Genomic DNA, 54,837 nt, shown 5'->3' on the forward strand with positions numbered 1-54,837 from the left:
TTCATGCTCAGGAATAGATAAACTAATAAAGAAGAGAGAGTTCCAGTTTCTGGACTTGGTGTTTGATGTCCTTGTTCCAGAGGTACAACGCAGTCTTCAGCAGTGATTGGTATAAAAGTTACTTTTCGAAAACATTTGACAGTGTATGAAGTAATCCTTAACAGAGTTTGGTGGCAGGAGAATCTCGTCTCTGCTTTTTGCGGATGATGTGGTCCTCCTAGCTTCACCCAGCTCTGACCTTCAGCTCTTGCTGGGTAGGTTCGCGGCCGAGTGTGAAGCAGCTGGGATGAGGATCAGCACCTCCAAATCCATGGTTCTCGACCGGAAAAGGGTGGCTTGCCAACTCCGGGTTGGGGGAGAGGTCCTACCTCAAGTGGAGGAGTTTAAGTATCTCGGGGTCTTGTTCACGAGTGAGGGGAGGAGGGATCGGGAGATCGACAGGCGGATTGGTTCAGCGTCTGCAGAGATGCTGACGCTGAGCCGATCTGTCGTGGTGAAGAGGGAGCTGAGCCAGAAAGCCAGGCTCTCGATTTACCGGTCGATCTACGTCCCAATCCTCACCTATGGTCATGAGCTTTGGGTAAAGACTGAAAGAACGAGATCGCGGATACAAGCGGCTAAAATGAGTTTCCTCCGTAGGGTGGCCGGGCTCAGCCTTAGAGATAGGGTGAGGAGCTCGGACATCCGGGAGGGATTCGGAGTAGAACCGCTGCTCCTCTGGATTGAAAGGAGCTAGTTGAGGTGGTTTGGGCATCTGGTCAGGATGCCTCCTGGACGCCTCCCTGGGGAGATGTTTTGGGCAGGAGGCCCCCGGGTCGACCCAGGACACGTTGGAGAGGTTACATCTCCAATCTGGTCCGGGAACGCCTTGGGGTCCTGCCGGAGGAGCTGGTGGAGGTGGCCGGGGAGAGGACGGTCTGGAGCTCCCTAGTTGGGATGCTGCCCCCGCGACCCGGACCCGGATAAGCAGAGGAAGATGACAACGACGACGATGAAGTAATCCTGCATGTTTTTCAGGTAACAATAAAAGTGTTGGAAAAATGGGAGGGGATGAATCGATATGCAGCTGAGAAAGCCATGCTTCAGAAAATTCATTTGTACCCAAAATAAAATGGTTGTGAAATTAAGTGTTTCTTTGGTTTTATTGTCTTTCACTCAAAATAAATACCAACTAGCTAAATAGTTATCAGCTGTAGTAGTTAAATTCTGTTGCAATGAGCTGCTGTGATACACAATAGGACAGTGTTATGGATATTTAATAACTAATTTTTGTTGCTGTTGAGAGAGGAGTGTTGCTGAAATGTTTTTCACTGCTTCTGGGAGTCCTGTACTTTAGCAATTGGTGTAGGTCAAAAGTTCATCTTGGGCTTAACAATAAAACCGAATATTTAGCAAGTACTACTTTGTTTGCACATTTTGAAAAGTCTTAATTTAATGTGTTCTCATTTTTTCCATATGTTTTTTAATTCACTTTACAGCCTTTTATTGTGTGTGTGTGTGTGTGTGTGTATATACATATATGTGTGTGTGTGTGTGTGTGTATATATATATATATATATATATATTTATATACGTGTGTATGTATGTGCTACTGTCATAAAAATTCCCTGTCTGAAGGACAAAGGGATTTAATATTCAATTTTCATGCAACGCAGGTAACAACGTTACTTAAGTTTGCCAGTCCAGATGTGAAGAGAAAAAAAAAATCCGAAACAAAAAGCTTTTTCCGGTAAGTTTTGTTTTTTAAAAAACTACTTCCAGTGAAAGTAATGACTTCTGGTTAAGGTAATGACCCACCGTGTAATTTTTCTCTTAAATATGTACAAATCGAAGAGAAAAACGACACGGTATGGTTTTGACAAATTCAAGCTACTTTTGTGCTTTGTCAATAAAGCGTATTCAAGAAAAAAAAAACTACTTCCGGCAAAGGTAATAACCCGAAAAAAAACTACTTCCGGCAAAGGTAATGACTTCCGGCGAAGGTAATGACACTTGATTTCCGGATACGTCATTTCCTGTCACGGCAAAGACGCCAGCTGATGTCTGCAGCCAGATGCTCTTGCGAAAAGTCGTGGTAGGGGGCGTGGCTAGTGCCACTAAAAGTCGGAAGTGTAATGGCAGCAGAGGTAGGGGGCGTGGCTAGTGCCACTAAAAACCGCGGGTGCCACTAAAAGCCGTGGCACCACCCGGAAGTATCAGAGCTGCCACTGCAAGTGCCACAAGCACTGCCGCAGCCACAAATTGCGCTCGGTCCTGTTGCAGCTTTGCTGCCTGGATATCGATGTCCTCCACTCCAGCAATCCTGCGGCTCAGGATGGACCCCATCTTTTTCTGTTGGATCGCTGGTGTTCGCTACAGTTAGCTGGCGGCTAACAGCGCGTCAGCACATCAAATTAGCCCCGACGTGAGACTAGAAAGAAATCCAAATAGATACAGCACCCACCAGAAATAAAAGCTGTGGTTAGTTCCACATTTCCCGAGCTCCGTTTAACCGATAGTCGTTTAACGAAACTGGACACAAATAGAAGCTCGAGTCGAGCTGTTGTTTTTGCCAGAGACGTGCTAACGTAGCAAGAAGGCGAGCTGATTGGCTGTTTCTGGGCTTGTCCAGGAAATGAGTGTGCTTGCTTTATGTAAAGGCATCTGCCGGAGAATGTGCGGAGCTAATTAAACCCGGCCGCGCTAGGGGCGCGCATACCTACAATAAAAGAGGCCAGCGCAAATTAATTGATTATATAAAATCAACACACCTTTAAAAGTATAAAGTTCACTTCTCGTTTCAAACAAAAGAAGAAATGCTAAAATTGTACATTTTAGCTACATCGAGCATAACGAGAGAAGCGACAAAAAATGAATCAAGTAGGGCTCCTGCAGAGCCGGATTAAATAAATGGACTACACTAGGCAGGCTGCATTTTTTGGGCCCCCCTCCATCGATGTTATTTAATGAATTGAAATCTGAAACTCACCAAAGTTACTAATAAAAGTTCATTCACATTTTACATAGCCTAGTCTTTGGTTACAAATTGGTTGTTGGTATGCCAAAATAAGTCATGTGTTGTATGTTAAACATTCTATCAGACCTTTTTTTTTTTTTTGATATTTTATCCATTGGGAGAGTCATTGTTAAGGCAGTAGTACCAGCAAATAACCACTAGATGTCGTTAAACTATGTAAACAGAGCAAATGTTTCTCTTATTTGCTCTGTTTACATTTAATCACTACATTTAATTAAAAAGATTTTCTGCTAAATACAATAGCTTACAACATTTATAAATGTTGACAAATTAATCACATGATAGTGGAAAGGCATTCAAGAATAAATAGATTAATTTGAATGTACTGAAGCATGTTTAAAGGCACAAAAACAAGCTATAAACACGCAGCCTAAATGATTACAGTATATTTTATAAATTATAAATTTTATACAATCCATAATCTTAAAAGAAAGTATTTTAATAAAATGAAAACGTTATCTTAAGTTTTGATCTTGCTTTATGCTCATTCAGGCTGTTATTGCCTCTGCTGAATCAGAAATTTGGTGTGAATTTTCTGAGTGTGAAATTATTGTTTGCTATGCTATTTGAACATTAATAAAATTATTAGAAAAATAATTAATAAAACCAGCAACACTTACCAAGAAAACCATTTTGCATTCTCCACTCCGGGATAATCTTCAGCCTTCCAGCATCACAGGCCTAAATCACAGCAGAAACACGTCTTAAGAAATGTTCCTTGTGTGGCAAGGTGGAGAAACGAGCGCCCGGGCAGGATTCGATCCCCAGACTGCCAGGTGAGAGTCACGCACGCTAACCAGTCAGCCAAAGGGACATCCTCCTGTTGGCCTGATGGTAACAGATGGTTACTGGGGTGAAAATAGATGATGATATTGCCTGCTCTACTGAGGTAACGAGAGTTGGCAATGCCATCCAGGCTTGGCACAGAGCAACCAGTGATCTTCTGGGCTGTGCTGATGACTCTACAGTACTTTCCTGTCTGCAGATGAGCACCCTGCCTACCATGTTGTGATGCCGTACACTAGGATGCTCCCTATGATGGCTCTGTAGAATGTGACCAGCAGCGTCTAGGTCGTTCCTCCAGAGCACTCTCAGGAAGTGGAGACGCTGCCGGGCCATTTTTTTTTAGCACCGCTGTGGTATTTGCAGTCCAGGAGAGATCATCAGAGATCTGCACGCCCAGAAACCTCATGGAGTGTACCCTCTCCACACAGTCCCTGTGAATGTAAAGTGGGGCTGGGTTAGCTCTGTCCTTTCTGAAATCCATGATAATTTCTTTGATTTTTGTGGTGTTCAGTTGGAGGTTGTTTACTGAACACCACACAGTCAGTCTGCTGACCTCATCTCTGTCCTCCTTTAAATGAGTCCAACCATGATGGTGTCATCCACACACTTTATGATGGTGTTTGAGAGATGGGTCGGGCAGCAGTCGGATGTGTAGAGTGTAAAGAGGAAGGGATTCAGAACACATCCTTGAGGAGAGCCGGTGCTGAGTGTGATGGTGATGGACAGGTATGGGCCGAGTCTGACAGACTGTGGCCTATTTGTCAGGAAGTCCTTAATTCAGAGGCAGATGAGGGTGGATAGTCCCAGGATCTCCAGAATGATGTAGTTGAATGCTGAACTGAAGTCCAGGAAGAGCATTCTCACATAGTTTTCTTGGTGCTCCAGATGGCTCAGCGCAGTATGGAGTGCTATGGAGATTGCGTCCTCGGTTGATCAGTTTGCCCTGCAGGCAAATTGGTGGGGGGTCCAGAGTGGGAGGCAGACAGGCCCTGATGTGCTGACAGACCAGTTTCTCAAAGCACTTTATCACTACAGGCATAAGTGCAACAGGCCTGTAGTCGTTCGCTTAGGCTGTCCACAACAGTTTTCCTAGCGATGGGGATGATGGTGGAGGTTTTGAGGCAGGGAGGTACAGTGTTGAGTGACAAGGACAGGTTGAAGATTTTAGTGAAGACCCCAGACAGTTGGTCAGCACATGCTCTGAGAACATTCCCATGTATTCCGTCAGGGCCTGCTGCCTTCCTGAGCTTCACTGACCTCAGAGCACATCTCACTTGATGCTCCTGAAGTGTCAGTGTGCCAGTACTGGGCACAGGTAGGAAGGGGTGTGACAGCTGACGGCCTGTTTCTCCCTCTGGAGCTGGGCCTGGAGCTGGGGCACATTGGCGAGCACCTGGTAGCCCGGCCGGGCACAGCCCAAAGAGGAGATGTGGGTACCCCTTTCCATGAGCTCACCACTCGTGGGAGGAGCCAAAAGAGTGGGTGCATTGTGTGGCTGTGTCGGGTGGTAGCCAGTTGTGGGGGGACGGGCCCTGACTGTGGTTTGTGCTCATGCACCAAACTGCAGCTCAGACTACTCACCATTCTTGGAGTGTACATTTTGAAGATGAAAGGCTACTTTTACTCTGCTATATTTGGCAACATTTAATTTGTTACTTAAAAAAATTATTTCACACAATAAATAACATCAGATCACTCTACAAGTGGATCTATCAGTTGCTCTTTCACTAATCAGATGTTGCCAAGCAGTCACATGACCACCAGATCCATTGCTGTGGGAGGGTGCGTATTACGGCTATTTAAAACAGGCATGGATATAGAAGAAATGCATGAAAATGGCACAAGCCACCGTCCTCGTTTCTAAAACTGGCGAGCATCCCTGGCTGCATATTCAAAGTATATTTCACTTAAAAACACTCTGCTTTAAGGGGTTGGATTGGGAGGTTAACCACCAAATAGTTCCCATGCACAGCTACAACTCATCGTCCCCCCCCCATGGAGATGGGTCAAAAACTGAGATGTAATTTCACCAGTGTGTGATGATGACTTTAACTTTGATGACTCTGAAGTAATTACTGGGCCTTCAAACGATTTAAAACGAGCTTAAATTTACAGGGGATAAAGTCCAAGATTTCATTAGGCACAAATATGCAAGTTTTGTTCATCTATCTATAAACGTACATACACTTGTGTGATCCAATAGGGACAGAGTAAATAAAATGACAACATTAGTTTCTTATTTAAAAGTTTAATAAGAACACACACCCAACATTACATTTCTGTGTTGAGGCACAAACACACATTTAAAAGTTTAATAAGAACACACACCCAACATTACATTTCTGTGCTGAGGCACAAACACACATTTAAAAGTTTAACAAGAACACACACCCAACATTACATTTCTGTGCTGAGGCACAAACACACATTTAAAAGTTTAATAGGAACACACACAAGATTACATGTCTGTGTTGAGGCACAAACACACTCCCTGAAGGACCCAGTCTGAGATGTCCATGTTGGTACACAGATCAGCCTCAAACACCAGCCCCACACCCATTTCATTCCTGCGGGTTGATGTGGTGTAAACTGGTGTCCTCAATGTATCCTGGTAGGAATGAAGACAGTCACAGAGGAATATCCCAAATAAAATAAATGTGTAGAGCAGTGTGGGTGTCCATACCTCCAGTCCAAGACAGTGTGTCTTTATGGGGATGATTTTGAGAATGGGAAGTTCAACAACCTGAACTTTTGTTTTACTTGTCATCAAGCAGCCCTTCTCCATGTCCCAGTCTGCTCCCTCCAGATACAGGCCAGATGCGAAGCAGCCTAAGGCCAATACCACTGTTAGTTCTACAACTACCTACTAACCATGCGGGAAAGGATAAATGTCTTTTGTTACCTTCTTTTGGTCTGTCAGTGACCTCAACCTCGCTGCGGAAGGGGGTCACTTTTGTGTACAGAGTGGAACGATCCAGAGGCCAGCCATTTTTCCTGCATGCAGCTTGAACCAGAGCAGTCAGGTAGGACTCTGGGACGTGAAGCCCTGCCAGCCATATCACTTTTGGCTCTCCCTTGTCCACCTTGTAGACAAAACATATACACATAATCCTGGCCACGCCTCCAGAGTGCCAAAAGCCCTTACAGCCGAGCGAGCAGGAGTCAGAAACCGAGCGCGCAGAGAGGCTGCCGAGCGCGCACAGAGGCTGCCGCGCGCGCACGTTTTCCTCTGCCGTGTGCTCGTTGACAACGCGCGCACGCAGGTTTGTCACTTGTGCACATCCTTGTGCGCTCACAGACACAGTTTGCTCCCTCTCAGTGCACAAATGACCTCTCGCCATGTATATTTTCGCTCGCGAGTCCCGTTCACACGCGCGCTGTGGACCCAATCCGCGTGCACGGGTTGTGGCACGCTTCAAACGCCATACCTCTCGCCATGTATATTTTCGCTCGCGAGTCCCGTTCACACGCGCGCTGCCATGTATATTTTCGCTCGCGATTCCCGTTCACACGCGCGCTGTGGACCCAATCCGCGTGCACGGGTTGTGGCACGCTTCAAACGCCATAACAAGGTGATGCGCCCCGCTCCGCAGCGAAACACATCAGGTGCAAATAAAAGACAGAAAACATCAAAGGAAATGAACCGACATGAACGATCGCGTGTCAGTACCAACGCTTTGGCACAGCTTGTCTCCGCATGGTTAAAGTTACCCTCGCGGTCTATCACTGTCAAAAGTGAGACAATGACACAACCGCCCCCGTACTTGCTTGTTACCACATTCCACCCGGCCACTATAAGAGACCGGCCATTATTCACCTCCGCTGACTCCGACACCGGCCAAAATTGGAGACCCGGCCTTTAATTGAATACCGGCCTGTATTGGAGGATTTACGGTAGTATATGGTATGTATATATTTACAGTGAGGGTGGAGGGTGTTTGATGTCCCGGGAATTTTGCAAGTTCTACTTAGAAATCAAAGAGGGGTTTTCAGCATACATGCATAAACATTGCATGTATATATATATATATATATATATATATATATATATATATGTGTGTGTGTGTGTGTGTGTGTCTGTCATTTTCACAGGAAAGCAGTATTTTGGCAGACACGCTGGCAGCAGCCGAGTGGGTAAAGGGAACACTGTTCGAGGGAATGGTTAAAGTGAAAATATTCTATTAATTATGGTAAAGAAAGGAGGAAAAACAATAAAGAAACAGAAAGACAATTGTTTAGGGATTTGAATAAACTTTGCGGAGATTGTACACTTTCAGATACGAATAGAGAGAAATATTTAAAACTTCAATCAAAACTGGACGAGCTTTATTTAAATAAGGCTAAAGGAGCTTTCATTCGGTCAAGGGCAAAATGGATAGAAGATGGAGAGAGGAATAGCTCATATTTTAGTAAATTAGAGAAAAATAGACAGACAAAAAATGCGATAAATTCACTAAATATTAATGGTAAGTTAATTAAAGATCAAAGAGAAATTTCAGTCAGTATTTATAATTTTTACCATCAGTTATACTCTTCTCACTTTAAAGAATTGGATTCCGTAAAATTCTTTAATTACATTGAAAGGTTTATCCCTCAAATTAATTTAGAATTTAAAGAAGAATGTGATATGGATTTGAATATTTCTGAACTTGACAAGGTGATTCAACAGGTAGCGCTGGGTAAGTCTCCTGGCCAGGACGGTCTAACCACAAACTTTTATAAATTCTTTTGGAAAGATAATAGAGAGCTACTATTTGAAGTTTTACAAGAATGTATTCGGAATAATTCACTCTTAACTACGATGAAACAAGGAGTAATTATACTGATACCTAAACCCAACAAAGATAAATCTAATATTGATAACTTAAGACCTATTACATTGCTGAATGTGGACTATAAATTATTCACTCATACACTGGCTAACAGATTAAAAAATGGAATAAATGATTTCATTAGTGAAACTCAATCAGGTTTTCTTCCAAATAGACATATTCATGACAACATCCGTCTGATTCTTGATTTATTAGATTATGAAAATTTGGTAGAAGAGGATGGGGCTATACTGTTCTTAGATTTTTATAAAGCTTTTGATAGCCTCGAACATCATTTTATTATAAAGTCACTTCAGCACTTTGGATTTGGTAAAAAATTAATTGATATTATTACATTCCTATACAAAGATATATCGAGTGCAGTTCTTCTTTCTTCGGGTACGACAACCAGATTTCCAGTTAATAGAGGAGTTAGACAAGGAGATCCTATTAGTCCACTTCTTTTTATTATAGCAACAGAAATGCTGACTTTACTAATTCAAAATGACCAATCAATTAAACCGTTAACAGTGGCAGGACACTCGCTTAAAATAATTCAACTAGCAGATGATACTGCATTATTGTTGAATAGTACCAAGGAAATTCCTAATGCCATGAAAACGCTGTCTTTGTTCTCACAAGCCTCAGGTTTAAGGTTGAACGCTAACAAATGTGAAATATTAACAATTCATGATACTGAGGAGTTTCATATTTGCGATATCCCTATTAAGAATGAAATTAAGTATTTGGGTATGAAGATTAATAAAATCTTTAAGGAGAGAGTGGATAACAATATTCAACCGATAATTAATAAAAATCAAAAGATTCTAAATAGTTGGCTCCAAAGAAATATATCAATTTTTGGTAGAATACTTTTAACAAAAATGGAGAGTATATCTAGATTAATCTATCCTGCTTTTTCAGTAGCTATCCCTGACCAATATGTTAAGAGAATAAATAAAACACAATATGATTTTATTTGGAATAATAAACAATATTTGATTAGGAAAAACGATCTAGTAAAACCTATAGAAGAAGGAGGTCTGAAAGTCATTGACTTTGAAGTAATGAATGGAGTTATTAAATTACAATGGCTAAAAAAAATTTTAATTAAGAAAGATTCTATCTGGTTTTGTATTCCTTCATTTCTGTTTGAGAAGATTGGAGGTATAGATTTTCTGTTAAAATGTGATTTTGATCCTCTTAAATTACCCATCAAACTTTCTAACTATATTAAACAAGTGTTGATGTACTGGAAAATGATCTACTCGCACAACTTTAGCCCACATTCCTCCTCTATATGGAATAACAGATTTGTTCTGTATAAACGGAAATCCATGTATTATAAAAGTTGGATGGATAAAGGAGTTTGGGCCATAATGCAGCTGATGGACAGTAAGGGTAAGTTTCTGGAGCATACTGAGTTCAAAATTAAGTATAATATAGACTGTTCTGTAGTGGAATACTCTAGAGTTATAAAGGCTATTTCTCCAGCTGTTGGCCAGATGGTCAGTCAAAGTATTCAACATGGAACAAATACACCTAAGCTTCCCAAATTATCTATAGGTGATGTGAGTTTTACAGACCGTAGATGTAATAACTCTTACCTAAGAGCAGTCTTGTCAAACAAGTTATTCCCTATTCCTGTCAGAAGGAAAGTTCTTTCTCCGATTTTCTCAATTATAGATACTAAAGTCATAAGAACAGAGTTTCTTTCTTACCCTCTTCTCCCCAAAATGAAGGAAGTTCACTTTAAAACGATTAATAATATATATCCATGTAAAGAATTTTTAAATATCAGATTTAATATACAAGATAATTTATGTGTCCTATGTAATAGTGAAATTGAAACTCAGAAACACCTTTTCTATGATTGCAGATCGGTAAATACATTTTGGTTAGATTTATACAATTGGCTTTTATTCAAAAAGAGTTACAATATCCCCTTATTCACATATAATACTATTCAATTTGGGTGTATAGAAAAAAATAATCAGATTCAATTCGTTGTTAACAATTTGATAATTTTTGGGAAATTTTTTATTCACAAATGTCGTTTTATGAAAGTGAAGCCAAACTTTCCTTTTTTCCAAAACGATTTTATGCTATTTTGCAAATCTCTTAAAAAAGTAAAGTCTGTACAGGCTGTTACACTTGTCAGATTTAGTGAAGATCCTGTGAACTAAGGTCCTCTGCCTTTAAATATGTATTTTTATTATTGTGTTATTATTAGTAGTATTAATATTAATATTGTATTTATTTTATTTTTATTTCTTTATCGTGTCTTGTTAATCTTATAACTCCGGTTGTTTCTGCTGATTAGAATATTTCTAATGGTCTAGTTATAAGGTTTTGGGTTATCTACTGAATTGTTCTTTTTGTTTTTGTTGAGTTTTTGGTTGTTGTTACAATGTAATGTGATTGAGTTCAATAAAAAAAAAGAAGAAAAAAAAAGAAAAAAAACTAGAGTACCGTCACGGATTCGTCTGGGGGAGCAATAAAAATGATGGAAAAAATAAATGCATTAACGCTTCTGATTGCGTTACACTGTATATGCATGGAGTGACTGGGAAATGCATTTGTAAACCGCTTGAAATATTTCAAATATTTTCGGTGACAGCCTTGTTTGTTTTGATTTTGTTAATAAAGTAAAAAATAAAAACGGCATGATGAGGCCGATGATGCAATAAGTGCTGCAATTACTCAGGGGCTGTGTCCGAATCCAGGGGTAGGATGCTTGTGAGTACGAGTCCTCGCCGGTCTAGCAAGGCCTGGTCCTTGCAAGACCGCTAAAACCGGAAGTCAGCGGCTCTGAATTCGGACAGTACTAGCCTCGTTTTCATTCCCGCCCCCAGGTCCAGTTGCCTAGCAACCGTGACGGCGACAGGCTAACAAGCTAGTAGCGACGTTGAAAATGGATCCACAGCAATATTTCATTTTATTTGTGGTTTTTGAGGAGCTGTGACGGCTCAATAAACGTCACCGGCCTTTGTATTTAAAGTTTAAAAATCATTTAGTCCTGTTATCTGCTAGAGTTACAAGTATTATACTCATGATCTCCTTTTTTGCATATATCTGAATGTTAGTGATGTGACAACCGTCGATTGAGCCAGCCCAGCAAACCCTTTTGATGGACGATGCAGTGGTCAGTGAGATGAGGCATCCAGAAGCTCCCTCTGCAGACCACTCTGTCTGATGTTCCACTTGCCAACCAGAAACGTTCAGCCACGGATCTCAGTTCCTGCACTCCATCCACCTCGATCCATGTTTAGTAGATTTAGCAACACCACCAAAGACTCCCTGCTTTCCAAGTTTACTGTATATATTTTACTTTTATCTTTACTTTTATTCCTTACAGTGTTCCCTTACAATGTATTTACTATGTTGTTACTTGTTAAAAACTGAATAATAAAACTGTTAATGATCAAAAAGAGTTATCAATTAATAGAAATTTTATTACATTTAAACAAATAACAAAAACATTCAAACACATATAATAAACCTGATCCAGAAGAAACTAAAAGAAAAAAAACCACATTTCTCTGCCATCCTTTCCATCAATGCTAAAAATCTGTCCATCCTTCTTTCTCTCCTCTCCTCCGCTTCCCTCTGTTGTCTCATGTCCTCCCTGATCAGGTCAAGGAGCTGAAAATATATGTAACTCTCATATAAGCTCTTTTATTATTCATTCTTACATGCTACTCTTTTCATTATGGGATCATGTTATAATATAAAGGTCTCTCTGTGTTTCTCTCCTGCACAAGCTCTTAGAACAGCTGCAGGAACTCCAAAAGGGAGATGTTTCTGCTCATCTTCTAATTACAAGTTCTTGTGACATGTTAGATCCTGCCTAACAAGGCAATATATATATATTTACCTTAAAAGCTCATTTTGTTATTCTATGCTATGGAAACTCGCTCAGATACTCAAGGCCTCCACACAAAGATTAATAGCTGTGTATCTTTTCCTGCACCAGAGAAAGGAGTGTGCACATTCCATCTACACTCAGTGCCTCTCCGCACCGTGAATGTATCTTCTCCTGTCATGAATATATCAGGATGTTCCTGGTAATCTCAAGGATGTGTTCTAGTGATGTATTAAACTGTCCGCTAACAAGGCTGTTATTTTCACCTGTCATGATCATTGACGTATGTACATGGCAAACTGCGTATGTAACATTCCTGTAATCTTCAATAAAAATCAGCCGTTTTCAGTAGAACGGCGAGAGTCTGTCCGAAGCATCTGGCAAGAGCAGGTCGCGGGACTTGCTGCAGAGACTCTCCCCCTCATGAGCGGCGAAACAGTGAATGGACTTCTGATCATTTGTCTCCTCGTTCTGTCAACTTAAAAGGTGTTTAACTCCATCTACTCCGTACCCGTGCTTGGTCTAACGGAAGAGAGACCAACAAATTTGGCGTCACGAACAGGATTTTTTCTTTTTGAAGAAAAAGGAGTTTTTGGAGGACAATTTGACCAACCGACCCAGCGAACAGATCTTGGCACAGAACACCGCGGTGGAAAACAAGGTGAGCAGAGCCTATTATCTAAAATCTGCTCATTGGATTTATCCAAAGCCTTTGTGTCCAGAATCATAGTAGCTGAGGTCCTAAAATAATAGTTGGAGAAGAAAGTGGAGACAAGTGCAGGAGAATAAGAGATTTTTTTTGTAATGGTTTAATGGTGAAATGAAATGAGGATTTTTCTAATGGTTTAATGAGTAAATGAGAAAAGGAAATAGTACAGATGAAGGGATGGTGACCCAGGGCTAATAGAGTAGCCCTAAAGTTCCATTTCCAGGTCGTGGCTGACCACACTATTTGCTGACGAGCGGATAGAATATATAACAAGGTTATATAAAGCTTGGCTGGATCCATAGGTGTGGGAACCCTAAAAGTCCACAGGTCAAGGACCTGGTTTTTTGTGTTAAGGGAAGGGGAGGCTGAAAGAGAGCTCCCTGGATTTTTAAGGTCAAGGACCTTTTGCATGAGATGAGAAAAATGTTCTGAGGTAACTGTTTTTGCATAAGATGATAAATGTTTTGACTGCTTCTGTGTGAAGAGAGCAGTGCTTTTGGCTATTTCTGCGTGCTTTTGGCTGTTTTTGCATAAAATGAGCAATGTTTAAATATGACAAGCAGCCCAGTTGAAGCCACGAGAAATAAGGTTTTATTGAGAAAGTCAGCGGAAGAGGCGATGAAGAAAAAAGGGGTAGATGTTAACAGTAGAGGTAACTGGAGAAAGATTTGGGAAGTGAAGGCTGCAGAATCGAGAGAAAAAAGGCACAGCTGTAGACAAGCTTCACTGTGTGTGTAAGCTGAGTTCAGCCTGTGTGTGTGAGGCGCAGCAAGAGGCTGCTTACGGCTCTGGATTGAAAGTGCAGCACTAGGAGAGTGCAGAATGCAGAGCAGAGTTTTGGGAGCTCCGTGTGTGTGTGTGTGTGAAGGCCTGATGCGGTACCAGAAAATAAATAAATAAGATAAATAAGAGCTTTAAAAAGTTGCAACTCGTATATGTAAATTACACTGCAGTGCTAAAATTAATGTTTGGAGCTACGCAAAATTCAAATTCTGCAACCCTGTTCTGATCAGTCTTTGAACAGAACACCATAAGTTAATAAATAAAAGGTTTTTAAAGTAACATATGCATATGTATGTGTGTATGTATGTATATGTGTATACATATATACATATGTAGTGTAGAAGCGTGATAATCATTTGTGTGTGGGGCAGCATGTGAGTGACCCCGATCTGGGGGTTAAGTGACCTGGAGATGAAAAAAGGGAAAAAACCACCAAGAAACGCAAGTAAGGATGTAAATGACAGCTTTATTTTAGAAATATAGTCATATAGCTGCTAAACAGTAAAATCAAAACAGATCTGCAGAAAATAAATATATAAACTATTCCTCAAGAGCGCTCTCAAAGAAATTGCAATTGGATTTGCGCTAATGTTACATAAGGCCTGCTTAAAAGCATAGTAAGCATTAAATTCTGAAAATAACCAGTGCAGTGTTAAAATAAATTCTGTGCTTAAAATATTATATATATATAGAGAGAGAGAGAATAAATAAGTGACGAACTGACTTACTTTAAAAAAAAAAAGACTGTGACAAACAAAGAATGTCGTCTGTGCCATGTGAATGAGTGGATGCGTGTCTTCTTGCATGAGCTGCTTTCGCTGGATCTTCTGAATGACTCAGTTTTTAATAGAGGGAGCAGCTGCTTGAGAAACAGGGTGCGGTCCATGTTTTTACTAGACGGTTATTTAGTTCGAGAGACTGTGGAAACAATAGAAAAAGAATTTATCGTTAACGTGAGGACAAGAAAATCCTTTAAAATACAAAAGTTGTATGGTCGTGGTTATAAAGGAAGTATTTTGTCTGATTATGGGCCGTGGAGTCAGCTGGACTCCCTCGCTCTCACAGTTTTTCTGTGTAACATGCAGTTTTAAGCAATTTGTGACTTTAGAAAGGATATTTTTCGGTGTTTTGGACGTACCTTAGGGCTTCTGGTTGGGGTATTCGGGAGATCCTTCCTCTCGGACAGATTTAGTGAGAATGACTGGAGTTTCAGCCTGGGGACCTGACTCCACCCACTTTTACACACAGGAGTCCCGCAGTCTAAAAATAGCACAGGGTACTGCGAAAAGCAGCTCTGAACCTCTCAGGATCATCTTTATGAAAACCATAAAATTAACAAATAATCAGTCAGGAAATAAAATATTTGTTAAATCTTGCTATAAAACAAAATCCAATAATTGTCTTGCCTCAACTTTAAGAACCATTAACGTTAATGGCTGGATTTTGGGACGCTGAATAATGAAAAAACAGATAAACTAAGTATTATTTCCTGTAACCTGGCTAAAAACTGTACTAGGCTGTTTTGAGTAAAAAACTGGTAGTTATTTTCCCAAAATAAAATAGATAAATAAAAAATGAAAGGAGGGATCTTGCATTTGGGATAGATTGTGCCTAAAGTTTAAAACCTGTGTAGAACTGATTTGACGATTCAGAAAAATTGTGCATAGGAAGTAGTCTAGATTTACCTTTGAGTCAATAAAGTCGACTAAATATTAGAAACCATCGTTGATTTTGATTTGTAAAAGAGAAAGTTCTGTCATTTTAACTCAATCAACATATTTAAGGAAAACGTTTGCTGTGCATTGTGGCAGGCATGAACTTTACTGGGTGGGCCTGTCACAACCAGCTGCAAAGAATGTTTGGCTCTGACTTCTATACAAAGAGAACCTGGAAGCCCTCACCAAAAACTGTGACTCATAACATCAAGACGGGGAGCACTACAAGATGGACAAAGAGGCAGAAACTTATTTGCCCTGCTGCTGATGAAACAAAGTACAAAAGGGGGAGCATGTGTGCTAACATGTGAACTTTAATCAATGACGGTGGTCATCCTGGACTTACAAAGAGAGGCTCAAAAGAGACTGTTTCCTATGGTTACACCCAGTAAAAGAGTGCTTGCTGCAGTCAGGTAATGAACAAGGCTTTTTGGCAACAACCAGTTGAATTGATGAAATGTCAGAACTGTGGAAAATTTACTAAACTACTGTAGAACATAGTTAACTGAGAAAGTTAGCCTAAAAAAGGATAATAATAATATCAATAAATAAATAAATAATAGGATTAGTAACCTGGATTTCAGCCCAACTCATCATTGGACGTCAATATAATCTTTATTGTCTTAGGATTCTCAGCTGCAGCGGACATGCAGTAAAGCCTTATTTTCTTTTCAAAAAGTCATTCATCGGCGTCATCACTTATCTTCATTAGTTAAGGAAACGGTGTCTATTTATAAGTCTAGGAGAACGCTTTAGGCTTCAACAGTTCTCTCCTTCGAGCAAACATGCGCAAATTTCCGGACAGTTTATAGTAACGTTCCATCCCATTCCATTCATTGCATAAAAATAAACATTAAATGAATAATTTGGCATTCAGCTGACTAAATAATTCATGGAACATCTCATCCGAGACAATAGTGAGGTAGAAAATAGTGTTACAAAAATATTGAATAATGGTACCCCTCATTCGATAAAAATTATGTTCACATTTTTATCTTGTGAAATCTTTAACATAATATTTTTAATTGGCCTTTTTGACGACAATTGGCTAAAAAGTCTTTAAGATTATCATCACAGGATGGCATGATAAATAAGTAAATAACATAAATAAATAAATAGACAAAAATAAGAGAGAAAAAGCAAAATTAATTAAATGAAACGTAATAGTGATAAAAAGTTAAATTGATCTAAAATCTGTCATTCAGTGCCACTGGAAAAAGGAAGAGGATAGGGGAGTATTTCTTAGCACAAATCATGTTATTGATTTAGCAATGCAGCTTAATTTCAGATGCTTTAAGGATGATACTAACTTGTGTTATAGATGGAGGAGTAGCACAGAAACACTTCTAGATGAGGAGATAAGGAAAAAAACTGCTGATTACCAATACTATGCACAAACAAACCTGTAACTGCAGTTTCGTTATTTATGAATTAACCTTAAGTAGTGAATTAATTCTTAGGATTTCTTGTGCGAGTAGTGTTCCTAAAAAAGAAAGAAAGAAAGAAGGTAAGAAAGACAGGTAGTTTAGGTAAGGGACAACCTGAAACTTTTTGGTTGAATTGATAGTAAAGTGATTGTCCTAATTTCTAATTGGAGAGATCACACCGCAACATGAGTTTAGAACAGCAGTTATGGGAAGTTTTGTTGGATTAATTTGATTACACGCTTTAGGTCTTATTTTTTTCTTTCCACTGATTTAGCGTTAGGTTAAGTATTTCACACTTTCGCTTCAGTCTGACATTTGCTTGGTGTGTGAGGGCACAGAGACGTGTATGGACCGTGTGTTTGACTGTGTTTGTTTGTTTATTTATCTATATGGGCGTGGCTGAGCCTTGAGAAACATCAACAAAGACATTGGACTATTCTGAGTAAATTAACCAATTCAAATTCAAATTCAGGATCCTGAAACAATTTGGCTATAACCTCTAATTGATGAAGGACATCTTAAGAATTCATTATACAAGGCATCATCTCCAGTGTTGCTGGAACTGTTATAAAACCCATGCATGGTTGTATATTTTAGTTTGATCATTTATACTCATTGAATTATTGTTGTTTGCTTTGTGTTTTAATTTCTTTGTAATTTTTCTCTGTGACACAGGTGGAGATGCTGGTGGCGAAGTGGATCCCACTCATTTCTTTCTCCCACACACATTCTTACTCTCTCCCTCTCTCTCTGTGTATGTGCATGTGTATGTGTTTGTGTGTCTGTGTGTGTCCATGTCGTGATGTCACTATACCTTTAATTGCGCTTGCTGTTTGTAACTGTATGTGTCTGATGTTGAAGGTATCAGAGGCTAGGGTCAGTAAGAGCTAGGACATTTTTGTGCATAACCTCTAATCCCTAGGCGATCGGTCCGCGGAACTTCTGGTCCGGCCGGAGTGTGAATCTTCCTACCAACTATCTGCCGAGATCAAGGACTGCACAAGTCGAGAAAGCCTTCATTGGACCAAAACTACACACACGAAGAGGCTTCGTCTTCGGTGCCAGGCGTCTGGGTCCTGCTAAAAGTCACCAAAAGGAAGTGGATGGAACCAAGGTGGACCGGGCCATACAGGATCACGGAGAGGACGTCACACGCTGTCCGGCTGGACGGGAGGAGCCTAACCTGGAAGAGAAGCAGCTGACTGCAGTAGCATGCCAAGCTGCCACCACATCCTGCAGGACGAGAATCATGACATCATCACCCCCTGCAGCTGCCTGGAGCCAGTGAAGGGTCTTCAACAGGGGGAAGAAGTAACCACCCTATGAACATTCTACAAGGGTTCTATTTAACACCCTCATTTATTTTACAAGGGTTATATTTAACACCCTCCATTTATTTTATCTGGGTTCTATTTCACACCCTCCACCTGCTGACCCAATTATCCAGATGCCCTTGTTACTAGCCAATCCTAAAATCTATTTGGGAGGGGAACCCTCTGATGAAAGTGATGACTCTCATGATGAAGAAGATGTTGTTAGAGTGTGAGAATATTGAGTGATTTCTGTAACAATCCCTTAAACTGTTTATTTCTATGAGTTTTTTGATTGTGTTGTTTTTATTTCTTTTGATCATTGATGTCCTAGGCATGCACACTCTATGCCAACAGGTGTTCGCCCCAAAATTGAGATATGACAAATGGGGGGACATGGGGGAATTTTCCCTATAAACATATGATAATTAGGGTTTTTCACCCTCATATGGAGTTGCATGCGATCCATACATGTTGTAACATGTTCAGTTGAAAGTATGATCATGTTTTTTGTATTAGTTTACTGCTAGAAAGATGAGTAAATGTAATCTGATTGGTTGTTTGTATTGGTATTTTAAAACTTTGCTTATTGGATTCTTTTTGATGGAATTTGGTGTTATTGTTTTGATTTCTTATATCTTTATTGAACTCTTAAAAGAGTTCAAAAGGGGGATTGAAAATATATGTAACTCTCATATAAGCTCTTTTATTATTCATTCTTACATGCTACTCTTTTCATTATGGGATCATGTTATAATATAAAGGTCTCTCTGTGTTTCTCTCCTGCACAAGCTCTTAGAACAGCTGCAGGAACTCCAAAAGGGAGATGTTTCTGCTCATCTTCTAATTACAAGTTCTTGTGACATGTTAGATCCTGCCTAACAAGGCAATATATATATATTTACCTTAAAAGCTCATTTTGTTATTCTATGCTATGGAAACTCGCTCAGATACTCAAGGCCTCCACACAAAGATTAATAGCTGTGTATCTTTTCCTGCACCAGAGAAAGGAGTGTGCACATTCCATCTACACTCAGTGCCTCTCCGCACCGTGAATGTATCTTCTCCTGTCATGAATATATCAGGATGTTCCTGGTAATCTCAAGGATGTGTTCTAGTGATGTATTAAACTGTCCGCTAACAAGGCTGTTATTTTCACCTGTCATGATCATTGACGTATGTACATGGCAAACTGCGTATGTAACATTCCTGTAATCTTCAATAAAAATCAGCCGTTTTCAGTAGAACGGCGAGAGTCTGTCCGAAGCATCTGGCAAGAGCAGGTCGCGGGACTTGCTGCAGAGACTCTCCCCCTCATGAGCGGCGAAACAGTGAATGGACTTCTGATCATTTGTCTCCTCGTTCTGTCAACTTAAAAGGTGTTTAACTCCATCTACTCCGTACCCGTGCTTGGTCTAACGGAAGAGAGACCAACAGAGCTCATCAGCCCTTCTCCTTTTCCTCCCTGATGAGGAGTCCGGCTTCCTTCCACCACTCTCCCTGTCCTCTGTCTCACCCACTGCTGCACTTGGCCCTGGAGTGTCCTCGGGAATGGAAGCAATAAGGACAGGAGGCATAGTGGAAGGCCTCTGTCCCAACACCTCGTCCATGGGGACAAACCAGGGCCAGGTTTCAGCAGTGGGCTTTCCGCTGACTCCCTCTCCTGACCCTGGATACTTGCAGTCCTACAGACAAAGGGAATTAGAATTACAAGGCTTTATTGTCATTTAACAACAGAGAATACTGTGGGCATAATGAAGTTACAGATGCTCCTTAAAGGTACTGGTTCTGGATGAGAATAGAGAGGAATAGAAGAACAAAGTCAGATTATAAATCATAGTTGATAAAACATGCAATAAACAATATTTTAATTTATCAACATGGGAGATGAAAATTGTGTTCTGTGTTTTTTTCCGCCTAAAATGAAATTAAAAACATTAAATCAGTAATGTGGTTTCTTAAAAATTAACTTAAATAAACATTAAACTTAGTTTTCGTTATTTTTGGCGTTCGTTACATGATTACATAAGATGCAAGCTCTTTTACGGTGAGTTATTTCCTATTAGACTTTCAAGCAAGTTTACGGTGGGGTGTTAACCTTAAAACAAATGATGAGAAGCTTTATTCGCTAAATAAACACACACACACACACGGGACATATGACGGGACAACCATACAAGCTCGTTCTCGCTGATTTCTGCTTAAAATGTACTTAAACAAACGAAAAATGTCTATAAACAGAACCGCTTTCAGCTTAGTTTTCTACCGCTATTTTCTTTTAAAAAGCCTGCTGGGATCAAGCTAGTTTACGGTGGGTTTTTCCTATTACACATTCAAGCTGGTTTTCGGTGGGGCATGTTTTAGTCTTAAATTACATGAAAAAAAAAAACAATTTGCGGTATTAGATCGTATATAAAAAACAAACCAAAAGTGCCCAAACACGTATTTTATTTTTTTGACTGCTATTTTTTAAACTAACTTACATTTTAAGCTGTACTGCTGTCCCACTCCGTCCGCCGTTGTTGCGAGTGTCGAGTCCAGCGGCCGGCGCGCAAAGCATGCTGGGATACCCTTGCTCCTGTGAGGATCCATCAGACCCATCCTCGAAATGTGGGTGGAGCGAGGACGCGTTTGAGGACGCGAGAATGAGGATTCTTGGAATTCGGACAGTACTCGTCGCTGGGGGTTGGGTTGCCAAGATGGCGCTCTGAGCAGTCACTTATCGTTGAGCTCTGCGAACCTAGCTTTACTTTAATATATTACACACAGTGAACAAAGACTTTTATTGCGCCTATGCAATAATCATACTTTACTCTGAGTTTAAGTATTTTTTCAACCAAAATGAGTAAACCTGAGAAGAGAAAGACCGAAACTAAAAAGCTGCTAGCTAACAGCAGTTCCGTTAGCAAACACGCTAATGTTAGCCAAGCTACCCAGCCTCTTACTCTTGAGAAGCCCGCCGACACTAAAAATACTCTCATCGACTCCATGCACGATTATTTGGAGGCAGTTTCCGAGCCTCTTCAACATAACCGGATGGAGGAAGAGTTTCCCCCTCTTCCTATCACTCCATGTGCCTCTCCCGCTGGTAAGCTAAGAAGAGTTACGGATATGGAGACACCTACGGTTCTCTCCCAGCTCTCATCACTCACCATGCTGATTAACTCGAGGTCGGACACTATTGAAAAAATGGTGAGTGGCAACTCTGTAGTCATCTCCGAGATAAAAAAAGCTGTCCAAGAGAACACCAAACACATCACGGCGGTGAAGGAGTCGTTTGATGCTGTCTGCGCTGAGCTAAATGATATGAAGGGCAGAATTGCTGATGTCGAATCACAGCTTGAACAATATAAAACAAATGCAGAAACACAGGAAAAGCGCATCTCCCACCTGGAGAACTACTCACGTCGCTGGAATTTGAAGCTCTACGGTTTGCCCGAGGGAGAGAAGCAGGACGTCCGACAGGAGGTCATCAAAGTCTGCAGAACAGTCCTGCCGGAGGAGCAGGTGAAATTCCCCGACGTCGTTGATACCGTCCACCGCATCGGCCCCAAGAAATCCAACAATAACAACCAACCCAGAGGAGTCATCATCCAGTTTACATCCAGGATCTACCGCGATGCTGTCTGGCACGCTGCCAAGAAGTCTGCCTTCCTGAAAAATAATAACCTGAAGCTAGCTGAAGATCTGTCTCCTGACGACCGCGCTCGGAGAAACAAACTTTGGCCAGCTGTTGAAGCTGCGCGCAAAGCAAACAAGCTGGCGTTCTTCGTTGGAGGACGTGCGTTTGTGGAGGGAAAAGAGATCTTTCCACCCCTATAATTTGACCTAAGGTATTTGAGATTTAAAAAAAAAACTGAAGGTTAACTTAGTTACTTTGCTATTCTCTTTTCTTATAGAATTTATTAAACGATCAGGGTTAAACTGATGCATTTCTAATGTTTTAGATTTATTGGTATTGAGTTTTGCTGCAACATTTCTATGGTAACTGTTATGAGCAAGCTGAACAAGATTCTTTTTTATTTTATCCGTTTTCAAATAATTTGTTTTTTGAATGGAGCAAGATAATCACTAATGTGATTCCTCCTTAAATGCTCATATGTGAAGCATTCTCTGTCTACTACATTGGTTCTGTTTTCTTAGGCTATTGAGTTCTTATTGTTATTACTCAAGTTCACAATTTACTTATTCAAAGGTTACAGTTCTCATCTTATATAGGATTCTCTTAAGTGACCAGGTTTCCAGTTCAACTTTTCTTCACTTACTTGGTCTAAACCTTATCTTATTTGTCACTCTTATTTTTTGTTATTGTCCTTATGTCTTTGTCTGTTATTTCTTTGAATGCAAGAGGTCTAAGAAACAGTGTTAAACGTAAAGCTATCTTTTTGTTTTGCAAGCAGTTCAACTCAGATTTCTGTTTTATACAAGAGTCTCATTCAACAGAACAAGAAAAAACATTTTGGAGATCGCAATGGGGAGATGATCTGTGGATGTCCCATGGTACAGAACGGGCTGCTGGTGTTTGTATACTTAAAGGGAGATTTAATGGTAAAATTCTGAATTCTGATATTGATAAAAATGGTCACTACATTTTTCTAATAATTGAGGCTGCAAATTCTATCTATATTTTAATCAATGTGTATGGTTTTAACTGTCAGAGGGAGAACAAATTATATTTTGACAGGCTGGAGGAGCACTTACTACGCTGGTTGTCTAAATATCCCAATTCTTTTATAATTCTTGGTGGAGACTTTAACACAGTGTTTAACAATAGTTTGGATCGGTGGCCCCCTAGAAGTTCAGACTCTGACTCATTTATAAGATTGTTTGCACAAAGTTTTACCTTAGTTGATTCTTGGAGGGATTCACATCCATCTCAAATAGCTTATACATGGTGTAACAAGACTCAGACCAGGAGCTCACGCATTGATTATTGGCTTGTTTCAAAACATTTAGAAAAAGTTAAAACTGATATTCATCCTACACCACTCTCAGACCACAAAATGGTTAGTTTATCAATCCCATTGTCATCCTCCCTTTCCACTAATACTTCATACTGGAAGCTAAACAGTACTATCCTGGAGCATAAAGAAGTAATTTACGAAGTTCATAGATTAATTAAACTTTATTGGGATAAAGCTCTCACAGATAATACATTTTGTAGCAACTGGGAACTTTTGAAATATGAAATTGGAAAATTCTTTAGAAAATACAGCAGTGAGTTGGCAAAAAAAAGAAGATTTGATGAGGCACAAGTAATACAGAAGATTACATACCTTACTTCCAAACCAACAGACACCCTGAATGAATCTGATAAGATAGAACTGGTTGACCTGCAGCATAGATTGGACGAGATTTACAAACGCAAAGCTAAAGGAGCATTTATTCGGTCTCGCAGAAAGTGGCTCGAAGAAGGAGAGCAGAATTCGGCCTAATTTTTCCGACTTGAAAAACATCAGTCCAACACCAACTCTGTCCTACAACTGAATATTAATGGAACAATTTCAAATGATAAGGATGCAATAGCAAAATATTGTTCAAATTTTTATTGCAAACTTTATTCCTCTAGTTATTGCCCTCAAGCTACTCGTACTTTTTAAAATTCCATTGGTGTTATTACTCAGCTGAGTAAGGAGGAAAGTCAGCTTTGTGATAGTTCAATTTCTTTGATGGAGGTTGCAGAGGCTATAAAACATCTAAAGGTGAACAAATCACCGGGAACTGATGGTCTTACTGCGGAGTTTTACAAACAGTTCTCTGACAGTTTAGCCCCGTTTCTTTTAGGAGTCTTTAAGGAAAGCATGGACAGAGGTGCACTCCCTCCCACTTTATGTCAAGGATTGATCACGCTTATTCCCAAACCGGGGAAGGATCCTTTGCTCTTAGACAACTGGCGACCAATCTCTTTGCTAAATAACGATTATAAGATACTAGCACAAGTTCTGGCTAATAGAGTAAAGCCTGTGTTAAATAAAGTTATCGACGAGAGTCAGTCTGGATTCATGCAGAATCGTCATATCTCCAACAACATAAGGTTAATTTTAGATATTATGGATTACCCAGAACTTGTACAGGATGATAGTATTATTCTTTTTTTAGATTTTTACAAGGCGTTCGATTCCTTAGAGCACGAGTTTATTTTTACTGCCCTGAACAAATTTGGGTTTGGCCAATCCTTTTGTAATGCTGTTCGTACACTGTATTCTAATAGTAACAGCTCCATAAAGCTTCCCACCGGTACTTCCCCAAGATTCTCTCTAAAACGTGGAGTGAGGCAGGGCTGCCCCCTCTTGGTGTATTTATTCCTTCTCTCTGTGCAACTCCTTAATTCACACATTAAACTCAGTTCTTTAAAAGGTCTGATCATAGCTAATAAAGAAATACTAATAAGTCAGCTGGCAGATGATACAGCTCTCTTTCTAAGAGATGTCTCGCAAGTTTCAGTGGCCATCGACATTATACAGTCATTCTCTAAAGCCTCCGGACTTTCACTCAACCTACATAAATGTGAACTGCTACCAGTCAAAAATTGTTCTGCAACTTCAATCCATGGAATACCTGTAAAAAACTCTGTAAGATACCTTGGAATTCAAATAATAAAAAATGAGCAATCCAGATGCTCCAAGAACTTTACTCCTATTATAGACAAAACCCAAAAAATCTTTAATTGTTGGCTTCAGCGAGACCTATCGTTAAAAGGAAGGGTTCTGCTTTCGAAAGCTGAGGGTCTCTCCCGTCTAACATATGCTGCACAGTCACTACACGTTGACAATACAACTTGTAAAGCAATTAACAAATTGTTATACAATTTCTTATGGAAAAATAAAACCCACTACTTACGTAAATCAGTAGCTTTAAATCCATATGATAAAGGAGGTTTAAACTTTATTGATTTTGGTGCTCTTAACAACACCTTTAAAATAAACTGGATTAAAAAGTATTTAAAAAATCCCACTTCTATCTGGAATTTTATCTCACATCATGTATTTTCTAATTTAGGTGGCCTTAACTTCCTCCATTCTTTCGTTCTTTTTTAAACACAGAAACAGTTTTTGTTTACCTGTTTGTAGCTACTGCTCTGCAATTACAGCATTCCCAAAATACCACTAAAACTTTCTCACTTCCATCAACAAATTCTTTTGGCATGGGCACTGATTTACAAACACAACTTCTCCCCGCAAAACTGTTTTATTTGGAATAACTGCAATATTATTTATAAAAATAAAACTATTTTTTAAATAACTGGTTTAATAATGGAATCATCTTGGTTAGCCAGTTATTTGATGAAAAAGGGCTTTTATACAATTACTCTGAATTCCTTAGGAAATACAATATACCAATAACGCCTAGAGAGTTCTCAATAGTGTTTGATGCCATCCCATCCGGTCTGTCTATGTTGTTCAGATGCTCACACAGCGCTCCACTATCAGTCAGTCGCCCGGATGTGTTACATTCCTCTCTTGGCAACGTTTGTTTTTCCTCGCATAAGTCGGTGAATAGCAAAATAAGAACTCTCTTTCAGGATACAATGATTTCTGTTCCATCAACTATATCTTATTGGGCTAATTTTGTATCAGATATTGAATGGAAAAAAGTTTGGACCTTACCACAAAAATTTCTTTTAACAAACAAAGTTAAAGAGATTACATTTAAATTGATTCACAAGTTTTACCCTACCAAACAATATTTGTCAAAATTTATAGCTGATATAAATGTAAGTTGTACCTTTTGTCAAGAGCAACCTGAAACAGCTTCTCACTTGTTCTGGTCATGTAAATTTACAAGTAAATTCTGGAAGGACTTCCACAAGTTTATTAATGACTCTGTTCTCCCTACCTTTCAACTATACTACAAAGATGTTATTTTTGGTCTTCATAATTTTAATAAGAAGGACAACGATGCTTTCTTCTTTGTAAATATGTTTTTATTTTTGGCTAAATTTCACATACACAAAAGCAAAGTCCTCGGCAAAAAACCTGAACTTCTTGTATTAAAAATGGAACTTGAACAATATATAAGGACGATCTCCTCATCAAAAAACACCAAGGCTCTTAAGTCTGTTAACATTTGAAACCATCTGAAACTGTTCGATTGACTTGACCTCTTCCAAACCTTTCTTTTATTTATTTATTTTCTTTTTTTCTTTTTTCGTTTTTCTCCATGTCTCCATTATTTCTGTCATTCTTCGTTGTAATACCACAATGGTGGTATTACAATGTGTTTCATGTCTTACAATTGTATGTTCAAAATTTGCTAAATAAAGTTTTATTGAAAAAAAAAAAGACAGTACTCGTCGCTGCGCTTTGACGTCATCGACCTCAAAATGCGCACTCACAAGCGTCCTACCCCTGGATTCGGACACAGCCAGGGTGGTGCCACTAAAAGTCGTGGCACCACCCGGAAGTGTAATGGCTGCAGTGGTAGGGGGCGTGGCTAGTGCCACGAAAAGTCATGGTAGGGGGCGTGGCTAGTGCCACGAAAAGTGAGTAGGACCTGGCTGCAGACATCAGCTGTTGGCTGTGTCTCAATTCAGGGTCTGCATCCTTCGAAGGACCCAGCCCACCCGGCCGACGTGGGCTGCGTCCTCCGTCGGCCGGGTAGACCGGATGTTAACGGCTGTGAATTTGGACAGGCCTAGCCTTCATGAACTCCCTCCGCGAACGTTCCGTCGCCTAGCAACCGTGGAACCGCTGGGCAGAAGGGAGAAGGAACTTTAAACGATGGAGCTCGACGTTTTATTTAGCTTTTTAACCCCCAGAGACCCAAATTTAGAAAACAACTGCAAAATCTTTTTTTAACCTTTCACATGTTGTTCTAGGAGGCCAGATAAACGGGCCTATTTACACATTTTAACAGCCAATAGTGTTGCAGAACGGAACAATAGGACCTATTAGCAATGTAAATGTGGTTTTAAAAAGAAAAAAATGGGGAAGGTTTATTTTTGTAGACTTAAATCTGATGTTGTAATATTACAACCGTGGGTCTCTGGGGGTTAATCATTTCCTTGACTGTTGGAGAGCTAATTCAGAGAAAATACTTTCGACAAGCTGAGCCTGAGCAAAGATGTGATAATAGTTTTTAATACTTTCTAAGGGTCTTAATTTGACCAAAACCGATTTGTCACCTTTTAAGACTTTTCAAGACCCAGCGGATACCCTCTAGTAAACAATTCTCATTTGTAAACAAAAATAAAATTCAAGAGTTTAATGCAGAACTGATTTTATTTAGATGTTTCTTTTATATGTACATGTTTAATCTTTATTAACCATTTTTTTCTAGCAAAGTAAAAAGCTGTCAAAGTTCTTCCTTCTCTCCTGTGCCCTCTGCTGCTCTGCAGCCTCATGTCCTCCCAGATCAGATCCAGAAGCTGGTCATCGCTGGCATCTTCCCCTGGATGCCCATTTTCTCCAGAATAGTCTTAACAAACATGTAAGAAAAGAAACAGGAAGAGAAAATAGGACAACGGGTTATTCCTTTCATGTTTTCGCAGAAAAAATAAACTCAAACGAGTTTTTAAAATATGAGATGTTATTGTACCTCCCTGCCACAGCCGCCGAATACTTTGCTCCGGTGATCATGTGGTCCATCTCCGCCCTAAGCTTAATAACTTCCCTGGTTTTCTCTTTTGTTCCTAAAATACAAACTTCTATTAAAATCAGGGGGAAAACGTAGCGGGAGAAGTACGACACCGAGCGGCCGAACATACGAACCGAGACCGCAATACAAGCACTTTTACTGTAACATTTCTAACTAAAATAACGTTCATGTATCACAAAGTCCTTAACCTAACAGTTTTCAAGTTTATACTGACATTTATATGCGCAATCCTCTCCGACAGCTCCCGCTTCACTGTCCGCCATTGTTTTTAAGTTTTTCTGCTGGCCGGCTCGCAAGGCATCTTGGGAAATGCTACCTGTTGAAGGATACACCCGACCCATCTTTCATTCAGGCGAAAAGAAGGCCGCATTCGTCAACCGCATTTGAAGGAGTCTTCGAATTGGGACAGGCCTAGTCGCGGCGCTGTGACGTAACCGGCCGACGAATCCGGCCGACGTAGGATGCAGACCCTGAATTGAGACACAGCCGTTGTGTCGAGAGCAAGATGGCGTGTCATTACTTTTTTTTTTATTGTACAAATTCACAAATACAGCGCATATCTTACAAATCAACAAGATATGAATAAGTACAGTTGGATAAGAACAAAGCAGCCATCAAACAAAGAACAACAACAACAAAGAGAAAAGAACATTATAGGTCAGAAATAACAAAACAGCATACCCGTGCATTAAATGACCTTCCATATGAAGTAAAGAAAACAAAGAAAACAAAACAAAACTAGAAGTACGCACATACATTCTAGCTACATCAGTTGAAAAGCAACACCAAAAAATCAAGTAAGATCTGAGCCTTCTTTAATTTACACTTATCTAATGAAGCCTTCAATAGAAGGACTTCATTTTTAAAACCAGCAAAAATCGGAGTAATTTTTAAGAAGCGACATTTATGAATGAAAAATTTTGCAACTATAAATAAGTTGTTAATCCCAAATTCTATTTTCTTATTTTCTGTTTGTAGGCCAAATTTAATTACTTGAAAGGTTAGAGAAGGGCAATCCATATTTTTAGAGGTTAACCAGTACTGAAAATCATTCCAAAAAGATCTGGAACTGTCACATGAATAAAAAAGGTGCTCTGTAGTCTCAATATCAGTTTTGCAAAACGTGCATGTGTTCGTATCTATATTAAATTTCTTATGAAGATAGTCCTTGGACGGGTATATGGCATTTCAAATTTTAAAGTGATTTTCTTTTGCTTTTGGTGGAATTGGAAAAGAAAGATATTTAATTAAGAACCTAAAATTATAATCTTTAAACAAATATTTTCTTTTTAATTGAGAAGGAAAAAGTTGTTTGGTTAGAATCGTCCTTAAGAATTTATTATTGCATGACTTTCCATTAAACTGACGATCATCAATGACTAAGGATGGTTCACGAATTATAGAGGAAGAATAGGTTAGGCTGGCTTTAGCCATCTGAATCATTGCAGGGGGAATGGCTTTCACAACGTTAATGAATTTACTTTGAGTACATGATACGCCATAATTATCTATGAATTTATTGTACGATAATAAATTGCCATCATTGTCTAACAAATGTAAAACTGTCTAAATTCCATGATCCATCCAATCCTTATAAAAAATGGATTTTCGGTTTATCAATATACATCTGTTGTTCCAAATTGAATTTGTATGTGGAGAAAAATTATGCTTGTAAATCATTTTCCAGTACCGAAGAACCTGTTTATGAAAATTAGATAATTTAATAGGTATTTTGGAAATTTCAAAATCACATTTTAAGAGAAATTCAATGCCACCAATCTTCTCGAAAATTATTTTAGGGAAATAAAACCAAATACTGTTTGAGTTATTTATGAAAGACTGCAACCATTTGAGTTTGATGGAACCATCCATTGCTTCAAAATCAATCGCATTCAAACCTCCTTCTTCAAACGATTTCACTACATCATTCTTCCTAATATAATGTTGCTTGTTTCTCCAAATGTAATTAAAGTTTATTTGATTTATATTAGTGATTAGTCTATTGGAAACATATAAGCATTGTGATGGATAAATCAGTCGAGAAATACCTTCTGTTTTGGTAAGTAAGACGCGTCCAAAGATGGAGAGGTCTCTTTGTAACCAGCTGAATAGGATCTTTTCAGATTTCTGGGTAATATGCTCAAAATTTAGATTTTCTCTAAATTGTCATTACTTTTACCGGAAAATAGACGAGCGAAAGACCTCGGCAGGAAGTTGGTCCTTTTTTGGCGGCCGCTACGTTGTTTTTGTTTCAACCATACTCGGCGGGTTTCAATTGAGGAAAGGTAAGGATAAGGATGATAGATAAAGAAAGAAAGATAAGGATGAAATTAACTAATTGTTGCAACCGTTCTTAGTTCTTAAATGTAGGCACTATAGCGTTTAAAGCTTTACCAGAGAATTATTACAAAGGCACCGTGTTTCATAGCTAATTGTATCAATATTAACACGCAGTCTTAAAACTAATGCAGGGAGTTCACAAGCTAACACAAAAGCTACATAAATAAAGCTATCAGCAATTTTAGCTTAGCTTTATCTTAACTATTTGATTTTTCTGGTCTCCCTGTTTGTTAAAACAGTTAACGTAATAATATTAACTTTATATATAATTTAGATATGATATAAAGACCACAATTTCTAATACTGACTTGACTGAAACGTTATTAATACCCTTTTTTAATTAAAAAGCGTAGATTTTCAGAGATTTGTAAGTGGTTTCAATCACTAGTTTTCATACGAGGCCAAAGTTAGCTTCCGATTCGGGAAATGGCTAAAGGGCTAATACACCCAATTTTTCTCTACTCTAACCATTTTTATTCTGCTCTAGCTCAAAACCTACAACACATACACTCTTCAAACCTGTTTTAGATTATTCTGGGCTCGTAGGAATGCATAAAACATAGTTTGTGATTTGTGAAACCTTCCTCTGATTTGTGAAACTTCAAAAAAGACAGATTTATGAATTTATTTTTCAGCATCTGGCCCACACTGGAACTGGTCCTGTGCACCCAGAAATAAAATGTATTTTCTGGACAAGCTTAGCTTTCAATATCTCTAAATATTTTTCAGTTATTGTGTGTGGTGTGCTGGGTCATTCTACTGTTGTTGCACAAATCCGGTGTCCTGCAACAAGTACAATAACTTTGAAATAGTAGCCGCTTCTCTAATTAATGCCGCCCTCCTTCTGATTCTGTTTCAGAATAATCCTAACCTTATAAAAAATAGATATTTTTGTCGACTGACTGCTTTGATCGGGTTTGGTTTATATTAATATTACCGGATTTAAGCACATGTAGCTGCAAATCATTCAGGAGTTACAGGCCTTAAATATAGATCTAAAATGAATATCGGACTTCTTCAAGTGACACTGACAAAACTCCTTACATGTGCTTGTATTCTTCATTTGCTAATAAGATGTATTTTTATCTAAATTACAGGACAATCGAGGCTTTGAAAAATGGAACCCAGGCAGTGATTTCAGATGGTGAAATCAAGGTAATGTGTAATTATAATAAATTAAGACTCTAAAATTGGACATAGGATAATGCAATCCCTTGTTTTCTGTGGTAATGTTGCTTATTTTTAACTCTTGTCTCTACTCAGACTGTGTATAAAGCCTGGTTTATGCTTCTCCGTCAGCTCTGCAAGGGACAGACACGCACGGATTGACGGAAGCGTTTTGCTCTCATACTTCTCCGTCTCCTGGGGAGTGTTGCAAAGCAATTGCCCTGCAGGACAACAGAGGGCGTAGAACTGTTCTGTGGTATCCTGTCATGTATCGGTCCAAGATAGTGTGTTTATATTGTGTTTTTTGTATTTAAGAGATTTTTTAACACGGACATATTTGTCTCATTCCACTTCATGCGCTCGCCACCTCTAAACCTAAACCCACTTTTCCTGTCATTTCCGTCCATAAATAAAACGCTTGCTGCGCATCTTTTCACTCCTCCAGTCACGGGGAATTAAACGTTCATGATTTTAGAGTTTTTTCGCGAGGTATTCTTCAAGCTTCTCCGTGTCTGCCGCTAGTTATCCTCGGTTCTCTTTATGTTTTTGAGGGCGCACTGGCGGAGCTGTAAACAGCGGCGTCCTGACCAATCACAAGCTTGCGTAATCTCGTTCGACGGATGTTTAAAAAAGAGAGCTCGACTCCGTCCGTCCTTGCGGAGCTCTCCGGCAGGCATGCAAGGACGTTGCGTGTCTCCGCACTGACGCAGACGGAGAAGCATAAATCAGGCTTAAGGATCTCTGCAGCGGTGGAGTGAAGTCTGGCCTCATGTATCTGTGGCACAATCCAGGTGTCTCGCTTAAATTAAAGCAAAGACTAAAGCCACTGATGTTCCACTTTGCTGATGCACAGGTAAATGTATACTGACTTACAATAAGCTGCATCACATTTATTTATGTGGATGCATGGTCAGTGGGCCACCTGGGTCCGTTGTCTAATGCTGAGAGGAATGTTTTGTCCATTTTTATGTTAACGTGTTTTATAGGTTGACGAGCTGACAGAGCGGATTGGTTCATGCTCAGGAATAGATAAACTAATAAAGAAGAGAGAGTTCCAGTTTCTGGACTTGGTGTTTGATGTCCTTGTTCCAGAGGTACAACGCAGTCTTCAGCAGTGATTGGTATAAAAGTTACTTTTCGAAAACATTTGACAGTGTATGAAGTAATCCTTAACAGAGTTTGGTGGCAGGAGAATCTCGTCTCTGCTTTTTGCGGATGATGTGGTCCTCCTAGCTTCACCCAGCTCTGACCTTCAGCTCTTGCTGGGTAGGTTCGCGGCCGAGTGTGAAGCAGCTGGGATGAGGATCAGCACCTCCAAATCCATGGTTCTCGACCGGAAAAGGGTGGCTTGCCAACTCCGGGTTGGGGGAGAGGTCCTACCTCAAGTGGAGGAGTTTAAGTATCTCGGGGTCTTGTTCACGAGTGAGGGTAGGAGGGATCGGGAGATCGACAGGCGGATTGGTTCAGCGTCTGCAGAGATGCTGACGCTGAGCCGATCTGTCGTGGTGAAGAGGGAGCTGAGCCAGAAAGCCAGGCTCTCGATTTACCGGTCGATCTACGTCCCAATCCTCACCTATGGTCATGAGCTTTGGGTAAAGACTGAAAGAACGAGATCGCGGATACAAGCGGCTAAAATGAGTTTCCTCCGTAGGGTGGCCGGGCTCAGCCTTAGAGATAGGGTGAGGAGCTCGGACATCCGGGAGGGATTCGGAGTAGAACCGCTGCTCCTCTGGATTGAAAGGAGCTAGTTGAGGTGGTTTGGGCATCTGGTCAGGATGCCTCCTGGACGCCTCCCTGGGGAGATGTTTTGGGCAGGAGGCCCCCGGGTCGACCCAGGACACGTTGGAGAGGTTACATCTCCAATCTGGTCCGGGAACGCCTTGGGGTCCTGCCGGAGGAGCTGGTGGAGGTGGCCGGGGAGAGGACGGTCTGGAGCTCCCTAGTTGGGATGCTGCCCCCGCGACCCGGACCCGGATAAGCAGAGGAAGATGACAACGACGACGATGAAGTAATCCTGCATGTTTTTCAGGTAACAATAAAAGTGTTGGAAAAATGGGAGGGGATGAATCGATATGCAGCTGAGAAAGCCATGCTTCAGAAAATTCATTTGTACCCAAAATAAAATGGTTGTGAAATTAAGTGTTTCTTTGGTTTTATTGTCTTTCACTCAAAATAAATACCAACTAGCTAAATAGTTATCAGCTGTAGTAGTTAAATTCTGTTGCAATGAGCTGCTGTGATACACAATAGGACAGTGTTATGGATATTTAATAACTAATTTTTGTTGCTGTTGAGAGAGGAGTGTTGCTGAAATGTTTTTCACTGCTTCTGGGAGTCCTGTACTTTAGCAATTGGTGTAGGTCAAAAGTTCATCTTGGGCTTAACAATAAAACCGAATATTTAGCAAGTACTACTTTGTTTGCACATTTTGAAAAGTCTTAATTTAATGTGTTCTCATTTTTTCCATATGTTTTTTAATTCACTTTACAGCCTTTTATTGTGTGTGTGTGTGTGTGTATATACATATATGTGTGTGTGTGTGTGTATATATATATATATATATATATATATATATATATATATATATTTATATACATGTGTGTATGTATGTGCTACTGTCATAAAAATTCCCTGTCTGAAGGACAAAGGGATTTAATATTCAATTTTCATGCAACGCAGGTAACAACGTTACTTAAGTTTGCCAGTCCAGATGTGAAGAGAAAAAAAAAATCCGAAACAAAAAGCTTTTTCCGGTAAGTTTTGTTTTTTAAAAAACTACTTCCAGTGAAAGTAATGACTTCTGGTTAAGGTAATGACCCACCGTGTAATTTTTCTCTTAAATATGTACAAATCGAAGAGAAAAACGACACGGTATGGTTTTGACAAATTCAAGCTACTTTTGTGCTTTGTCAATAAAGCGTATTCAAGAAAAAAAAAACTACTTCCGGCAAAGGTAATAACCCGAAAAAAAACTACTTCCGGCAAAGGTAATGACTTCCGGCGAAGGTAATGACACTTGATTTCCGGATACGTCATTTCCTGTCACGGCAAAGACGCCAGCTGATGTCTGCAGCCAGATGCTCTTGCGAAAAGTCGTGGTAGGGGGCGTGGCTAGTGCCACTAAAAGTCGGAAGTGTAATGGCAGCAGAGGTAGGGGGCGTGGCTAGTGCCACTAAAAACCGCGGGTGCCACTAAAAGCCGTGGCACCACCCGGAAGTATCAGAGCTGCCACTGCAAGTGCCACAAGCACTGCCGCAGCCACAAATTGCGCTCGGTCCTGTTGCAGCTTTGCTGCCTGGATATCGATGTCCTCCACTCCAGCAATCCTGCGGCTCAGGATGGACCCCATCTTTTTCTGTTGGATCGCTGGTGTTCGCTACAGTTAGCTGGCGGCTAACAGCGCGTCAGCACATCAAATTAGCCCCGACGTGAGACTAGAAAGAAATCCAAATAGATACAGCACCCACCAGAAATAAAAGCTGTGGTTAGTTCCACATTTCCCGAGCTCCGTTTAACCGATAGTCGTTTAACGAAACTGGACACAAATAGAAGCTCGAGTCGAGCTGTTGTTTTTGCCAGAGACGTGCTAACGTAGCAAGAAGGCGAGCTGATTGGCTGTTTCTGGGCTTGTCCAGGAAATGAGTGTGCTTGCTTTATGTAAAGGCATCTGCCGGAGAATGTGCGGAGCTAATTAAACCCGGCCGCGCTAGGGGCGCGCATACCTACAATAAAAGAGGCCAGCGCAAATTAATTGATTATATAAAATCAACACACCTTTAAAAGTATAAAGTTCACTTCTCGTTTCAAACAAAAGAAGAAATTCTAAAATTGTACATTTTAGCTACATCGAGCATAACGAGAGAAGCGACAAAAAATGAATCAAGTAGGGCTCCTGCAGAGCCGGATTAAATAAATGGACTACACTAGGCAGGCTGCATTTTTTGGGCCCCCCTCCATCGATGTTATTTAATGAATTGAAATCTGAAACTCACCAAAGTTACTAATAAAAGTTCATTCACATTTTACATAGCCTAGTCTTTGGTTACAAATTGGTTGTTGGTATGCCAAAATAAGTCATGTGTTGTATGTTAAACATTCTATCAGACCTTTTTTTTTTTTTTTTTTTTGATATTTTATCCATTGGGAGAGTCATTGTTAAGGCAGTAGTACCAGCAAATAACCACTAGATGTCGTTAAACTATGTAAACAGAGCAAATGTTTCTCTTATTTGCTCTGTTTACATTTAATCACTACATTTAATTAAAAAGATTTTCTGCTAAATACAATAGCTTACAACATTTATAAATGTTGACAAATTAATCACATGATAGTGGAAAGGCATTCAAGAATAAATAGATTAATTTGAATGTACTGAAGCATGTTTAAAGGCACAAAAACAAGCTATAAACACGCAGCCTAAATGATTACAGTATATTTTATAAATTATAAATTTTATACAATCCATAATCTTAAAAGAAAGTATTTTAATAAAATGAAAACGTTATCTTAAGTTTTGATCTTGCTTTATGCTCATTCAGGCTGTTATTGCCTCTGCTGAATCAGAAATTTGGTGTGAATTTTCTGAGTGTGAAATTATTGTTTGCTATGCTATTTGAACATTAATAAAATTATTAGAAAAATAATTAATAAAACCAGCAACACTTACCAAGAAAACCATTTTGCATTCTCCACTCCGGGATAATCTTCAGCCTTCCAGCATCACAGGCCTAAATCACAGCAGAAACACGTCTTAAGAAATGTTCCTTGTGTGGCAAGGTGGAGAAACGAGCGCCCGGGCAGGATTCGATCCCCAGACTGCCAGGTGAGAGTCACGCACGCTAACCAGTCAGCCAAAGGGACATCCTCCTGTTGGCCTGATGGTAACAGATGGTTACTGGGGTGAAAATAGATGATGATATTGCCTGCTCTACTGAGGTAACGAGAGTTGGCAATGCCATCCAGGCTTGGCACAGAGCAACCAGTGATCTTCTGGGCTGTGCTGATGACTCTACAGTACTTTCCTGTCTGCAGATGAGCACCCTGCCTACCATGTTGTGATGCCGTACGCTAGGATGCTCCCTATGATGGCTCTGTAGAATGTGACCAGCAGCGTCTAGGTCGTTCCTCCAGAGCACTCTCAGGAAGTGGAGACGCTGCCGGGCCATTTTTTTTTAGCACCGCTGTGGTATTTGCAGTCCAGGAGAGATCATCAGAGATCTGCACGCCCAGAAACCTCATGGAGTGTACCCTCTCCACACAGTCCCTGTGAATGTAAAGTGGGGCTGGGTTAGCTCTGTCCTTTCTGAAATCCATGATAATTTCTTTGATTTTTGTGGTGTTCAGTTGGAGGTTGTTTACTGAACACCACACAGTCAGTCTGCTGACCTCATCTCTGTCCTCCTTGAAATGAGTCCAACCATGATGGTGTCATCCACACACTTTATGATGGTGTTTGAGAGATGGGTCGGGCAGCAGTCGGATGTGTAGAGTGTAAAGAGGAAGGGATTCAGAACACATCCTTGAGGAGAGCCGGTGCTGAGTGTGATGGTGATGGACAGGTATGGGCCGAGTCTGACAGACTGTGGCCTATTTGTCAGGAAGTCCTTAATTCAGAGGCAGATGAGGGTGGATAGTCCCAGGATCTCCAGAATGATGTAGTTGAATGCTGAACTGAAGTCCAGGAAGAGCATTCTCACATAGTTTTCTTGGTGCTCCAGATGGCTCAGCGCAGTATGGAGTGCTATGGAGATTGCGTCCTCGGTTGATCAGTTTGCCCTGCAGGCAAATTGGTGGGGGGTCCAGAGTGGGAGGCAGACAGGCCCTGATGTGCTGACAGACCAGTTTCTCAAAGCACTTTATCACTACAGGCATAAGTGCAACAGGCCTGTAGTCGTTCGCTTAGGCTGTCCACAACAGTTTTCCTAGCGATGGGGATGATGGTGGAGGTTTTGAGGCAGGGAGGTACAGTGTTGAGTGACAAGGACAGGTTGAAGATTTTAGTGAAGACCCCAGACAGTTGGTCAGCACATGCTCTGAGAACATTCCCATGTATTCCGTCAGGGCCTGCTGCCTTCCTGAGCTTCACTGACCTCAGAGCACATCTCACTTGATGCTCCTGAAGTGTCAGTGTGCCAGTACTGGGCACAGGTAGGAAGGGGTGTGACAGCTGACGGCCTGTTTCTCCCTCTGGAGCTGGGCCTGGAGCTGGGGCACATTGGCGAGCACCTGGTAGCCCGGCCGGGCACAGCCCAAAGAGGAGATGTGGGTCCCCCTTTCCATGAGCTCACCACTCGTGGGAGGAGCCAAAAGAGTGGGTGCATTGTGTGGCTGTGTCGGGTGGTAGCCAGTTGTGGGGGGACGGGCCCTGACTGTGGTTTGTGCTCATGCACCAAACTGCAGCTCAGACTACTCACCATTCTTGGAGTGTACATTTTGAAGATGAAAGGCTACTTTTACTCTGCTATATTTGGCAACATTTAATTTGTTACTTAAAAAAATTATTTCACACAATAAATAACATCAGATCACTCTACAAGTGGATCTATCAGTTGCTCTTTCACTAATCAGATGTTGCCAAGCAGTCACATGACCACCAGATCCATTGCTGTGGGAGGGTGCGTATTACGGCTATTTAAAACAGGCATGGATATAGAAGAAATGCATGAAAATGGCACAAGCCACCGTCCTCGTTTCTAAAACTGGCGAGCATCCCTGGCTGCATATTCAAAGTATATTTCACTTAAAAACACTCTGCTTTAAGGGGTTGGATTGGGAGGTTAACCACCAAATAGTTCCCATGCACAGCTACAACTCATCGTCCCCCCCCCATGGAGATGGGTCAAAAACTGAGATGTAATTTCACCAGTGTGTGATGATGACTTTAACTTTGATGACTCTGAAGTAATTACTGGGCCTTCAAACGATTTAAAACGAGCTTAAATTTACAGGGGATAAAGTCCAAGATTTCATTAGGCACAAATATGCAAGTTTTGTTCATCTATCTATAAACGTACATACACTTGTGTGATCCAATAGGGACAGAGTAAATAAAATGACAACATTAGTTTCTTATTTAAAAGTTTAATAAGAACACACACCCAACATTACATTTCTGTGTTGAGGCACAAACACACATTTAAAAGTTTAATAAGAACACACACCCAACATTACATTTCTGTGCTGAGGCACAAACACACATTTAAAAGTTTAACAAGAACACACACCCAACATTACATTTCTGTGCTGAGGCACAAACACACATTTAAAAGTTTAATAGGAACACACACAAGATTACATGTCTGTGTTGAGGCACAAACACACTCCCTGAAGGACCCAGTCTGAGATGTCCATGTTGGTACACAGATCAGCCTCAAACACCAGCCCCACACCCATTTCATTCCTGCGGGTTGATGTGGTGTAAACTGGTGTCCTCAATGTATCCTGGTAGGAATGAAGACAGTCACAGAGGAATATCCCAAATAAAATAAATGTGTAGAGCAGTGTGGGTGTCCATACCTCCAGTCCAAGACAGTGTGTCTTTATGGGGATGATTTTGAGAATGGGAAGTTCAACAACCTGAACTTTTGTTTTACTTGTCATCAAGCAGCCCTTCTCCATGTCCCAGTCTGCTCCCTCCAGATACAGGCCAGATGCGAAGCAGCCTAAGGCCAATACCACTGTTAGTTCTACAACTACCTACTAACCATGCGGGAAAGGATAAATGTCTTTTGTTACCTTCTTTTGGTCTGTCAGTGACCTCAACCTCGCTGCGGAAGGGGGTCACTTTTGTGTACAGAGTGGAACGATCCAGAGGCCAGCCATTTTTCCTGCATGCAGCTTGAACCAGAGCAGTCAGGTAGGACTCTGGGACGTGAAGCCCTGCCAGCCATATCACTTTTGGCTCTCCCTTGTCCACCTTGTAGACAAAACATATACACATAATCCTGGCCACGCCTCCAGAGTGCCAAAAGCCCTTACAGCCGAGCGAGCAGGAGTCAGAAACCGAGCGCGCAGAGAGGCTGCCGAGCGCGCACAGAGGCTGCCGCGCGCGCACGTTTTCCTCTGCCGTGTGCTCGTTGACAACGCGCGCACGCAGGTTTGTCACTTGTGCACATCCTTGTGCGCTCACAGACACAGTTTGCTCCCTCTCAGTGCACAAATGACCTCTCGCCATGTATATTTTCGCTCGCGAGTCCCGTTCACACGCGCGCTGTGGACCCAATCCGCGTGCACGGGTTGTGGCACGCTTCAAACGCCATACCTCTCGCCATGTATATTTTCGCTCGCGAGTCCCGTTCACACGCGCGCTGCCATGTATATTTTCGCTCGCGATTCCCGTTCACACGCGCGCTGTGGACCCAATCCGCGTGCACGGGTTGTGGCACGCTTCAAACGCCATAACAAGGTGATGCGCCCCGCTCCGCAGCGAAACACATCAGGTGCAAATAAAAGACAGAAAACATCAAAGGAAATGAACCGACATGAACGATCGCGTGTCAGTACCAACGCTTTGGCACAGCTTGTCTCCGCATGGTTAAAGTTACCCTCGCGGTCTATCACTGTCAAAAGTGAGACAATGACACAACCGCCCCCGTACTTGCTTGTTACCACATTCCACCCGGCCACTATAAGAGACCGGCCATTATTCACCTCCGCTGACTCCGACACCGGCCAAAATTGGAGACCCGGCCTTTAATTGAATACCGGCCTGTATTGGAGGATTTACGGTAGTATATGGTATGTATATATTTACAGTGAGGGTGGAGGGTGTTTGATGTCCCGGGAATTTTGCAAGTTCTACTTAGAAATCAAAGAGGGGTTTTCAGCATACATGCATAAACATTGCATGTATATATATATATATATATATATATATATATATATATATGTGTGTGTGTGTGTGTGTGTGTCTGTCATTTTCACAGGAAAGCAGTATTTTGGCAGACACGCTGGCAGCAGCCGAGTGGGTAAAGGGAACACTGTTCGAGGGAATGGTTAAAGTGCCATCCGTTCTGTCCATGGATGAGGAAGAGCAGCAGGAAGTCCTTGAGGCAGTTCGAAGCTGGAACGAGGACCATGATTATGACTCTCCAGCAGAACATTTGACTTTTGCTTTTGAAAATAAAAATGACTATGACAAGTTCTGTTCCTTTATCATAGATGAGAAGAACCTCAAAGTTTTCTCCAGATTTGAGGTACAAGACTAAACAGCATAGGTCTTGGTTTTAATAAAGTTTTATTGTGTTCTAAGTCTTCTTTATTGGAGTCCCTTCACATTACAGAGAGTGATAAATCCATATGCACAATACAAAACTTTATTGTTGTAAAACCACAATATCTATTAACAATAAACTACATCCCCAAATCCGTTGTAGTGACAAACAGCCTTTTCACTCCCAAGTTGTTTACAATGTACTGCAATACCATTTTAAGCCGGCAGATGGCGGTATCTGCCCCGATTGCAATGACAATATTGAGAAAACGAACGGTTTATCTCTTTTTATTCCACAATCCACATTGGTAGCAGTTGTCATAAATTATTTCAGAAATCGAGAACTGCTCTGGCGCTCTCCATCTGCCTCTGGTGCTCCCCTGCTTTTCCTGACTCCGTACAGGAGGCCGGTGACCCACCGCCAGTCTTCAACCCGGAAGTGTCTGTGGATCTTCCACTAGAGTACCGTCACGGCGAAAGATGGCGCTCTGAGTAGCATGTCCGTCTAGGAGCTCTCACTGTTTCCCTCGAAATTGCAAAGTAAATAGCCTTTTTACTCTCATTCAGTTGGCTAAAATATTGTCGCTTGAGGAGTGAAGTCATCTTATGCATTTATGAGCTTAAAGGATCACGCTTACTGTGTGGAAATGTCGGGTGAAAAGTCCGTGAGCGGGAGCAAACGTGTTGCGCCGCCGACTAGGGTTGTCACGGTATGAAAATTTAACCTCACGGTTATTGCGACCAAAATTATCACGGTTTTCGGCATTATCGCGGTATTTTTTAAACGGTGTTGCATATGTTCAGAAAGCATTGATAGTCCTGTTCTACACAAACTGAAATAGTTTTGAAAAGGTTTAACAGTGTTTATTAAACCTAAAATAACACAAAGCCTTAGCAAAAGTGCAACTTTTCACAAGTAAAGGAACAAATAGCTTCTTTTTCTGGAACATGTTACAGTAGTCAGTGCAGGTTTAAATTATACAAATCCAAACATTCAAAACATAAACAATATGTAAACAAATCAAAGAAACACCACTTGTTTTCTTCATTATCAAAATGAAAATCTAAAACTCCAGTCCACACTTGACTTGAGCACTGTACAAGTCAACCTTAAAAAATATGTATTTAAAATAAATAGCCACTTTAAACAAATTACTACAATAACTACTACACTATGTAATCAAATCCAAATGTTCAAGTATAAATGGCGTTGAATAAGTAAACAAATCAATGACAAGGAACTAATTGTATATTTCTCTTCATCATCAACAAATAAGATGCTTCATCCAGCAACAGGGTGTCCGTGACACGGTTTAAATGCTGGCAGAGGACGCTGCGGCTGCAGTATATAGTGACTCGTTGCATTCTCCCTCAACCAAAAGTCCTCACGTCATGCATTTCAGCTAAAATGCTAATGTTATCTTACCTTGCACTGGCTGTAGAGACGTGGGTGATGGTCACGCAGATGTGCCATTAGATTCGAAGTGTTGCTGCCTTTTGCAGACACTTGTTTCCTGCACGTTCTGCAAACGGAATAGCAGTCTTCTATTAACTGTCCCTCAGCAATTTTCAGAAATCCAAAATATGCCCATACTTCCGATTTAGTCTTCTTTGAGGGCTGATGGATGTCCTGGGCGCTGCCGTCTCCTCCTTCGGCCATTATTTCAGCTTCAAAGATTTGGTGCCGTTGCAAATTAAAAAGTGCGTGTGCGCGCTGCGGGAACTTCAGCTGAAGCGACGGTGGCTGGTAAGGGTCATCGCGCCGAAACCGCGGCCACGGTAAACCCACCGAGATAATATAGTTTTTTTAAAAACTGGACGGTTATTTTTATTGTCAACTTTTTTACCGGGGTTTACCGCTATACCGGTTACCGTGACAACCCTACCACCGACTACTCCTAACAAGCCTCAGGTGCAGTCCAAGAAGAAAAATAGGACAGAGGAGGATAAAGAAACAGAAGATGGGGACTCTACACTGATAAAGATTCTAAATGCGGTAACCAACCTGTCTGACAGATTTGATATGCAAGAAAACAAACTGGAAAGTTTAGCCACCAAGATGGAGGAACAGCATAGCATGCTAACGAAGCTAAAGAAAGAAGTCGCGGAAAATAAGAGCAAAACAATGCTGCTGGAAAGTGAACTGGTTAAAGTACGAGAGGAGTTGCTTGCAACAAAAGAAAAGTGTAAGGAACAAGAAAGATATAAGAGGAGATGGAACCTACGACTTAAGGGTGTAAGTGAAAAAGACAACGAAGACATAAAAGGCACGATAACTGCTATTCTGAACAAAATCGCCCCGGGAGTCCCGTGGAGCTTCCAGGATATGGTGGACACGGTGCATCGTATAGGGAAAAAAGATGCTCTCCATACAAGGCAAGTAATTATTCAGTTCGTGAAGAGAGAGTGCAGAGACCTCATCTGGAAGCTTTCCAAGAACTGTGATGTATGCAAGAAAAATGGTCTAAGATTTGCAGAAGATCTGATTCAGGAAGACAGAAGCAAGAAGGCTGCTGTGGCCGAAGGTGAAGGAGGCGCGGGAGAAGAACAAGAGAGCATACTTCAGAGGACCGTTTGCATTTATTGAAAACACCCAGATCATCCCCTGAAGAAGGAGATGGGGACGGCTTTCCGAATGAGTGGCGAAGTCATTTAGAGGGACAGTTCTACTAGTCACTAAGCTAGTTTTCTTTGGTGAAATCTTACATTCCTGTTATATCTAATTTAGGGTTTGTTTGTTGTTTATCTATTTATTTGTTTGTTTTTTTCACGGTTTTGCTTTTTGGGTTTAGATCTGTTTTGAATTCCTTATGAGTTCAAGAATATCTTTTATTTCATTAAACGCAAGAGGACTAAAGGACATTACCAAAAGAAAGGCATTATTTCTATTCTGTAAGGAACAAAAAGCACAAGTTATATTTCTTCAAGAGACTCATTCGTGTGAAGACGACAAGGCGTTCTGGAAGACTCAATGGGGAGACAGCATCCTTCTTAGTCATGGATCCAACAAATCTGGAGGGGTGGCGATCTGTTTTAACAACTATCTGGGTAAGCTTGTGGAATATAAAGCAGACTCAAAGGGTCATTGGATAGTTGCTGTTTTGAATTGTGAGGGTGTTTTGTGGATTATTTGTAATGTTTACGGATATAATTTGATTACAGAAAACAAAATATTTTTAAATGAAATTTAAAAAATTATTGGAGAATCTAAAGTTAAATATCCAACAGATAATATATTGGTTGGTGGGGACTTTAACTGTGTTCCTGATGAATGGATGGATAGATATCCCACTAAATTCTCTACACATGTTTATAATCCAACATTGAGAAGTTTTTGTGTAAACAACTCGCTATCAGACGCTTGGAGACATATTAACCCGTGTGTTAGACAATTTTCATGGATACGTACAAATGGTAATAATAAGTCAAGAATTGATTTATGGCTAGTATCTCAAGCTATTTTAGACCAGATCTCTCTTGCTGAAATATCGGCAGCCCCTGTTACGGATCATTGTGTAGTTTCTATAAACTTAATTCCTAAGACAGGAAATATAAGTAGAAACGGATACTGGAAATTTAATGCGTTATCTTTGAATGATGAGGAATACTGTAAAATGATTAAGAAACTATTATTGTCTGTCATAGAAAATCCTCATCTTGATTCTGCAGGGAAGAAATGGGAATTCTTCAAATATGAAGTCAGAAAATATTCTATTAATTATGGTAAAGAAAGGAGGAAAAACAATAAAGAAACAGAAAGACAATTGTTTAGGGATTTGAATAAACTTTGCGGAGATTGTACACTTTCAGATACGAATAGAGAGAAATATTTAAAACTTCAATCAAAACTGGACGAGCTTTATTTAAATAAGGCTAAAGGAGCTTTCATTCGGTCAAGGGCAAAATGGATAGAAGATGGAGAGAGGAATAGCTCATATTTTAGTAAATTAGAGAAAAATAGACAGACAAAAAATGCGATAAATTCACTAAATATTAATGGTAAGTTAATTAAAGATCAAAGAGAAATTTCAGTCAGTATTTATAATTTTTACCATCAGTTATACTCTTCTCACTTTAAAGAATTGGATTCCGTAAAATTCTTTAATTACATTGAAAGGTTTATCCCTCAAATTAATTTAGAATTTAAAGAAGAATGTGATATGGATTTGAATATTTCTGAACTTGACAAGGTGATTCAACAGGTAGCGCTGGGTAAGTCTCCTGGCCAGGACGGTCTAACCACAAACTTTTATAAATTCTTTTGGAAAGATAATAGAGAGCTACTATTTGAAGTTTTACAAGAATGTATTCGGAATAATTCACTCTTAACTACGATGAAACAAGGAGTAATTATACTGATACCTAAACCCAACAAAGATAAATCTAATATTGATAACTTAAGACCTATTACATTGCTGAATGTGGACTATAAATTATTCACTCATACACTGGCTAACAGATTAAAAAATGGAATAAATGATTTCATTAGTGAAACTCAATCAGGTTTTCTTCCAAATAGACATATTCATGACAACATCCGTCTGATTCTTGATTTATTAGATTATGAAAATTTGGTAGAAGAGGATGGGGCTATACTGTTCTTAGATTTTTATAAAGCTTTTGATAGCCTCGAACATCATTTTATTATAAAGTCACTTCAGCACTTTGGATTTGGTAAAAAATTAATTGATATTATTACATTCCTATACAAAGATATATCGAGTGCAGTTCTTCTTTCTTCGGGTACGACAACCAGATTTCCAGTTAATAGAGGAGTTAGACAAGGAGATCCTATTAGTCCACTTCTTTTTATTATAGCAACAGAAATGCTGACTTTACTAATTCAAAATGACCAATCAATTAAACCGTTAACAGTGGCAGGACACTCGCTTAAAATAATTCAACTAGCAGATGATACTGCATTATTGTTGAATAGTACCAAGGAAATTCCTAATGCCATGAAAACGCTGTCTTTGTTCTCACAAGCCTCAGGTTTAAGGTTGAACGCTAACAAATGTGAAATATTAACAATTCATGATACTGAGGAGTTTCATATTTGCGATATCCCTATTAAGAATGAAATTAAGTATTTGGGTATGAAGATTAATAAAATCTTTAAGGAGAGAGTGGATAACAATATTCAACCGATAATTAATAAAAATCAAAAGATTCTAAATAGTTGGCTCCAAAGAAATATATCAATTTTTGGTAGAATACTTTTAACAAAAATGGAGAGTATATCTAGATTAATCTATCCTGCTTTTTCAGTAGCTATCCCTGACCAATATGTTAAGAGAATAAATAAAACACAATATGATTTTATTTGGAATAATAAACAATATTTGATTAGGAAAAACGATCTAGTAAAACCTATAGAAGAAGGAGGTCTGAAAGTCATTGACTTTGAAGTAATGAATGGAGTTATTAAATTACAATGGCTAAAAAAAATTTTAATTAAGAAAGATTCTATCTGGTTTTGTATTCCTTCATTTCTGTTTGAGAAGATTGGAGGTATAGATTTTCTGTTAAAATGTGATTTTGATCCTCTTAAATTACCCATCAAACTTTCTAACTATATTAAACAAGTGTTGATGTACTGGAAAATGATCTACTCGCACAACTTTAGCCCACATTCCTCCTCTATATGGAATAACAGATTTGTTCTGTATAAACGGAAATCCATGTATTATAAAAGTTGGATGGATAAAGGAGTTTGGGCCATAATGCAGCTGATGGACAGTAAGGGTAAGTTTCTGGAGCATACTGAGTTCAAAATTAAGTATAATATAGACTGTTCTGTAGTGGAATACTCTAGAGTTATAAAGGCTATTTCTCCAGCTGTTGGCCAGTCAAAGTATTCAACATGGAACAAATACACCTAAGCTTCCCAAATTATCTATAGGTGATGTGAGTTTTACAGACCGTAGATGTAATAACTCTTACCTAAGAGCAGTCTTGTCAAACAAGTTATTCCCTATTCCTGTCAGAAGGAAAGTTCTTTCTCCGATTTTCTCAATTATAGATACTAAAGTCATAAGAACAGAGTTTCTTTCTTACCCTCTTCTCCCCAAAATGAAGGAAGTTCACTTTAAAACGATTAATAATATATATCCATGTAAAGAATTTTTAAATATCAGATTTAATATACAAGATAATTTATGTGTCCTATGTAATAGTGAAATTGAAACTCAGAAAAACCTTTTCTATGATTGCAGATCGGTAAATACATTTTGGTTAGATTTATACAATTGGCTTTTATTCAAAAAGAGTTACAATATCCCCTTATTCACATATAATACTATTCAATTTGGGTGTATAGAAAAAAATAATCAGATTCAATTCGTTGTTAACAATTTGATAATTTTTGGGAAATTTTTTATTCACAAATGTCGTTTTATGAAAGTGAAGCCAAACTTTCCTTTTTTCCAAAACGATTTTATGCTATTTTGCAAATCTCTTAAAAAAGTAAAGTCTGTACAGGCTGTTACACTTGTCAGATTTAGTGAAGATCCTGTGAACTAAGGTCCTCTGCCTTTAAATATGTATTTTTATTATTGTGTTATTATTAGTAGTATTAATATTAATATTGTATTTATTTTATTTTTATTTCTTTATCGTGTCTTGTTAATCTTATAACTCCGGTTGTTTCTGCTGATTAGAATATTTCTAATGGTCTAGTTATAAGGTTTTGGGTTATCTACTGAATTGTTCTTTTTGTTTTTGTTGAGTTTTTGGTTGTTGTTACAATGTAATGTGATTGAGTTCAATAAAAAAAAAGAAAAAAAAAAAGAAAAAAAACTAGAGTACCGTCACGGATTCGTCTGGGGGAGCAATAAAAATGATGGAAAAAATAAATGCATTAACGCTTCTGATTGCGTTACACTGTATATGCATGGAGTGACTGGGAAATGCATTTGTAAACCGCTTGAAATATTTCAAATATTTTCGGTGACAGCCTTGTTTGTTTTGATTTTGTTAATAAAGTAAAAAATAAAAACGGCATGATGAGGCCGATGATGCAATAAGTGCTGCAATTACTCAGGGGCTGTGTCCGAATCCAGGGGTAGGATGCTTGTGAGTACGAGTCCTCGCCGGTCTAGCAAGGCCTGGTCCTTGCAAGACCGCTAAAACCGGAAGTCAGCGGCTCTGAATTCGGACAGTACTAGCCTCGTTTTCATTCCCGCCCCCAGGTCCAGTTGCCTAGCAACCGTGACGGCGACAGGCTAACAAGCTAGTAGCGACGTTGAAAATGGATCCACAGCAATATTTCATTTTATTTGTGGTTTTTGAGGAGCTGTGACGGCTCAATAAACGTCACCGGCCTTTGTATTTAAAGTTTAAAAATCATTTAGTCCTGTTATCTGCTAGAGTTACAAGTATTATACTCATGATCTCCTTTTTTGCATATATCTGAATGTTAGTGATGTGACAACCGTCGATTGAGCCAGCCCAGCAAACCCTTTTGATGGACGATGCAGTGGTCAGTGAGATGAGGCATCCAGAAGCTCCCTCTGCAGACCACTCTGTCTGATGTTCCACTTGCCAACCAGAAACGTTCAGCCACGGATCTCAGTTCCTGCACTCCATCCACCTCGATCCATGTTTAGTAGATTTAGCAACACCACCAAAGACTCCCTGCTTTCCAAGTTTACTGTATATATTTTACTTTTATCTTTACTTTTATTCCTTACAGTGTTCCCTTACAATGTATTTACTATGTTGTTACTTGTTAAAAACTGAATAATAAAACTGTTAATGATCAAAAAGAGTTATCAATTAATAGAAATTTTATTACATTTAAACAAATAACAAAAACATTCAAACACATATAATAAACCTGATCCAGAAGAAACTAAAAGAAAAAAAACCACATTTCTCTGCCATCCTTTCCATCAATGCTAAAAATCTGTCCATCCTTCTTTCTCTCCTCTCCTCCGCTTCCCTCTGTTGTCTCATGTCCTCCCTGATCAGGTCAAGGAGCTCATCAGCCCTTCTCCTTTTCCTCCCTGATGAGGAGTCCGGCTTCCTTCCACCACTCTCCCTGTCCTCTGTCTCACCCACTGCTGCACTTGGCCCTGGAGTGTCCTCGGGAATGGAAGCAATAAGGACAGGAGGCATAGTGGAAGGCCTCTGTCCCAACACCTCGTCCATGGGGACAAACCAGGGCCAGGTTTCAGCAGTGGGCTTTCCGCTGACTCCCTCTCCTGACCCTGGATACTTGCAGTCCTACAGACAAAGGGAATTAGAATTACAAGGCTTTATTGTCATTTAACAACAGAGAATACTGTGGGCATAATGAAGTTACAGATGCTCCTTAAAGGTACTGGTTCTGGATGAGAATAGAGAGGAATAGAAGAACAAAGTCAGATTATAAATCATAGTTGATAAAACATGCAATAAACAATATTTTAATTTATCAACATGGGAGATGAAAATTGTGTTCTGTGTTTTTTTCCGCCTAAAATGAAATTAAAAACATTAAATCAGTAATGTGGTTTCTTAAAAATTAACTTAAATAAACATTAAACTTAGTTTTCGTTATTTTTGGCGTTCGTTACATGATTACATAAGATGCAAGCTCTTTTACGGTGAGTTATTTCCTATTAGACTTTCAAGCAAGTTTACGGTGGGGTGTTAACCTTAAAACAAATGATGAGAAGCTTTATTCGCTAAATAAACACACACACACACACGGGACATATGACGGGACAACCATACAAGCTCGTTCTCGCTGATTTCTGCTTAAAATGTACTTAAACAAACGAAAAATGTCTATAAACAGAACCGCTTTCAGCTTAGTTTTCTACCGCTATTTTCTTTTAAAAAGCCTGCTGGGATCAAGCTAGTTTACGGTGGGTTTTTCCTATTACACATTCAAGCTGGTTTTCGGTGGGGCATGTTTTAGTCTTAAATTACATGAAAAAAAAACAATTTGCGGTATTAGATCGTATATAAAAAACAAACCAAAAGTGCCCAAACACGTATTTTATTTTTTTGACTGCTATTTTTTAAACTAACTTACATTTTAAGCTGTACTGCTGTCCCACTCCGTCCGCCGTTGTTGCGAGTGTCGAGTCCAGCGGCCGGCGCGCAAAGCATGCTGGGATACCCTTGCTCCTGTGAGGATCCATCAGACCCATCCTCGAAATGTGGGTGGAGCGAGGACGCGTTTGAGGACGCGAGAATGAGGATTCTTGGAATTCGGACAGTACTCGTCGCTGGGGGTTGGGTTGCCAAGATGGCGCTCTGAGCAGTCACTTATCGTTGAGCTCTGCGAACCTAGCTTTACTTTAATATATTACACACAGTGAACAAAGACTTTTATTGCGCCTATGCAATAATCATACTTTACTCCGAGTTTAAGTATTTTTTCAACCAAAATGAGTAAACCTGAGAAGAGAAAGACCGAAACTAAAAAGCTGCTAGCTAACAGCAGTTCCGTTAGCAAACACGCTAATGTTAGCCAAGCTACCCAGCCTCTTACTCTTGAGAAGCCCGCTGACACTAAAAATACTCTCATCGACTCCATGCACGATTATTTGGAGGCAGTTTCCGAGCCTCTTCAACATAACCGGATGGAGGAAGAGTTTCCCCCTCTTCCTATCACTCCATGTGCCTCTCCCGCTGGTAAGCTAAGAAGAGTTACGGATATGGAGACACCTACGGTTCTCTCCCAGCTCTCATCACTCACCATGCTGATTAACTCGAGGTCGGACACTATTGAAAAAATGGTGAGTGGCAACTCTGTAGTCATCTCCGAGATAAAAAAAGCTGTCCAAGAGAACACCAAACACATCACGGCGGTGAAGGAGTCGTTTGATGCTGTCTGCGCTGAGCTAAATGATATGAAGGGCAGAATTGCTGATGTCGAATCACAGCTTGAACAATATAAAACAAATGCAGAAACACAGGAAAAGCGCATCTCCCACCTGGAGAACTACTCACGTCGCTGGAATTTGAAGCTCTACGGTTTGCCCGAGGGAGAGAAGCAGGACGTCCGACAGGAGGTCATCAAAGTCTGCAGAACAGTCCTGCCGGAGGAGCAGGTGAAATTCCCCGACGTCGTTGATACCGTCCACCGCATCGGCCCCAAGAAATCCAACAATAACAACCAACCCAGAGGAGTCATCATCCAGTTTACATCCAGGATCTACCGCGATGCTGTCTGGCACGCTGCCAAGAAGTCTGCCTTCCTGAAAAATAATAACCTGAAGCTAGCTGAAGATCTGTCTCCTGACGACCGCGCTCGGAGAAACAAACTTTGGCCAGCTGTTGAAGCTGCGCGCAAAGCAAACAAGCTGGCGTTCTTCGTTGGAGGACGTGCGTTTGTGGAGGGAAAAGAGATCTTTCCACCCCTATAATTTGACCTAAGGTATTTGAGATTTAAAAAAAAAACTGAAGGTTAACTTAGTTACTTTGCTATTCTCTTTTCTTATAGAATTTATTAAACGATCAGGGTTAAACTGATGCATTTCTAATGTTTTAGATTTATTGGTATTGAGTTTTGCTGCAACATTTCTATGGTAACTGTTATGAGCAAGCTGAACAAGATTCTTTTTTATTTTATCCGTTTTCAAATAATTTGTTTTTTGAATGGAGCAAGATAATCACTAATGTGATTCCTCCTTAAGTGCTCATATGTGAAGCATTCTCTGTCTACTACATTGGTTCTGTTTTCTTAGGCTATTGAGTTCCTATTGTTATTACTCAAGTTCACAATTTACTTATTCAAAGGTTACAGTTCTCATCTTATATAGGACTCTCTTAAGTGACCAGGTTTCCAGTTCAACTTTTCTTCACTTACTTGGTCTAAACCTTATCTTATTTGTCACTCTTATTTTTTGTTATTGTCCTTATGTCTTTGTCTGTTATTTCTTTGAATGCAAGAGGTCTAAGAAACAGTGTTAAACGTAAAGCTATCTTTTTGTTTTGCAAGCAGTTCAACTCAGATTTCTGTTTTATACAAGAGTCTCATTCAACAGAACAAGAAAAAACATTTTGGAGATCGCAATGGGGAGATGATCTGTGGATGTCCCATGGTACAGAACGGGCTGCTGGTGTTTGTATACTTAAAGGGAGATTTAATGGTAAAATTCTGAATTCTGATATTGATAAAAATGGTCACTACATTTTTCTAATAATTGAGGCTGCAAATTCTATCTATATTTTAATCAATGTGTATGGTTTTAACTGTCAGAGGGAGAACAAATTATATTTTGACAGGCTGGAGGAGCACTTACTACGCTGGTTGTCTAAATATCCCAATTCTTTTATAATTCTTGGTGGAGACTTTAACACAGTGTTTAACAATAGTTTGGATCGGTGGCCCCCTAGAAGTTCAGACTCTGACTCATTTATAAGATTGTTTGCACAAAGTTTTACCTTAGTTGATTCTTGGAGGGATTCACATCCATCTCAAATAGCTTATACATGGTGTAACAAGACTCAGACCAGGAGCTCACGCATTGATTATTGGCTTGTTTCAAAACATTTAGAAAAAGTTAAAACTGATATTCATCCTACACCACTCTCAGACCACAAAATGGTTAGTTTATCAATCCCATTGTCATCCTCCCTTTCCACTAATACTTCATACTGGAAGCTAAACAGTACTATCCTGGAGCATAAAGAAGTAATTTACGAAGTTCATAGATTAATTAAACTTTATTGGGATAAAGCTCTCACAGAATACATTTTGTAGCAACTGGGAACTTTTGAAATATGAAAGTGGAAAATTCTTTAGAAAATACAGCAGTGAGTTGGCAAAAAAAAAGAAGATTTGATGAGGCACAAGTAATACAGAAGATTACATACCTTACTTCCAAACCAACAGACACCCTGAATGAATCTGATAAGATAGAACTGGTTGACCTGCAGCATAGACTGGACGAGATTTACAAACGCAAAGCAAAAGGAGCATTTATTCGGTCTCGCAGAAAGTGGCTCGAAGAAGGAGAGCAGAATTCGGCCTATTTTTTCCGACTTGAAAAACATCAGTCCAACACCAACTCTGTCCTACAACTGAATATTAATGGAACAATTTCAAATGATAAGGATGCAATAGCAAAATATTGTTCAAATTTTTATTGCAAACTTTATTCCTCTAGTTATTGCCCTCAAGCTACTCGTACTTTTTTAAATTCCATTGGTGTTATTACTCAGCTGAGTAAGGAGGAAAGTCAGCTTTGTGATAGTTCAATTTCTTTGATGGAGGTTGCAGAGGCTATAAAACTTAAAGGTGAACAAATCACCGGGAACTGATGGTCTTACTGCGGAGTTTTACAAACAGTTCTCTGACAGTTTAGCCCCGTTTCTTTTAGGAGTCTTTAAGGAAAGCATGGACAGAGGTGCACTCCCTCCCACTTTATGTCAAGGATTGATCACGCTTATTCCCAAACCGGGGAAAGATCCTTTGCTCTTAGACAACTGGCGACCAATCTCTTTGCTAAATAACGATTATAAGATACTAGCACAAGTTCTGGCTAATGCCTGTGTTAAATAAAGTTATCGACGAGAGTCAGTCTGGATTCATGCAGAATCGTCATATCTCCAACAACATAAGGTTAATTTTAGATATTATGGATTACCCAGAACTTGTACAGGATGATAGTATTATTCTTTTTTTAGATTTTTACAAGGCGTTCGATTCCTTAGAGCACGAGTTTATTTTTACTGCCCTGAAGAAATTTGGGTTTGGCCAATCCTTCTGTAATGCTGTTCGTACACTGTATTCTAATAGTAACAGCTCCATAAAGCTTCCCACCGGTACTTCCCCAAGATTCTCTCTAAAACGTGGAGTGAGGCAGGGCTGCCCCCTCTCGGTGTATTTATTCCTTCTCTCTGTGCAACTCCTTAATTCACACATTAAACTCAGTTCTTTAAAAGGTCTGATCATAGCTAATAAAGAAATACTAATAAGTCAGCTGGCAGATGATACAGCTCTCTTTCTAAGAGATGTCTCGCGAGTTTCAGTGGCCATCGACATTATACAGTCATTCTCTAAAGCCTCCGGACTTTCACTCAACCTACATAAATGTGAACTGCTACCAGTCAAAAATTGTTCTGCAACTTCAATCCATGGAATACCTGTAAAAAACTTTGTAAGATACCTTGGAATTCAAATAATAAAAAATGAGCAATCCAGATGCTCCAAGAACTTTACTCCTATTATAGACAAAACCCAAAAAATCTTTAATTGTTGGCTTCAGCGAGACCTATCGTTAAAAGGAAGGGTTCTGCTTTCGAAAGCTGAGGGTATCTCCCGTCTAACCTATGCTGCACAGTCACTACACGTTGACAATACAACTTGTAAAGCAATTAACAAATTGTTATACAATTTCTTATGGAAAAATAAAACCCACTACTTACGTAAATCAGTAGCTTTAAATCCATATGATAAAGGAGGTTTAAACTTTATTGATGTTGGTGCTCTTAACAACACCTTTAAAATAAACTGGATTAAAAAGTACTTAAAAAATCCCACTTCTATCTGGAATTTTATCTCACATCATGTATTTTCTAATTTAGGTGGCCTTAACTTCCTCCATTCTTTCGTTCTTTTTTAAACACAGAAACAGTTTTTGTTTACCTGTTTGTAGCTACTGCTCTGCAATTACAGCATTCCCAAAATACCACTAAAACTTTCTCACTTCCATCAACAAATTCTTTTGGCATGGGCACTGATTTACAAACACAACTTCTCCCCGCAAAACTGTTTTATTTGGAATAACTGCAATATTATTTATAAAAATAAAACTATTTTTTTAAATAACTGGTTTAATAATGGAATCATCTTGGTTAGCCAGTTATTTGATGAAAAAGGGCTTTTATACAATTACTCTGAATTCCTTAGGAAATACAATATACCAATAACGCCTAGAGAGTTCTCAATAGTGTTTGATGCCATCCCATCCGGTCTGTCTATGTTGTTCAGATGCTCACACAGCGCTCCACTATCAGTCAGTCGCCCGGATGTGTTACATTCCTCTCTTGGCAACGTTTGTTTTTCCTCGCATAAGTCGGTGAATAGCAAAATAAGAACTCTCTTTCAGGATACAATGATTTCTGTTCCATCAACTATATCTTATTGGGCTAATTTTG

The 54,837-nt window shown here is 39.8% G+C and overlaps 2 protein-coding genes and 3 long non-coding RNA genes across 5 annotated transcripts in view; 2 read left to right on the plus strand and 3 right to left on the minus strand.

Moving 5' to 3' along the window:
- The window catches only part of LOC139072228 (uncharacterized), a 733-nt gene extending 599 nt beyond the window's left edge, over positions 1-134 (plus strand). Inside the window, exon 2 of the long non-coding RNA XR_011521814.1 lies at positions 1-134. This exon is cut by the window's left edge and continues 26 nt beyond it. This is a non-coding gene — a long non-coding RNA (uncharacterized lncRNA).
- A 3,925-nt stretch (positions 135-4,059) lies between these two features.
- Positions 4,060-7,808, minus strand: LOC139072099 (dynein axonemal heavy chain 10-like). The gene is made up of 3 exons (XM_070555329.1): positions 6,705-7,808; positions 6,486-6,631; positions 4,060-6,410 (listed from the first exon to the last, which is right to left on the minus strand). The coding sequence occupies exons 1-3, from the start codon at positions 7,141-7,143 to the stop codon at positions 6,261-6,263; spliced, it is 735 nt and encodes a 244-aa protein (XP_070411430.1). The 5' UTR covers positions 7,144-7,808; the 3' UTR covers positions 4,060-6,260.
- A 6,608-nt stretch (positions 7,809-14,416) lies between these two features.
- LOC139072229 (uncharacterized) lies at positions 14,417-18,336 on the minus strand. Its single transcript, XR_011521815.1, has 2 exons — positions 15,109-18,336; positions 14,417-14,888 (listed from the first exon to the last, which is right to left on the minus strand). It is a non-coding gene; the product is annotated as an uncharacterized lncRNA (long non-coding RNA).
- Positions 18,337-30,022: 11,686 nt separating this feature from the next.
- On the plus strand, positions 30,023-32,672 carry LOC139072227 (uncharacterized). The gene is made up of 4 exons (XR_011521813.1): positions 30,023-30,304; positions 31,457-31,514; positions 32,263-32,379; positions 32,513-32,672. It is a non-coding gene; the product is annotated as an uncharacterized lncRNA (long non-coding RNA).
- A 6,019-nt stretch (positions 32,673-38,691) lies between these two features.
- LOC139072231 (dynein axonemal heavy chain 10-like) lies at positions 38,692-39,857 on the minus strand. Its single transcript, XM_070555748.1, has 3 exons — positions 39,261-39,857; positions 39,042-39,187; positions 38,692-38,966 (listed from the first exon to the last, which is right to left on the minus strand). The coding sequence occupies exons 1-3, from the start codon at positions 39,697-39,699 to the stop codon at positions 38,817-38,819; spliced, it is 735 nt and encodes a 244-aa protein (XP_070411849.1). The 5' UTR covers positions 39,700-39,857; the 3' UTR covers positions 38,692-38,816.
- Between the last annotated feature and the right edge of the window lie 14,980 nt (positions 39,858-54,837).

Source organism: Nothobranchius furzeri, chromosome 10 (genome assembly GCF_043380555.1).
Source record: "Nothobranchius furzeri strain GRZ-AD chromosome 10, NfurGRZ-RIMD1, whole genome shotgun sequence".
NCBI lineage: Eukaryota > Metazoa > Chordata > Actinopteri > Cyprinodontiformes > Nothobranchiidae > Nothobranchius > Nothobranchius furzeri.

What these genes read in the sequence shown, in the direction of transcription:
- LOC139072231 (XM_070555748.1), bottom strand. Translation starts at nt 39,699, where the DNA reads ATGGCGAGAGGTCATTTGTGCACTGAGAGGGAGCAAACTGTGTCTGTG. An exon ending in CACTGACAGACCAAAAGAAG is followed by an intron (nt 39,188 to 39,260) that starts GTAACAAAAGAC and finishes TATTGGCCTTAG; the next exon opens with GCTGCTTCGCATCTGGCCTG. An exon ending in CACACTGTCTTGGACTGGAG is followed by an intron (nt 38,967 to 39,041) that starts GTATGGACACCC and finishes CATTCCTACCAG; the next exon opens with GATACATTGAGGACACCAGT.
- LOC139072099 (XM_070555329.1), bottom strand. Translation starts at nt 7,143, where the DNA reads ATGGCGAGAGGTCATTTGTGCACTGAGAGGGAGCAAACTGTGTCTGTG. An exon ending in CACTGACAGACCAAAAGAAG is followed by an intron (nt 6,632 to 6,704) that starts GTAACAAAAGAC and finishes TATTGGCCTTAG; the next exon opens with GCTGCTTCGCATCTGGCCTG. An exon ending in CACACTGTCTTGGACTGGAG is followed by an intron (nt 6,411 to 6,485) that starts GTATGGACACCC and finishes CATTCCTACCAG; the next exon opens with GATACATTGAGGACACCAGT.